This window comes from Miscanthus floridulus, chromosome 1 (assembly GCF_019320115.1).
Source record: "Miscanthus floridulus cultivar M001 chromosome 1, ASM1932011v1, whole genome shotgun sequence".
In the NCBI taxonomy this organism is placed as follows: Eukaryota; Viridiplantae; Streptophyta; class Magnoliopsida; order Poales; family Poaceae; genus Miscanthus; species Miscanthus floridulus.
In genome coordinates, this window is record NC_089580.1 from 185,702,055 (window position 1) to 185,773,038 (window position 70,984).

The 70,984-nt window shown below is 47.0% G+C and overlaps 4 protein-coding genes and 2 pseudogenes across 5 annotated transcripts; 1 reads left to right on the forward strand and 5 right to left on the reverse strand.

Annotated features, from left to right (window-relative positions):
• Positions 1–6,359: 6,359 nt before the first annotated feature.
• Positions 6,360–10,656, forward strand: LOC136505267 (inactive FRIGIDA-like protein 2). Of its 2 annotated transcripts, none has more exons than XM_066500426.1 (3): positions 6,360–7,127; positions 9,628–9,674; positions 9,769–10,656. In XM_066500426.1, exons 1-3 carry the CDS (start codon positions 6,461–6,463, stop codon positions 10,471–10,473), a joined length of 1,419 nt encoding a protein of 472 aa, XP_066356523.1. In that variant the 5' UTR covers positions 6,360–6,460; the 3' UTR covers positions 10,474–10,656. The 2 variants fall into 2 exon arrangements, with proteins under 2 accessions (XP_066356523.1, XP_066356517.1); XM_066500420.1 differs by having other exon boundaries at positions 6,362–7,127; positions 9,502–9,674.
• A 10,015-nt stretch (positions 10,657–20,671) lies between these two features.
• On the reverse strand, positions 20,672–23,230 carry LOC136468145 (uncharacterized). Its single transcript, XM_066466999.1, has 5 exons — positions 22,161–23,230; positions 21,856–22,012; positions 21,600–21,763; positions 21,227–21,497; positions 20,672–21,084 (listed from the first exon to the last, which is right to left on the reverse strand). Exons 1-5 carry the CDS (start codon positions 23,228–23,230, stop codon positions 20,944–20,946), a joined length of 1,803 nt encoding a protein of 600 aa, XP_066323096.1. The 3' UTR covers positions 20,672–20,943.
• A 14,938-nt stretch (positions 23,231–38,168) lies between these two features.
• On the reverse strand, positions 38,169–39,964 carry LOC136468161 (uncharacterized; annotated as a pseudogene).
• Positions 39,965–43,385: 3,421 nt separating this feature from the next.
• LOC136468177 (uncharacterized) lies at positions 43,386–45,501 on the reverse strand. Its single transcript, XM_066467001.1, has 5 exons — positions 44,815–45,501; positions 44,329–44,494; positions 44,033–44,211; positions 43,604–43,892; positions 43,386–43,499 (listed from the first exon to the last, which is right to left on the reverse strand). Exons 1-5 carry the CDS (start codon positions 45,375–45,377, stop codon positions 43,386–43,388), a joined length of 1,311 nt encoding a protein of 436 aa, XP_066323098.1. The 5' UTR covers positions 45,378–45,501.
• A 965-nt stretch (positions 45,502–46,466) lies between these two features.
• Positions 46,467–50,454, reverse strand: LOC136551029 (putative yippee-like protein Os10g0369500; annotated as a pseudogene).
• A 70-nt stretch (positions 50,455–50,524) lies between these two features.
• On the reverse strand, positions 50,525–57,677 carry LOC136551019 (scarecrow-like protein 21). Its single transcript, XM_066542621.1, has 3 exons — positions 57,382–57,677; positions 51,524–53,266; positions 50,525–50,951 (listed from the first exon to the last, which is right to left on the reverse strand). Exon 2 carries the CDS (start codon positions 53,165–53,167, stop codon positions 51,557–51,559), a length of 1,611 nt encoding a protein of 536 aa, XP_066398718.1. The 5' UTR covers positions 53,168–53,266; positions 57,382–57,677; the 3' UTR covers positions 50,525–50,951; positions 51,524–51,556.
• Positions 57,678–70,984: the final 13,307 nt, after the last annotated feature.

Consider the following 70,984-nt stretch of genomic DNA (forward strand, 5'->3'; position numbering starts at 1 on the left):
ATAAAAGTAATAGTGTGAGATCAAGGGGGAGAATGTTAGATTGATCTCTCAGCCAATAAGCCCAATGACCTATTGGACCTTGGTCACGCGCCCTGATCGGGGGCGCCCAACCCTACATGGTTGGTGGGCCCCCGTCGCACTACGCTATATAAAGTGGTGGGGGCCGGCGGCTCGAGGTACGAGGTTCACCATGAGCCATACTCCCACCGACAAACCCTAAACCCGATCTAGCAAGGGTGCGCAGCCAGCGACGGGAAGACGCCACCGTCATCACCGTCGGCTTCACTGCACATCACCCCGTCGCCGGACTTCACCCACTCTTCCCCAACCGTCGCTGCCCGTGCGCAGCCTACACCAGCGAACCCGATGGAGGCCACTAGATCTTCCACCCCTGCGGTCTCAGGATCGGTACCTTTTCCCCTTCTCTCCCTGTCTCTCTCTAGACTGTTCTAGATGTATTAGGTTCTACCGTTTTACATGTTATACCGAATAGAACAGTTAAATGCTAGATCTATGATCCTAAAGTTACAACAGCATCTCCTCACGTATAAGGTCCCGAGTCCCGTGGATTCTAGAATCCGGTTTCAAAAATTTAGATTTTCAAAATCTGGATTCTCAATAACAAATCCATAATCGTTTGGATCCTTAGATTTTATAGTAGTTGTGGTCGAGAGACAGCGGGGGCGGCGCCCGTCGCGTTGGCTGCTACGGCAGCAATGCGACATGGACGCCGCGCTTTTGTGGAGACCTGCTGTAGGGGAGCTATGCGGCTATTCCTGCAGGACCTGCATGGAAGTGGGGTGTGCCATGGGCGAGACGGACATAGGGGGAAAGGTGATAAGAAAGGGCAACGGCGGGAAATAATCAGGGGTCTGCCTGGATTCGCACAATCTCTCACCGCGATTTTTACTAACCCTTTCAGAATGTACCTCATTTGGACACAGGAGATTGTTTCATCTGAAATCGGGATTCTAGAATCTGATTCAGGTGGGCCCTAAGATGAGGGCAGACTTGTCTTTTATTGATTGAGAAGAGGAAGAGTCCTGAAAAAGATGAGGTCTAATGGATTATGGGATTAGAGCAAGTATAATAGTAGGCTGTAAGCCGACTAAATGCTGAGGTGGAGGAGAGAGAGGAGAAGCGGGCTCTAAGCTTACAGCCGGCTTGGGCACAAGAACCAAAAAAGTCTGTGAGAGAGACAAGTGGGCCATATATTAACTGTAAAGAGCTAACTACTATATGAGTGGGCTAAGAGAAGGATGCAAGAAACCTTACAGCTAGCAAGCCGGCTGTATTATTAGCATTGCTCTTATAAGAACTAGAAGCATACCCCACGCGTTGCAGCGGAATTTTTTTAAAAATAAATCTGTTATAAATATAGCATTACTATATGATATTGTATATATATGAATTTAACTTGCATGTTATTTTATTGTATCAGATCTGGTAAAAAATCGGTAAGCTAATAGAAGAAAAACAAATAGAATATTTGATTACATTACAGAGGAATAGATGATGAAACAAATAGCGTAGTAGATGGCTTGTGTGTTAATAGATTAATTCATTGAAGAATAAAACTATTTCACATGATAGAGATGGCATGAACATTTTTTTAATTAATAAGAGATGTCATGGACTTAGTGAGGAATGACGTTGACACCTTATATGAAGAGGTAGAACATCTGGTGGATCACTTAGTGGAGAATTATGTTGACACATTGCATAAAGAGAAAAATCATCTAGTGGATTGGGTTTAGCTTTATAAGAGTATATAGATCTGACGATAGGATTTTTCTCATCCCTTCCTGAATCTCCACCGTTTGGACATCTTGCAGAATTTTTTTCTGTGATTTTAAAATGATAAAGGGTTTTCAAACAGGCCCTAAATGTGTGCAGATATAGCATCCATATCATCTGATTTCTCACACCTCAAAGGATAGCAACAACCTATGTCCTATAGTGCCACTACTGCCACAACGGAAATTAAAAACAGTGACAAATTATGGACCGGGCATGCCATGTGGAGCTTACGGGGGCGCCAGCGAATTGGCATGCTGCACGTCTGTCGGCCACGAACACCTGGTGAAACCGTGAAAGTCCCTGAACGAACGTACACGTCCTTGCGTCGCCCTTGTTGGCCTTAAGCTGTTGTCGAGACGAGGCTGGAGAGGAATCGACGTCGACGAATCTTGCCGTCAGTCCAGGTCCAAAAGGACGGAGAGAAATTCACGGGAAACATGTCGTGGCCGGAGGAGGAGAAAATCGCCGGTTCGCTGCAGACAGGGGCGGGCAAACGCGCGTGGGCGTACGTGTGGTCACTCGCAGTCTCGCGTCGCGCTCGCGCACATGCTTTGCCGCTTGCGCAGCCTGTTCGGGAGGCCGTATCGTATCGTGGATTATTTACTGCTGGCTGGTTTGGTGTAAGAGAAAAATCCTGTTTCCGACTGAAAATTTACAATCGTTTACGAGCAAACGAACAGTCTCGGGGGCTAGCTGGGTCCAAGTCCAATAACTGTGGATCAATGTGCTTGCAGGCACAGAACGGGCCACGCCCATTTAGAGCGTGTTTGGTTTTGGGCCGGGTACCTCCGTGCAGAATGGTCCGAGGCTAAATACTGCGATTGGTTTGGTGAGAGCAGCATGAACACGCGACCGACTCCTTCCTTTGCAAATCAACGGACGATTCCATGCCGGACGAGCTGACGCCACTCCCAAAACCACAAACAGCCTGTTACCTGTCGCGTACAGTGCAAAGATGTTTATATGGGCGCTTAAAGAAACTTCATCATTAGGCATCTGTATAAGAGTCCTAACCTACAATGAAATCAACCATTTTACTGATGCTTAAATGTTTTGATAATTATAGGAGCCTATTTGGGCGTTTATCTTTGCAATGCGTGCATGATCTATTAAGACTAATATTTAACTAGTCTTCAACCGCCGGCTCCTGATTTTAGGGCAGCTCCAACGACGTATAGTCTTGGCAAAGGTGTAACCATCTGACACATCAAGATAGTTCTTTTAGCACATACTGAGATGTGAGATGGGACTTGCAACTAATAAAATACCAATCACAGGCCAATCTATGGAAAGATGGTGTGTACTAGACATGCTGACACAGCTCTTTCTTTATTGCTTTGCACCGGGTGCTCAAATAGTCCACAGGTGCTTGCTGGTGCTAGTGTAGCACCATGTCGTATCGTTGTTGGTTTATGAAGAAGTACTGCTGATTGGTTTGTGTGAGAGAAAAATACTGTTTCGACTAAAAATTTACGATCGTTTACGATAAGCCACGGCCAAACGATGCACCTGTATAAGTTTCTCTTCTCCGCTACAACTGCTTTAGCAAGCGTGTTGGAGCTGCTCTTACGAGATCGAACGTTCCAAGCGCCGGCTGCCTGGTCTAGTGCCTTTTTGACATCCAAGCGCCCCTCATGCTTCCACGGTGTCAAGAAAATTTGTTAACTGACGCTTAGCACCGCCTAAGCGCTCCGCGATGTACGTGGCCTTAGTCCGGCTCTACACAGATGCTTAAATATCAAAGAGACACGAGAGTGGATGGTAATGTGTGAATGAACGGAAACAAATCTTATGCCTGAATTGCCATCAGATTGGCCAGCCGGTCCTGGAACCCCATGAATTTTCCACGATTCGACCTTCGGTCACCGCGTCGCCAAACAAGCGGATCAAAGTGGACAAGACCTGAACACACCGGGCCTACTGTATGGATCGGCAATCCCTGAACTTTATGTGCAGCCATGGCAACAAATTTTGCTTCTCCCTACTGAAGAAACTACGCTGGACATTACCAGAATAGAGCATCATGGTGCATACTAGTAATAAACTGTAGCTGCGGTTTTAATCTGAAGCCAACACGGGTATTGCTCTCGGCTCGCCGTGCTGCCGTCGTCACCCTCCTGATTCGTGAACCTCAGCTTGATACTGTTCTCTTTGTGGGAAATGGGAATAGAAGCAAGCTGCGGCCAGAGCACGAGATCCACGAGGCCGTCCTTTCCCCGTGAAGGACTGGACCGAAGGCTGGCACCTGGCACCTAGGCGCATCACTTTATTTCGCTCGCACCCGTCGGCTCAGCACTTCAGCAGCTTTTGCTTTTCAACTGACAAGATCACTCACTCCTGATTTTTTTTTCTTAGAAAAACAACTAATATTTTAGTGGTAGCACGAATTCCAAACTAAAATTTCAGAAAATATGCCTTCGGTTAGATGGATATTTTTGAATGGGAAATGACTATCTACAGATAAATGTTGTTTGGTTTGTTGACTGAGTTGATATGAATATCCCATGAAGAGAAATATTCTCTCAAATACGTACTAGATATCATTGCCACAAAAAAAAGCTAGACGAGCTCATCCATACTTTTTAATCTTTCTTATTTATCAATGTAAATAAACTAAAGATCATTAGTACAGCGTGTTATTACTTAGTAATTATGATGGCAAGATTAATTTTAGTAAGTGCTAATACATTGGTTAGAGTACATTTTGTGTATCAAATAGGGTAGTATTAGTGCTAATTAATATATTTTATTTTAAATTAGTGGTTATGATGATAAATTAGTGTCCGTGCATATCTATTGGTGTATAATTGTTTATTGTTAGTTTAATTAATTAATATATACAATTAGTCAATTATTCTCATTCATTCATATTTATCCAACCAAAAAAATAGCTCGATTGATCCATGCAACAAATAGGAAGCATGAATAAGCCTATCCTAAAATTTATTGATGACCATATCTCATATAACTCCGTCCTCAAACCAAACACACACCCTAAGTAGCTCTTTTAGTCACGCCAAAGGTCCTGTTCGATATCTTATAATTCGTACTTTTCGGCTCAACCAGAATAGTATTTGTCTCTTCCAATAAATTAATCAGAATAGTATTTTAGATTGTTTTTTCGAGCGATTCCGGTGAGTTAGAGACTGGACATGCCACCATGCACTTGTCGCGCACCGAATCATCCTTACCCGTCCACAAGAATTTCCGACATATGGCGTCGACTTCTTTGCGGACTCAAGGTGGCAAGCCGTCAGCTAGCATGGCATAGATTGGGATGTCATCGCTCAACACTGATTCGATCCAAACCAGGCGCCCACTTCTTGCCATGAGCGCGCTGAGGAAGGGTGGAAGCTTCCGTTCGACGTTGACGAGGCTCTGCAAGTGTGTTCTGGGAATTTTTTTGATGCTGAGTAGACACCGAGGTATTTTATCGGAAACGGCTGCACTTGACAGCCCAGGACTTGCTTGATCTCGTTCGTCTAGAGATTCCTCACCGCCAAAAAATAGGGTGATCGAGCACTTGGAGAGGTTGGTCTTGAGGATGAGGTTCTTCTTGAATGTCTGGGTTCATGAACAGGATGACATCATCAACGTACATGCTGCACTGGAACCTGACTGCAGGCTCTAACAGCTTGATCACGCCATTAGAGCTCGCTTTGTCGAACAGCTTGTTGAGCGCCTCCATGGCGGGAGAGAGCGAATCTCCATGGCGCACGCTCTGCATGTGTTGGATTGGCTCCCAGGTTGCCGATTCAGCAGCACCCGAGAGGACGACGCGGTGCTGAGAAGCGTCCAAATCCAGCGTTGCTAGTGCTCGCTGAAGCCGAACGCGTTAAGAACCTGGTAGCCGGACGGGCAGAGCATTGCACAGCGGGTTGTGCGGTCACGGTGAAGAAAGAGGATGACAGTAGGTGGGTGGCTGGGCGCCCCTCGGTGAGCGGCGACGCTGCCTCAGCGATAGGGGCGCACACGGTGCCCCAGTGAGTTGTGCCCGCGGCGGAGCCGACAACAACAGTCGGGTGGGTGCGACCTCGCGCGATGAGGAGGCAGCGGCTGTGTAGGCGGCAGTGGTGGAGAGGAAGGCCGGCGGGAGGCGTGGTAGAGAGGAAGTCGTGCGGGAGGCACGGCAGAGTGCCATCGCGGTGATGCGTGATTTTTTAATCTACTGTGACCGGAGGGAGCATATATGAACGGATAAGATAGATAGTCTTCTCGACGTTGCATACATAAAAGGCACGTCCGGCGCGGAGCGGCGGACGGAAGTCTCGTTCCTAGCATTACCGAACGAAAAATCATCGCCCAGCACAGTGGAAGGGAACGAAAGTGGCACCGACAACAGAGATACAGGTGGACACATTTGTCAGTGTTAAATTTGCAAACACCCTATGCTGGAGTCTCATTTTTTTTTAATTTCTCGCAGAGAAGAGCTAAGGGGATGGAAAGTGGCCCCTGCTGTAATGGGCCTCCACAATTGTTGATAAAAGAAATTGGCCCGATACTGAACGAGCTGGAACGTTACTCAATTTGGGGCCTTCCCTGCCTGCCTCTTCCACTTTTTTTTTTTTTTTTGATTTAGGAGGAAGGAGAAAAGGACCCGGACCACGACCACGGTCCACGGACCTCACCGAGCACAGGTAGGGTTTCGGCCACCGCAGCCATGGCCGACGCCGCGCCGGCGTCCATCCCGGGCGCCATCGCTTCCCTCCAGGCCTACTCCACGGCCCTCTCCGCCTTCACCGCCGCATGGCGTGCCGTCGAGACCCACGCCTCCAGCCTTGACTCCACCCTCGACGCCCGCTTAGCCGACTTCTCCGAGCTCGAGCTGATCTGCTCGGCGATGGACGGCGCCGGCCTCCTCGCGTACCTCACCGAGCACAGGGACGATCTCAAGGAGCCCGCACGCGCCCTCAACGCCGCCCTCCAGGTGGCGCCTGACCCGGGGTTTCTGGTCCTCTCTGCGGCCGCGACTTTCTGCCGCACGCCGCCGGAGGAGGCCAAGAACGACGGTAGCGTCAAGGCGTCCTGCCGCCTGCTCATGGCCTTGCTCGACCGGCTGCGCGCGATTGGGTTCAAGCCGTCGTCTGAGGCACGCGAGGAGGCCAGAGCTGTCGCGGCGGACTGGAAGCGAGGCAAGCGGATCGGGACGGAGGTGATGTTTAAGCAGGAGACGTTCGCCTTCTTGCATCTCGTGGGAGTGTTTGGGCTCGTGGAGGATGTGGGCGGTACCGGCGAGGTGCTTGATCTAGTCGTGTCCATCTCTGGTCGTGAGCGCGCCGTTGAGGCGTTCGTCGTCCTTGGCCTGGACCTCGACCAGCATATGCCAAGTAAGCCACATTTCACTTAGTTTACAACAATCCTAGAATTGAGTAACTTGTCAGGCATATGGACCATGTGACCCTTTATTTGTAACTTGTTCCTTTATATTTCTATGCCAATTTCTGTTTTTTCTTTACAGAAAATATAATATTCTAGAATTGAGTCAAATCAAAGCTTGGCACTGTATAAGATTGCATCTAAATCAAACAAATTGACATCATAGGGTACAAAAGTTCGATTAAGTAGCGGTGTAATAGTGTCTAGCGTAGCATTGTTCAAAGGATAAATGTATGCTTTCATACAAATCATATAGAATTGTTGCATGGATAACTGAGTGCTGACAGAAGGTCACCAAATATCCTAACCATTGGGTGGACCATTATACATATTGACCAATAGGCTGAACAGGGTAATCATGGAGTACACTCAAAATTGAACTAGGTGGAACGAGGAGGGGAAAGGAAGGGTTGAGCAGGGATGAGTGGCAGGACCTCATGGTACTAGCTGGCCGTATCAGCAGCAGGAAAAGGAAGTTCTATCTGTGTGATGGTTCATGTAAGATTCTAATTTCTTGGTCCTGTAGGATGACTAGTCACAAGAAGAAGATTGTCTAAACCACGCTTCCCAGATCCCTTACCTACTCTTACAGCAGACCAGCACACTATTGCAGGAAACTCTCTCTGCTTCCTGCTGCCACCCTAGACCTTTCCTTATATCACCCTCCCTCATCGTGTGCTGCTTACCTCTCCCTCCCTGAAGACACTGGTGAACCAGACCTTTAGGTTCTTGTACAAGGACGGTGTGTGGAAATTTGCAAAAATGGGCTCAATTGCTACATTGTGTGTAGTATCCTGTATAAATGATCTGTTATAGACTGGAATCATGGCTCTTGGTTATCAATGTAGAGAGTAATTGGACAAATGAATTTAGTACATGCAAAACTTCTCTCTTTCTTTTGTCGAAAAAAAATAACTTCTCTCTTTCTTGGACAAAGAGGATGGTGGTAAATGTCTTGTTTAACCAGACGAGTGTTTCTCAGGATGCATATGACATATGAGTGATAGGTTAAGGGATGAATTCTGTGTGTTGACCTTGTGAGGGTGCTATTGCTTAAAAATGGTCAACTCATTTGTCAGGATGGTTAGCGTCCTTTAGTTAACACTCAATTATCCATTGAATAACTCTGTATAATTCCTAATTTATCACTCATTCATGCTTCAATCAATTCAATATCAGATTTCATTTCACTTGCTTATTATTCTGAGTTGTTATTCCTATATGCAAATTTGCCTCATTCAGGTGCAGATGTACTTTCCTGTTCTATCACATTCAACTCGACTTGGCCTTGAGATATTTGTTAAATGAAAATCAGACATTGGCATACAAATAAAGAGAAAATAAAAAATTGTTACAATCATGGTATCAGGATCTGTTTGCTTGGAACCCTTTCTTTCATGGTTGGGAGCTAAGCTGCCAGACGTGCTGTTAGGCCTGCTTCGTAGCTCTGATGTCGTTATCTTATAAATATGTTCTACAATTGTGTGACTTCTGTTTTTGTTTTTGTTTTTGTTTTCTTCCGGGCTGAGCCCTGGTGCTCAGTGTGGATGACAAGGGATGGGTTTCGTTGTCTAAATTTTGAAGTACTTGAAACTCTTGTAATTTTGTTGCTTATCAGTAATGAAATTCGGTTCGTCTGTAGTGGAAAAAAAATTGTGTGACTTCTGTAGTTCTGTTATCGAAAAACGTAGGAGAGCTGCCTACCTTGTATTGTGGAAGGAAGAGAATAGTTGTACAGAGCCCCTCACGGAAAAGAAAAGGGGAGGGGCACCAAATTTGCACATTATTTTCCTTATTATCAGTTTATCATAGCTTCCTAGATGCTGCCACTTTTTTTTACCAATCACATTTTGTTCTCAAATGTTTGGTTGGTAATCTATTTCCTCACGTGTTCTGTAACTTGTCTTGCCCAGTTCTTTATTGAATCCTTTTGGGACATGGCTGTCTTAACATCGTGTGCTTCTTTATAGCTCTCTCTGTTGTTTCTTCCATCATTTTTCCTCTTTCACAAATTGAATATTTTTTATTTGTAGTTTAGGCTGGTTTTTGGGTGTTTTTTAGGAGGCAGTGAATATCTTCTACTGCCCTGCTTTACATCAAAATGTGTAGGAGTGTTTTTGTAGAATGCCATATAACAAGCTTCATTATAATGTTGTGTTTGTTACTTTTCTCATGTCATGCATTTATTCCCAATATCTATAGTCTATTCTTCAGCCGACCAGGGTCACCTCTGCATCTGCTGCTTCAAAAATTCATGGCAATTTTTAATGTTCTTATCATTGATAAAAAAACTGACATTTATATGAAATAATTTCTTTGCACCAGTCCTCATTCAGAAAATGGTAAACAAAAGCAAACAGCTAGAGGCAGTCAAATTCATTCAAGCTCTTAATATAGCGCACAAATACCCTTTGTTGCCTATTATGAGATCGTACATTGATCATGCTGCAGTTGCTGGTAAGATGATCCGCATCAGGGGAGATGATCTTGCTACTCAGGTGCATCTCTGCTGCAGTATTCTTTATTATAAACGTTATACAATCAAGGTTGTAGGGAGTTCTTGATTCCTAAATTATCTTTACACTTTGGCAGACCGCAGCTGATGCAAAAGAGCGCACACTTCTTGGAACATTGCAGAAGTTCATTAAGGAACAGAAGCTAGAAGAACTGCCTATTTTTGAAGAAGCTAACAAGCGAATGGCACATTTGGATCAGCAAAGTGCTGAGAGAAAAAGAACTGCTGCAGCGGCGGCTGCGGCTGCCCAAAAGGTTAGTAAGAACATTGAGGAGCAGCAGAAAAAGATACAGGAGCTGATGCAGCCTGCTAAGAGACCAAGGTTTGAGAATGTGGTGCGAAGTTCTTTAGGCCAGAACGTCAACTCAGCTGGAACCTCTACTCAACAATTTAAGCCACAGCAGAGCATTCTTAAAGTTGGAGTGTCAAATCCGTATCAAGCTGCTTTAACCCAGAATGTACTGCCAGCGATCACAAAGATTTCGCAGGTAGTTGCTGGGAGCCATCGTCCAGTTGGCATCCAAAATCAGGCCCTCGCTGTTCCGCCTCAATATGGTAGTGGTAGCTTGGCAAATTATTATGGAGTGACATCCACCGGGCCATACAGGTCCAACAGTCTAGCTCCTGGACCTGGTGCTTTGAATGGTCCAAGTGCGCAGGCATCATCAAGATCAAAGCTCTATTCTGGAGATCCCCTCGCGGCTGTCTCCCGATCGTCAGATAAGAAGGGGTCATCTTACAAATATTCTTTGTCCAGTATGTCAACTTATGATCATGAATGAAGATTTGTTTTGTCTGCTAGTGGATGAACCTGAGGAACCTTGAAAGTTTGGGTTTCAGACCGAGCTCTGGCCCTTTGTAAATGCCAAGTCATTGTAGCTAACAAAGGTCCTTTTTACAATAAAGGAAAAGGATGTGGGTTCGTATCTAGAAGAGATTCTCCTAAAGAATCTAATAAATACTGTAGAAATCTTCTTATAGGAATCCTGCACCTAAGAGAGGGCCGGGCAGCGTGGCCACGTCGGCCGCTTTTCGAGGCCGTTCAATCGGGCACGCGGACAGCCCAGATCAGGCAAGCAGCGGTTATTTTGCCAAAAACCCTTTTATTTTTCAAAAATCAACCTGCGCTCCGGATGCTCTCTCAGTATATTTTTAAAAAAACACCTCAGATTATTTCAAAATCAATCCGCAGTCTAGATCGGATGGGCTACAGTTTTTTTTTTTTTTTTTTGCAAACAAGGCATTCTCTTTATCGAAAATCAACCCGCGCTCTAGAGACTCTCTCAACAATTTTTGTGAAAATCTCCTCAGATTTTTCTCAAATCAACATTCAAGCCACCTTTGATTATATCTCTTTAAAAAAATAGTTGAAACTTTAAAATTGCATAGTAAATCACAGAAAAATTGTAAATTAGAAAATCAAGTTGATCCAAAATCCTCACGAGTAGAACTATGCAGTGCATCCATAATATGGCATGTTTTAGTATGAATTTTTTCATATAAATTTTTACCTATGCTTTTTAGGGGTAAATAAAATTATACCTTCATGATGATAAAGTCTCAAAAATACATAAATATCATAAAATGAATAAAAGATTGCTGAGTTTCTCATCACTACACCTATATTCTTATTGCCACCGGCCTAATCGAAAGGGAAGGCGCGGCGGTGCAAATATTTTATACTCCCGAAGTAATTATATTTTATTCTTCATAAAAAAAGATCATGATAGAAACTTAGGAGCATATTCTTATGCCTCTGACAAGAAATTTTAACTCTTTACCGGTGTCTACACCTCACGCTCATAAATTACAATCATACCTTGTAATCTGGAAATGGTGCAGGTTGTTTCACATGTGGCTCTTCCTTTTCATTTTCCAATTCACATACATGGCTAATTGCAGTTTTTCCAAGACATCGGAACAAAGGCTTTTATATAAACAAATAAAGTTGTATATCATTATTTGAATAATCCCTTCTCTCTGTTAACGAACAAAACAATGTGATCCTCTGTGCTTCATTTAGGAAGGTGATCCTCTGTGCTTCATTTAGGAATGAATAGTGAACTATCAACTGTCTTCCTGGTATATTTCTATGTTCAGCTATCCATTGCAATACCGGTCCAAATCTAGAGGAGGTGTCCAGGGCAGGCGCGGCAACGCCGCGCCCCGTTTCTAGTTCTAACATAGATTCGACCCATATGGGCAATTTCTCTTTTATTTAATCTGAGCCATATATGCCTTCTCTTGTGGTATACGGGAATGGTTGTTTCAGGCTCTGCAGTTTGCGTTTTGAGGTTCTTCCCCTGCACTTGTATGCAGATGAAGTTCATATGTTTTTGCCTGGTTGTTCCCAAGAAAGTCAAGAGTGTTGGTCCTTGGATTCGCGGAGACTTCATGCAAGCGTCTGATTTTGTTAACAGAATATAGCTCTACATCTCAAATTCTCAGTGTGCCTCTTTCCATTGGCATGTCATTTTGAGCTTGAGGGTGAGTTGTTAGTTCAATCAATTATTATTTCTGTAGTTCTTTTTCTTTGTTAACAAAATATATTGAAGCACCTATGAATTTTTCTTTATAAAAAAATAAATTCGCTTATTCCAATTTTAGTTGTGCTATTTATTTGTTAACTCAAGTAGATTATATCAAATTTCTCACCGTAGGATTCGTTTAGAGATTTGTGCCACCTCCTACGAGTTCTTGTCAACTGAACTGACAGCCAAATTCAGTACACTCCGTTTGGTTTAGGGGGTTGGCGAGATGCCAGGATGTCAAGGCAACGGGGGTCGCGGCGAACGGTCATTGGTAGATTTCGAGGATAAAATCTGTCATAAGATAGGTAGGATTTGCGTTTAGTTTTTGAAAGTAGAACCGAATTAACCCCGAATGCACAAACAACTTACAACCAAGTCTGAACTCTGAAGCCTAGAAAAGTATACTGTTAAAGACTCGATGCTAGGCGTCAGTTGCAGTTCAATCTTCCATGTGGGTATACATCCTCAGCTCCTAATGGCCTCTACCGTCCACTTAGTGTGCCCCTGATGACCTTGATCATCCGTCGTGCCTCCTCCAAGGCTCTAAGGATCCGTTTTTTTCCCTCACTGTTATTGTATCATAGTAGTATTGGGATCACATTGAAAAACAAATGAATTAAAAAAAGTCTGTTGTAAAGATTTTTAAAATGTTTCCCAAATATTCGATGTTAAAATCACAAGGTGGGAAAACTACTCTTTTTACATGAATGAACTACTGACTCCTCTAAATAGAATAGGGGTAAATCTGCATGTTTTAAAAAAGATAAGGAAAAAATCACAAAACTAAATAAATAAGGACAAATCATAATTAAACTTCGAGACAACGGTAGGAGGACAAGGGATTTTTTTTATTTTTAATCATTTTTTATTCAATATTTTAATAATAATCGCTCCTTTTTTTTGCGGATCTAACCCTTTTGGTCTCGCCAGCGCCGTTGGCGTGACCAAATAACGTTGTTGCACCGCATGCAATGGCGCGGCAACATCCACCACGTTAGAGGGCGTTTCCGACGTGGAAAACACAGTCACCGGGAGTATAAAAAAAGATTTGGTCTTGTCACGCCACTCCCGTTGACGCGACAGAACAATACTTCAATAGGTGCTTTTTATATCGAAATTGGAGCTCCGAATAAGATCTACAACTTTTATTTAAAAAGTAGTTTCATGTGACATCAAATAAGAAATATATGATTTTTCTAAAAAGATAGGTTTTGATACATGATTAATATGTTGTTAAAACTTTATATTAGTTATTAAAGTATGTTAATGACCTCGAATATGAAAACTCAAAATTATAAACTTATAGATCTCATTAAGGGCTACAACTTTGATACAAAATGTATCTTCATTCGACACCATACAAAAAGATATTATTTTTTAAATGCGGCAAGCGCTGTACGCGATTATTATGGTGCTGAAATTTTATATTATTTTTTTAGCATCTTAACTTTCTCAAACGAAAAAATACAAAACTAGAAAGTCGTAGATCTCGTTGAGTTTTCATATAAAAATTATCTTCATCCAACGTCGTATTGAAGAGTTATGATTTTTCAAAAATTTAGTCTTGTCACGCCACTCCCGTTAGCGCGAAAAGACAATACTGTCACGCCACCGGGAGTGGCGTGACAAGCTTTTCCAAATCGGAAACGCCATCCAACATGGAAGATGTAGCCGCGCCATATGCGTTGGCGCAACAGCGTTGTTTGGTCGCGCCAGTCGCGGCAACATGCGTCGGCGCGACAGCGTTGTTTGGTCGCGCCTGCGGGACTGGCGCGACCAAAAGGGTCGGATCTGAAAATATTTTTTGGAGCGGTTATTATTAAAATATTGATTAAAAATAATTAAAAAATAAAAAATTCTTCGAGGACAAGAGCCCTTAAAAAATCTTAGGCAAAGACTAGTATAATGCTCAGACAATACAAAACAATATAAGGTCCTATTTTGATCCCATGATTTAATGCTTAGCCACTAAACTTTAGACTATTTCAACTCTTGAAACTCTAAATAGGAGGGTTTTTTCGATCACGCAAAATGTTTGCACGTCTTTATATTAAGATAGAGAAAAGATCCGATACAACACACCTTCGAGCGCCCTAGGGGGTCAGTAAAGATTTACATGAAGCTCAGAACCTCTCTGGTGTACTGTAAGCTAGGTTGTTATATTGCATAGAGATCGACCTAGATTTGCGGCGCTGGCAAGGAGGCCTATGCCCTAGCTGCCGGACAGCGGCGCCGCTTGCGCGCGCCTATGTCGCCAACCGGAGGGAACAACTCAAGCAACGCCTGCATATGAGCGACGTCTCGCTGGAGAGCCCCAGACGCTTTATGACGAGGAACTCACCTCGCTTGGCTGTCGGGATATGAGATGTAGCCTGTGTCGCTATCCGTCTGCTTCGCTTGGGGAGCGAGGGCGGTGCACGTCCGTCGAGGGCTGCCTTAGCTCCGAGCAGCTTGAGGAGTGGTGGCTGCCTCGTCTTTGTAACTCGCTCGGTGAAGCGCTTGAGGCGTCTATCGGCTGAGGTCGTATGAGGCAAAGGGGTGATGTCGTTCACCGCAGCCACGATCATCCATCTAGGATGGGTGGCTACGTCCGCACCTAGGGTGGTGGCTTCCGACCTCTCTGGGGACGCTCGACATCCATGACGTCGGCTTGTCGCTCCTACGGTGGCGTGATGAGTGGCTGCCCCTGCACAGGCGACAACAGCGGTGAGTCTGTCATCCCCTGGATAGTCTTCGTAGGAGAACAGGAGTCCACCAACAATGCTTCGGCTTCATGGGGGGCCGCCGCCGGAGCCGGTGAGCACCGAGTCACCGGTGCTCTAGCTAGCCAGCTTACGATGAGCGAGGCGACAAGCTCCTCCATCATTGGGTCGGCCCACGCGGGAGGCCCCGTGCTCGCGCACAGCTCCAACAACACAGCTCCAACAGTAGCCGGGTAGGCTCATAGAAGCAGTGTGCAGCAGCAGAGACGGCGCCATTATCGGTGTGGTCAGCAGGCGCGGCCATGCTGGAGTCCCCTACCGGCTTACTCCGCCGCTACCACCATCGTTGTCGGACTCCACCAGCGCCCCCCGTGGCACCCCGCACGACCCCATTCGAACATGGTAGACCACCGCAGGGTGAGGCCGGTGGGGTGTCACCCCAAGTAGAGTGCCGGGGGAAGTCTCCACCCTTCGCCACTGACCTCGCAGAACACCTGGGCCGCTTGCAATCCCTGGCGAGGTGACCAAAGCCGTGGCAGCGTAGACAGCGTCGTGGCAACCGGCAAGTCGTGACTCGATGCGAGTAGGAAAGATAGTTGAAACACCTATCATGGGGCTCAGCGAGGATCTTTCGGATGTGCGAAAGCTACGTTTGGCCTTGGCGATCCTCAGTCGAGGCGGCCGCTGGTCGCGCCTCCTGCCGGGGAAGGATCTCCTGCCACCCATCCGCGTTCGGGGGGGGGGGAGACCCATCCACGGTGACTGAGGCGGTGGCGGGCAGGGACACGGCCATCCATTGGCCGATGAGGCAGGTCACGCACCAGCTGGGGGCACGGCCGGCTGCGCTTTCTCCGTCTCCTCACAGGTCCCTGTCGCCCAGTGCTCGCTCCACCTTGCCTTCGTTCCAACCTGAGTTGTCCTCTGCCTGCTCCGCAGCATCCCGAAACCTCGATTGAGCGGGCCTGCGGTTTCGTCGGGCGTCGAACAGCATCCAGGTAGGTGCCTGTAGGGTGGTCGTCATCAGAATCCTCGGAGCCAACGTCGTCCACCCACCAACGACGCTTAGAGCGCCCCTTCGGGGAGCCGTTGGGGTAGAACGGTGCCGCGACCGGCGAGAGGGAGGATCTGGCCGCAAGCGCCACGACGGCCTCCGAGGAGCCCACAGGCCCAAAAGGACCGACCTTGGACCCGAACGACATGGATCTAAGGTCACCGGCGGGCGACGTCGATGAGGAGCAGGCCCAGGGTCCGGTGTCATCGACACACAGCGGTGGCATCCTACAGCAGCCGGAGTTGGTGGCCACGGTAGTGTGCCACGCCCGCTCCGCAGCTGCAGCTCGAATAAACGACGCGCCACATCTAGCATCCCGCTGGTCACGTCGCTCCCCAACCCGTGGTTTACCACCTCAGTGGCGGCAGCGATGGTGGCCCCAGGCGTCGACGGCGGTGAGGGTGCTGATGGAGCCCGTAGAGCCGCCTTAGCGCTGGATCTAGCAGGGGTGTCCTCGGTGGCCGCCGCGGCGGTGGCTCCCGCTGTCGGTGGTGGCGCAGCCCATGAGGGAGCTCGTGGAGGCATCCCCGCGCCAGATCTGGCAGTGGCGTGCTCAGCGACGGCAGCGATAGTGGCTCCTATCGTCGATGGGGGCGTGGGCGAGCCTGGGCGGAGCGGGTCGGTGATGGGGGTGGGGAGGGCAGGGGAGAGGGCAGGGGAGGGGAGGGAGAGGAGGGTGGGCGGGCCTGGGAGGAGCGGGTCGGCGTCGGGGTGGCTGTCGATGGCTCTGGCAGCATCGGGGTCAGCCTCGTCAGGTCGGGGCGTCGGGCATTCTAAAGTGTTGTCTAAAGCTGAGTCATTCTCACGATGGCCCCATTCGCGTGCCCTTAAATCCGGCTTTGATTCGCTTCTTTTTTCATCTAAAACATTGTTTTCCTCTCACAAATTCCTCCAGATTAATCCAGATTCCTCCAAATTCCTCTAAAATTCCTCAAAGCGAACGGAGCTAATATTTTAGACCATATAAGTGAGCTAAAATAATCTAAAGTTTTAGCTCTTAATTTTAGTTAACTAAACTTTAGACCCTCCTGCCCAAACTTTGTAGCTCACCACTTATGGGGGTATGGCCTCCGGTATCCACAAGACAAAACTTGGGCCGCACCATCAGAGGTGGCCCAGCCCACAAGATCAAGGCGTGCACAGCGCTGCTCGGCGTGCACCGTAAGATATTGTATAGTACCAAATAGGCTACTTTCCTTGTAACCCTCCCCCTTCAGAGTATATAAGGAGAGGTAGGGGTCCCCTAGTGGACGGGCTACATCAAGATAAATACATATGCAATCACGCAATATCATACGATAGCTAATACAAACCAACAGACCACAGGAGTAGGGTATTACGTCATATTGACGGCCTGAACCTGTCTAACCCATGTGTCTCTGTTGCCTTCTTATTCTTGATCTTGCGCTCCCTTGCCGATCAATCTACCTTCATGGGATACCCCTCGGAGGACTGCCGATGATATTCTGTCGACAATTGGCGCGCTAGGTAGGGGCTGTGCGTGCTGTTTCCTTATCGAACAAGATGGCTTTTTCCGCAGGCTCTTCATCCCTTCCATAGCCCGGCCAGATCTTCACGGTCGGATCCATATCGTGGATCATCAACGCTGACAAAGTCGGAGAGCTCCTCGAGCCGGTGCAGATCGTTTCTGCACCGACCACCCTCGCTCCTGTAACTGCAGATCCGATCTTGGAACCACTTCCGAGGTCGCCTTCATCAATGACTCACCGGCCGCTTCCCCGCTACCAGAGGGGGTAGATCAACAATGGCGATCTGATCGAATCCATCGATCGGGTTGGTCTGAAACTCGTCGATTGCCTCTCCATCGCCGAATTGGCTCTAGACACTCTGGTTCAGCGCCAACCACCCTCCAATCTAGATCTATCAGAGGTTGCTCAGGAAACTCTAGGGGTTACGGCCCTACCCTTCGGGTTCACCAACGTCGCCACCGCTTACCAACATGCCCTGAGGGGCAAATTCGCCGACTAGGTTGAAAACATCCATCCTCTCGCCAACCAGATAGCGTCATACGCCGCCGACCAGTCGTTCGGTCTAAAGCTAAGTCACGTTTTAATATTTTTCTAAATATTCTCCAATCTCCGTATATCACCATGACATTTCTCTGAGCTGTTTTCTATATGTTTGCTCTCCAAACGATTTTCCGAACCCCCGAACAGTCCTGTTGATGCTCGGACGCCTCCAGAGACGGTCCTATCTCCGGCTCCTCCCTACACGTGCACAAGCGTCTATCCTTTGCCTTATGGGTGGTCGGCAGCGGCTCCTTAGTGATGCTTGTTCCTCCTACACGTGCACGGGCTCCGGCTCCGCGTTATGGTTAACAGGCTAGCTAGGGCTGGAGACTCAGCTACACACTAACTGTTCGAGAGGTTTATATTAAATACATCTTCGCTCCAACTGATCGCCAAGCTACATACGCTATTTTTTCTCCGGAGCTTATATATCTTTACATCATGTACTACCTGTTCTACATGTTTGTATTGTAGGATCATCGTCTAGGTAATCGGATCACCTGGTGCTTGGGCTTCTCCACCGATCAACTGGTCGGACTGCTCGATTCATGGACTCCGTCGCCGATCAGTTGATCAGACTGTTCGCTGGTCGCTTCTACTCAATGCTCACTTCGCCGCCGACCAGTTGCCCAGACTGTTCGTCGCTCGTGCTTCATCGTCAGCTACGCCGGGGACTCCTCAGCCCTTGGTTTCTTCATGCTCGAGGAGTAAGTGGGCACACTTCACTGCACGGACGTCGCCAGCTACGCCGGGGACTCCTCGGTGCTCGGACCTCGCCAGCTTCGTCTGGGACTCCTCGGTGCTTGAACATCGCCACCTACGTCGGGGACTCCTCGGTCCTCGGTCATCGCCAGCGATGCCGGGGACTCCTCGCTCCTCGGTGCTCGGACATCGCTCGCTTCGCCAGGGACTCCTCGCTGCTCGGACATCGCCACCTACGCTGGGGACTCCTCATTGCTCGGTCATCGCCAACAACGCCGGGGATTCCTCGCTCCTCGGTGCTCGGTCATCGCCAGCGGCGCCGGGGACTCCTCGGTCCTCGGACATCGCCAGCGACGCCGGAGACTCCTCCCTCTTCTGTGCTCGGACATCGCCAGCGACGCCGGGGACTCCTCGCTCCTCGGTGCTCGGTCATCGCCAGCGGTGTCGGGACTCCTCACTCCTCGGTGCTCGGACATCGCCAGCGACGCCGAGGATTCCTCACTCCTCGGTGCTCGGACCTCGCCAGCTTCGCCTGGGACTCCTCGGTGCTCGAACATCGCCGCCTACGCCGAGGACTCCTCGGTGCTCGGTCATCGCCAGCGGCGCCGGGGACTCCTCGCTCCTCGGCGCTCGGACATCGCCAGCTTCGCCGGGGACTCCTCGGTGCTCGGACATCGCCGCCTACGTCGGGGACTCCTCGGTGCTCGGTCATCGCCAGCGACGTCGGGGACTCCTCGCTCCTCGGTGCTCGGTCATCGCCAGCGACGCCGAGGACTCATCGCTCCTCAGTGCTCGGACATCACCAGCGACGCTGGGGACTCCTCGCTCCTCGGTGCTCGAATATCGCCAGCGACGCCGGGGACTCCTTGGTGCTCCCTTGGTGGTCGGATCTTGCTATGTCTCATCAGTGTGCTATCAAGCTGCTCTATGCTGTTCGGATCAGGGTGCTGATCTTGGACAACACGTCTGGGGTCTTGATACGCGCATGTCAGACGACATCAGCAAGCTTTTAGACTTCTTTTTCTTTGACCCTGCTACAAGATTTATTCTTCATCTTCCAGCAAGCTCGGGGACTAAGTGGGCACAATTTACCTTACGGTGAATGTGCTTGTTCTCATCTCGAAGCTACGCCTAGGGACTGGCTGCCTGCTCGACTGGTCTTCTACTTTCTGACCCTGGCACCACGTGACTACGTCACCTACTGTCAGGCTCGGGGACTAGCTGTGGGAGTATGGCCTCCGGTATCCACAAGATAAGACATGGGTCACATCATCAGAGGTGGCCCAACCCACAAGATCAAGGCGTGCACGGTGCTGCTCGACGTGCACCACAAGATATTATATAGTACCAAATAGGCTACTTTCCTTGTAACCCTCCCCCTCCAGAGTATATAAAGAAAGATAGGGGTCTCCTAGTAGACGGGCTACATCGAGATACATGCATATGCAGTCACGCAATATCATACAATAGCTAATACAAACCAACAGACCACAGGAGTAGGGTATTACGTCATACTGACGGCCTGAACCTGTCTAACCCATGTGTCTCTGTTGTCTTCTTATTCTTGATCTCACGCTCTCCTGCTGATCAATCTACCTTCGTGGGATACCCCTCGGAGAACTGTCGTCGACACCACTCTTTCATTTAAAGCGTTGGTGCAGAAATAACACGTACCGTAGCATCAATTTATTTCAACACCAACATAGCTTAACAGTGATGAAAAGTGCTAAGGAGACGCTAGAACATTTGGCCTTACAAATCAATCTGACCACATACTACTAGCTTAAGTTTTTTAGATAATGGAACAAGGTTCCAGCCTCTCTATCATCCGGAAACGATAAATAACTAATAATCAGAATACAAACCAAAGCTTAGACAGAGAACACAGAACCATGAAAAGTGCTACATAGACGCTAAAACATTTTATCTTACAAATCAATCCGAACAAAAGTAGTTACCACATACTACTAGCTTAATTGGACGGAGAACACAGAACCCATGGTAGCTAAGCTAGTGCCAGACATCACGAAAGCATGGGTCTGGCTCGCCTAGCGTGATACGTACACACAACCCTACAGACAGTGCAGACGAGCACGTACACACACAATGACAGACAAACGCCGTCCGCTTTGCGGCACGGCCTGGGAGGCTGGGACACCCTTCCCCTTGGGCAGTTCATGTTGGGCTACATGACAATGACATGCTTCTATGACAACTACAGAACATCATCTCTCGGCTAGTAAAGCCTGGTTGCCTCTGGCCTGTGAATCAGCTTCCTGACGACCGCCATCACCCCGCGCGCGTGCATCTCGCGGTGGACCGCCGTCGGAAGCTTCTCGATCCGCCGCGCCAGCTCCCTCGCCTGCGCTGGCATGTGCTGCATTACACACATGTAGACCAAATTAACAGCAGTCCAGTCGTCGTCAGATAATGAGATAACGATCTAACACCAAGTTTATGTATCAAATCAAAAGTTCAGAACCAAAGTAATTAACGGGACAGCAACGACGATGACTTACGTCCTTGGCCACGACGAGCAGCTTGCTGACGACGTAGTTGGAGAAGCCGCCCCGCACGAGCCCGGCGAGGTAGTCGTCGCCCAGGGCGAGGAACGCGGTGAGCACGACCTGCAGCGGCGCCAGCGAGCGCATCTGGAGGAAGCACGACTCCACCACGTAGCTCCCGAACTGGTCCGACGACAGGCTCACCACGTCCGCCGCGACGCGCTCGGCGATGGCCACCTGGAGACGCTCGCCGCCGCACTCGATGACTCGCTGCAAGAAATAGTTGCTGCATGCGCGCCCCAGCGCATACATGTTTTTTTTTGTTAGTTGCATTCCATCGTGGGAAAGAACGAAGGTTCATTAATAGGTAGATCACCGGACGTAGTACCCGTATTGGCCGGTGGCGAGCACGGCGGTGTAGTCCAGGATGATCCTCTCGAGAGGCTCAACCTCCTTGTCTCTCGCATACACGAAGCATTGTGACAGGCATCTCGACCCAGAGGACGAGGAGAGCAGCTCGGCATAGTGCACGATGGCGAACCGGATCAGAATCTGACAGAAATCAAGTTAATCAGAAACAAACAAACACTCTGTCAATAATGCAAATAACAAGTACAGATTATGGCATATGGTGCGAGCCGTACCTTGCTATATTCGTAAGGCATCGTGATGAAGCAGTGCTCAAGCAACTCCGGGCATTTATAGAACAGGGGTTCACGGAGGAGCCACTCGACGATCGGCCTGAGCAGCTGATTATGAGCTAATACCGCTGCCCTGATCAGCTCCTTCAGAGCTGCCAACCTGAGGCACAAATTAAGATTAGTTTGTGTTTGGATTTAGAATTTATTAGTTTCTGTTTAGATCTACTACTCCTCCTATGCAGGCGAATTGAACAAACAAACTGATGAATTGATCTTTTCTGTTTCGAATATGATTGTATGCTACGTACCCGTGATTTTGTTGAACGACTCCCAAAAGAAAGCCATTGGTGTGGTACACGGCGACAACAATGTCCTGGAGCTCGTCGTCCCGCCACATGCAGGCGCGAACTAGCGCGAGGAGGACGGCCTGCCTCTGGGCGCTGCTCTCCATGAAGCAGCGCACGTCGCGCTTGAACGTGGCGAGCACGCTCCGGCGCACTTGCTCGTCGCCGTCGTTGAGCAGGCGGGCCACGTGGGCCGAGGCCACCGGGGATGCCAGAAGTTCAGGCTCCATCGGGCGGCCGAGCAGGCGCGAGCGGACCTGCGCCAGCGTCGGGGCCGGGTACCAGTGAGGCGCCGCCGCGGGGACCCACGACCCGTAGCCCGCCGGGTTAGCGAATAGCGTGCTCTGGAAAGCGGGGGCGTATGGGGTGAAGGCGGAGTCGTGATCGTCCCAGTATGCGGCGAGATTGGGGTCCTCCATGGGCATAGCAGGCTGGAAGAGGTCGGCGCTGGCGCTCAGCGTCGACGACGAGCGCGGGCGCGGCACCGATGGGTTGGGCGGCGGGGCGATGGGGCTAGGGTTGGGGTCCAACTGCCCAGCATTGGTGCCTGGTAGCTTCGGCGCGGTGGGCGCGGCGTTGTGGCGCGGGCTGTGCTTGCCGAAGTGCGAGGCGTAGATGCTGCTGGAGGCATAGGGTGGGACGTACCCGACGACCGTGGAGCTCTCGCCCATGCCATAGTTCTGCCCGGCGCCGGCGCCCGTGGAGCTCTCGCCCATGCCATAGCTCTGCGGCCGCGTCTGTGGATGATGGTACTGCTGCGCCGGCGCCGCCGGAAGTTCCAGTTTTCTCAACAAGTCGGCCCCCGTGATCGGCGGGAGCGGGGGGTGGGGCTGCGGCTGAAGATGGTACTGCTGCGCCGGCGCTGTCAGAAGTTCCCGTTGCCTCATCGTGGTCGGTTGGAGCGGGGGTTGGGGCTGGGGCTGCGGCTGCGGCAAGGAGGGGTCGCCGACGAGCCTGACCAGCCGCATCGTGCGGAACCTGGAGTTGAGAGCGGCGGCGGGATCGGTCGAGGCGGGGTGCTTGGTGGTGTCCATCGCGAATATTGTTAGAAGTTGGATTATGCACGTGTCGAATCTGCCGTTGAAGATTTTGCGGGCGCCTAGAATGTATATATACACGGACTGGGATCTCGCGCGATCCTGAGCTGTGCAACGCACGAGTCGGACCTGCTAAACGCCTGCTGGGCTCTCTATAACGCGGACGTGGCGGCCGGGTCGGTCTCGATCACCGACTCAGAGAAGAATATGCGGCCGATCCAGGCATCCCAGCTTGCAGATAGATATCGGAGTATTTTTCTGTCAAGAAAGAATATCTTTATTTTTTATAAGTAAATACCCGATTCTTACTAATTCCGTTCTAAATTACAGTTCGTTTGACTTTTCTGACCCACCACTCATCTTATTCAAAACTTGTTGTCGGTGCAGAAAGTGACCAACACGTAAATATTTATAGTGTTGCTGTACGTTGTGATCGGAGGTGGCCTTGCACTCAATGACACAGGGTTTATACTGGTTCAGGCAACGTGCCCTACGTCCAGTTTGAGTCAGTCGGTGACTTTATTCCTGAGCCCAGACGCTCGAAGTTTGCTGTGGGGTTACAAATAGAAGGAAGAAAGATGGATGGTACAAGAGGTCCGGTCGGACTCCGGTCTGAAGGGCCGAGAGTGATGGGAGCTGCGCTATGTGCTAAGTGTTTGAGCGTGTGCTCCAGATTTGAACCTAGTGGTTCTCCTGTTGTGTGTGTTGTTCGAGTTGTTGTGAACTGATCTCTCTGTTGGAAGAGAGCGCATCCCCTTTTATAGATAAAGGGGATGACCTTACAAGTGAGAGGGAGAGAGAGTACGTATGCTACTAAGTCTTATTGCCCACACCGGCGGATACAAGATGATGGTAGGCACTGAAAGGGTCGAGATGGCGACTAGAGGGGGGTGAATAGTCCTTTTTAAAACTTAATCGCATCGGCTAACCGAAATAAGTGCGAAATTAAAACTATCGGTCTAGCCAAGACTACACCCCTCTATCTATGTTCACTAGCACCTTGCTAAGATACTAATCAAGCAACAAAGGTGCCGGGCTAGCTAGAGCTCTCCTATCCAATTTTAGAAGCAAGGTCACACAAATTTATGCCACTAGTACTTTAAGCTACAAGGGAGCTCCTACACATGATAGTAAGCAAAAGCACAAAGCCAACTAAGCTCACTAGCAATGCTCAATAACAAGGCAACCAATGCCAAATTAGAGAGCGCAATTACTTAGCTACACAAACTAAGTAATGTGACTAGCAAGGTTACACAAATCAAATTAACCACGCAAGGGAGCTACTTCTATGCTACACAAGCATGAAGGTAACTAGCAAGCTACACAAGCTAACTAATTACAAGAGCAACTACACAAGCTTAATATGTATAAAAGTAATTGCAAGCTTGTGTAACGGGGATGCAAACCAACGGGAAGAATAAGGTTGACACGATTATTTTTCTCTCGAGGTTCACGTGTTTGCCAACACGCTAGTCCCCGTTGTGTCGACCGCTCACTTGGTGGTTCGGCGGCTAATTAGCATCACCCGCTAAGCCCGCACGTCGGGTGCCGCAAGAACCTACCCCTTGAGTGAGGGTAGCTCAATGACACGCTTTACTAAAGTTGCTCTTCGCGACTCCCGCGGGGCGAGCACAAGTGCCCCTCACAAGCACTTCTCCGGAGCGTCGCACAAGCTTCTTGTGGGCTTCGATGGAGACTACCACCAAGCCGTCTAGGAGGTGGCAACCTCCAAGAGTAACAAGCACCACCGGCTCGCAACTCAATCACCTAGTGCCACTCGATGCAACCTCACGATGCAATCGCACTAGAATCGCTCACTTACACAATCGGATGATCGCTATTAAGTATGTGTGAGATGGAGGGCTCCTAAGCACTCTCAAGCAAGGACACAAAGTCCCCCAAGGTGCTCAGCACCAGCCATGGCCGAAGGCCACTTCTATTTATAGCCCCAAGGGCTAAACTAGCCGTTACCCTTTCACTGGCAACTGTCGGGTCGACCGGACGCTCCGGTCGTGTTGACCGGACACTGGACCACAGCGTCCGGTCGCCCGCAGACGGCCACGTGTCCCGATTCCAATGGTCACTTGACCTGACCGGACGTAGCAGCTTCAACTGACCGGACGCAGAATCCTCAGCGTCCGGTCGTTTCCAGTAAGGTACCCGAGGCGTGTTTCTTCGACCGGACGCGTCCGATCACACTCCAGCTTCTGCGTCACCGTACGTCAGCCTGACCGGACATACCCTACCAGCGTCCGGTGCTTTCAGACCTAGCGTCCGGTCACTGGACCGACGCTGGCATCAGCTCTGTTCTCACTTCTATCTTTTCCACCCTTGCTCCAATGAGCCAACCACCAGAATTTGCATCCGGCGCAATAGAAAATAGGCATTCCATTTTCCCGAAAGCGCCGAATCCCGCCGAGCTTGCGAGTCCAGTAAGCACCCAGGTCTGACTGGACGCAGAGGCGCTGTGTCCGGTTGAGTCCAGTAAGCACCTAGGTCCGACCGGACGCGTCCGGTCACCCCTGACCAGACGCTTCCAGCGTTCGATCGACAGTTCACAGAACGCCGACCATGCAGATTCACACCGGACACGTCCGGTGTGGCGACCGGACACGTCCGGTCGCTGAGTTTGTCGATTAATACCGGATGTGTCCGGTCACCATACCGGACGCAATCGGTCACTCTCTGACCAGCGAGACTCACTCCTTTTCTTCACCAAGTTGATCCACATCAACTCCAACTTCATCTCCTATGTAAATGTGCCAACACCACCAAGTGTACACCACCATGTGTATATGTGTTAGCTTTTCACAATCATTTCCCAAGGGATGTTAGCCACTCAACTTGCCACGCCACTCGATCCTAGCGACGATGCAAAGTTAGATCACTCGAGTGGCACTAGATGACCGATATGCAAACAAGTTTGCTCCTCTTGATAGTACGTCCATCTATCCTAAACCCGGTCATATACTTCTCTACACACCTATGACCGGTGAAATGAAATGCCCTAGGTTATACCTTTGCCTTGCGCATTCCATTCTATCTCCTCCAATGTCGATGCAACACATGCACCAACATGATCAGCAATGATATGATCCACTTCATATCATCACGTGATCATATTGGTTCATCGATCTTGACTTTACTTGCTCTTCACCATTGCCATCGTCCATCGGCGCCAAGTCTTGCTCAAGCTTCACCGCCACGCGGTCCATCACTCCAAAGCCTTCGACTTGCCCTTCACGCTTGCAACCGGTCCATCAAGCCAAGTCTTGTCTTGATCTTCTCCACCTTGATCACATGACTCAATGTCATGTCTCATGTGCAATGAGCTCCTTCATCATCACATGTGTGAGCTTTGCAACATCTCCAAGCCATTTTCACCTTCATGGCATATGTTGTTCACACACATGTACCTGTGGACTAATCACCTGTGTATCTCACATAAACACAATTTGTCCACCTAAGTTGTCACTCAATTACCAAAACCACACAAGGACCTTTCAGGCGCCCACAATACTGTTTAATGTTAGATGCACGTGGGAGGTTGCGTCATCTTTTTCTGGTATGGTAGACGTCGGTGCCTGCCATACTGTTGATGCCCAGAGAAATGTAAGGGGTTTTATCATGTTTGTCTGGTGTGGTAAATACTGACGCCCACAACACTGTTGATGCCCAGAGGCATGTGGGGGGTGCCTTACTGTGTTTGTCTGATATGGGAGTTGATGACGCCCACAACACTATAGGGGAAAATATCGGCACCTACATGAAAGTGCATTTGCCCTCTATGTGGGTTTTGGTGTATTGATGACATCCAAATTTGGGACTAATGTGATCTTAATGAGATATGTCGCAGCTATTAGTCCCATAAAAGATTCAAAGAGTTGATAAAGATAAAATGATATCCCTCAATTCTTGAAGTTGTAAAGGCAGACGAACTTAAAACGCTCTCCAAAGGTTTTATTTTTGTTTTTGAGTTTAGGATCCGCCGCACTATAAAGAGGGATGCAAACTTAGTTGGTCTAAGGAAGATAGAGTGCTCAAGTATAAAAATAAAATTAAAAGAGAGACACTCTAGCACTCCACGAGCACATAGATTATTTTTCTGTGACTGTCGGTGTCGGAAGTCCCAACGTAAGCCAGAACTCCCGACCGTCGGAAGTCATGACTCATGCTGGAAGTTCTGACTCCCAGTCACTTAGCCTACGCGGTGACTGTGGACGTCGAAAGTCCCGACGTGAGTCGGAACTCCCGACCGTCAGAAGTTCCGGACCTTGTCGGGAGTCCTGACACCTGGAGCTTTACTGGTTGACTGAATGCGCACGTCGGAAGTCCCGACGTTTGTCGGGAGTTCCGACATTGACTTGCACGCACGGACTTTCAACCCTGTGTGAACAATGTTTTTGTTAAAGGCCGGAAGTCCTGAGATCTACGTTGAAACTTCCGACGTTGATATGAACGGTTAGATTTCTACTTAGAGTATAAATACCTTCACTTCTAACTGGTACGGACTCATTCACAGCTGACCGAACTTTGTCCCAATAGCTCCCAAGCAAGAAAGGCACCCCTCTCCTCCCTCCTTTGCTCCAATCTACGATTTCCTTAGGGTTTTGAGAGAAAGGAGAGTGGATTAAGTGAGAGAATCACTTTGAAAAGCTTGAGCACTTGATTTCTTCATCAAGCACGTATTGTCGGGATTCGCCGTCGCCAAGGCGAATACCGAGGAAGGTGAAAATAGGCTCAAATCCATGCCCAAGCCAAGATTTGCCTTGGAAGGAGCCACCGTTTGGCCACCCATTCCTAGGAACATGATCGAAAAAATAATGAACACCCATCAGTTGGGGATGCACCCCTGCACACCTAAGCCAAGATTTGCCTTCACCGCCAATAGAACAGAGGGAAGAAGAGCAATATCACTCGCCATGAAACCTCAAGCCCAACATGACACAACATCGTTCCTACTGTATGCCTTGTTCCATAACGTCATAACCACCAGCGAACTAAACCCCCACACCCAAAACCTCGACAGTCTTTGAGTGACGATGGCCAAGCTAACACCAGGACTAGGAAGAGCTGAGGAAAATATAAGCTAGAAGATCTACTTCTACAACTATATAGGGTCCTTCCACCTAGGAGCCCGGCTCCCCTCTCATCTCTAATGCTGGCAAGAACGTCAGAAGATAGGGCGCCGACGGATCGATGGAGGAAGAACAAGGTCGCTCGAGAAATCTCTTAGTTTCTACTATAGTATGGGGAAAGAACTGTCTTTGGAGCTTGGATGTATAAGGTTTCTAGCCTGTTCGTTGGCTAGTTTCTAGGCTAATAAGCCCGACTAGTGTTGGTTTGTCGTGAGTATCATTTCTAGCACCCATTCCATTATGACTTCTATGATTCTATTCTATATCTGAAGTTTTTGAAGAAGAGGGAGCCACCGGTCCTTCAGATGAAGTGTATTGATGCATACTCTCTTGGTAAGTTAAAGGAGCTAGAGCTAGAGCAGATGGTTCGTGATATCCGCTCAATGGGGTTGTCTTACCTGCTAGAGTTTAGAAAGCATTGGAACAATGAGCTTATTTGTCAGTTCTATGCTTCCTATCATCATGAGCACGACCCTACCGGTGCTATTGACTTCATCCATTGGACCACTAAAGGCAAGCATTATAAAGTGGACTTCATCACTTTCTCTCGCCTTCTTGGTTTGAGTCATGCCGACCGCACTGCACCGGAATTGACTGAGTATGAGGATGTCGTTTTGGAGAAGTACCAACACATGTATCTTGATGGACATACAACTGATGGTCAAACAGTATATCTGAAGCCCTATTACTATGTCCTTAATAACATTCTGAGACAAGATCTTGTACCCAAAGCGAGGTGACTCCACCTTCCTTCGTGATGATTCTCAGAAGGTGCTTCAGCAATTTGGAGATGATTTTTAGAAATTTTCCATCAGCAGATACATTTGGAACAAGATCCATGATGCTACTGAGGATCTGGTGAAGCATCTTCCCTATGCACCCTACATTATGCATGTCATTGAGCAAGTGTCTAGCATCTGGTTCCCCATAGACACTCAGCACAATCTCCTAAAGATTTCTAACAAGACATTCATCTCTGCTGCAAGAGAACTGAGGGAGAAAAGTGTTGTAGCCAAAGCAAAAGGGAAAGGTGTTTTAGGTTCTCACTCTCGCCGTGGTGCTTCACCATCTACTGTTGTTGCTCGCTTTTCTAGTGCTGAGCCCCTCTCTTCCTCCTCCTCGGGTAAGAAGCCAAGCAAATTCAAGTTCCTCCTGACATATATATTTGGACAGTGTTGTGCTAGTGCTCAACGTGAGCACGATATGTAAGAGAGGCTATACCAGTTGGAACAGCATGCAGGGATTGTGTCTTCTCCTCCGCCGCCATTTGTGCCTCCTCGTGATCCGTTGGCTTTATATGATGAGGCTTGTGCGGCATACGAAGATGATGCGACCTCTTGCCCTCATGGCAAGGGCAAGGTGATGGAAGAAGATGAGGAATACATAGAGGATGATGATGATGATGATGAAGACGATGGTGGTGAGGACGGTGACCAAGATGAGGATGATGACTACGACGATGAGTAGTTGTTTTTTCATGCAGCCTACCCCTTTTGGTACTTGTTGACAATGGGGGAGTGTTAGGCTTTGTGATTCATCTTGTAATAAGTTAGTTGGTTATTTACTTTCGAGACTTTAAAACTTTTAGCTTTTATGCACTACGTCGTGTGGTGGCTAGCTTGTGATGGACATCTATTTATATGTGTTTGTGATGAATGATTGTAGGACAAGTAATTGTTTTTTATCTATCTTATTAGCTTTTGCTTGTCTCTACTTGTGATGGTGGATGTTTTTGGATGGCCATGTGTTGCTTCAAGTTTTTACTTTGAAATCTTGGCCATCATACTCCTTTTTTACTTGTTGTGTGAAATAACATGTCATATTGTATTTCTTTTCACGGATATCTATTTGTTCACACACACTTGTTGCACCCCACGGATTGTAAAATTTAGGGGGAGCTTTTGTCTTGATGTATGCAAATCATGTATAGATGATTCTAATTGAAATTGAAATTCATGCATACATCATGGGGGAGCTCTTCATAAATTTTGGGGTTCAAAAGCTTTAAATTCTTTCACTTTTATAAAAGCCTAAGTTGGTTGTCATCAATTACCAAAAATAGGAAGATTGAAAGTGCATTTGCCCCCTATGTGGGTTTTGGTGTATTGATGACATCCAAATTAGGGACTAATGTGATCTTAATGAGATATGTCGTAGCTGTAAGGAAAATGGACCATATGCCCATTTACTTTGGATTTTGGTGTTTCATGACCAACATAACCAAATTGGACTAATGAATTTGCAAGTGATTATTTTGTAGTTCAATAGATGCAAGACGTGACTTGAACGAAGGCGACGTGATGATCCGATGATCAACATCATAAGCAAGACCTTAGAAGCACAAGAGAAGACCCAAGATATCAAGTAAAGTCCAAGCATGAAGATAGAAACGAAGCCGGACGCAAGATCGTGAAGAAACGAGCTCATAGAGGTGACCGTACGCTGCATAGGACGCTGCACCGGACAATCTGATGCGCAGGACGCTGCACCGGATGCTGCACCGGACGCTCCAATGCACAGGACGCTGCACCGGACGCTCCGATCAAGAGGCTCGGCAACAACAAAGTCAACAGTAGCGACCGGACGCTGCACAGGACGCTGCACCGAACGCTCCGATGCACAGGACGCTGCACCGAACGCTGCACAGGACGCTGAGTGCTAGAGTTTGGTCAACATCAGTAAGGTTTTAGAGAGCTATTTTTGTGATCGGATGTGTCCGGTCAGTGCTGACCCGACGCTGGTCAGAGTCCGGTCAGTAGCAGAAAAGCGGGATTTCGTCCCCAACGGCTACTTTCTCAGTGGGGTTTATAAATAGACCCCCCCAACCGGCCATTTGAGGAGTGTGGAGCTGAGGAAACATACCAAGGGCGTTGATACACCATTTTAGTGATCTTCATTTGCATAATGCTTAGTGTTTTATTAGGTGATTAGCGTAGGTGCTTTGCGAAGTGCTTAGGTTGATTAGACCACCGCTTATGTGCTTGCTCTAGGTTTAGGCCTAGTGTTTAGTGAGGTTTGCATACCTCTTACCACTCGGTGCTTGCGCACACCAACCACGTTTGTGGTGTGGCCGCCACCGTGTACCGGAGGAAACAAGGCCCGCGGCGTTTCGGCCGGAAGCTTGATAGTGAAGACGGCAGGGAGCATCTAGGAGAGGCTTGCCGGAAGGCACGTCGAAAACCCACTTGCGTGTGGGGAAGGCCCGAGGCTATCCACGGAGTTACCTGACCGGAAGCATGGCCCTTGCGAGGGATTCCTTGCGAGGGACTCCAACGAGGACTAGGGGGAAGCTTACGCGCTTCTCGATACCTCGGTAAAAATACCAGAGTCATCGACGGGAGTTTGCATATCTCTACCTTGCTCTTTAGCTTTAGCATTTACATTGATTATATTACTCCTTTTACGGTAGAGATAGCAACGCATTAGCAAAACCATAGTTGCATATTTAGATATGTTATCTTTTGCATAGGTTTTGCTAAGGGTAGAAAAAGAGGCCATAGTTTAGAGTTAGTATTTTAAGTTGCCTAATTCACCCCCCTCTTAGGCGTCACGGTCCACTTCAGTAGCTATTAGTCCCATGAAAGATTCAAAGAGTTGATAAATATGAAATGGTATCCCTCAATTCTTGAAGTTGTAAAGGCGGACGAGCTCAAAACGCTCTCCAAAGGTTTCATTTTTGTTTTTGAGTTTAGGATCCGCCGTACTATAAAGAGGGATGCAAACTTAGTTGGTCTGAGGAAGATAGAATGCTCAAGCATAAAAATAAAATCAAAAGAGAGACACTCTAGCACTCCACGAGCACGTAGATTATTTTTCTATGACTATCGGTGTCAGAAGTCTCGACGTAAGCCAAAACTCCCGACCGTCGGAAGTCACGACTCATGCCGGAAGTTCTGACTCCTAGTCACTTAGCCTACATGGTGATGCTGGACATCGGAAGTCTCGACGTGACTTGGAACTCCCGATAGTCGGAAGTCCCGACCCAAGCCGGAAGTCCCGACAGCTATGGTTCTACCGGCTGGCTGTCTGCGCCAGTCGGAAGTCCCGACGTACGTCGGAACTTTCAACCGTTGGAAGTCCTAGACCTTGTCGAGAGTCCCGACACCTAGAGCTTTACTGGTTGACTGATTGCATGGCTTGTCGGGAGTCATGATCATCCTAGTATGCGGTGAGATTGGGGTCCTCCATGGGCATAGCAGGCTGGAAGAGGTCGGCGCTGGCGCTCAGCGTCTATGACGAGCACGGGCATGGCACCAATGGGTTGGGCGGTGGGGCGATGGGGCCAGGGTTGGGGTCTAACTGCCCAGCATTGGTGCCTGGTAGCTTCGGCGCGGTGGGCGCGGCGGGGGCAGCGTTGTGGCACGGGTTGTGCTTGCCGAAGTATGAGGCGTAGATGCTGCTGGAGGCATAGGGTGGGACGTACCCGATGACCGTGGAACTCTCGCCCATGCCATAGTTCTGCCCGGCGCCGACGCCCGTGGAGCTCTCGACCATGCCATAGCTCTGCGATCACGTCTGTGGATGATAATACTGCTACGCCGGCGCCACCGGAAGTCTAGTTTTCTCAACAAGTTGGCCCCCGTGATCGGCGAGAGCAGGGGTGGGGCTGCGGCTAAAGATGATGGTACTGCTATGCCGACGCTGTTAGAAGTTCCCGTTGCCTCATCGTGGTCGGTTGGAGCGGGGGTTGGGGTTGGGGCTACAGCTGCGGCTGCGGCGGCGGCGGGATCGGTCGAGGCTGGGTGCTTGGTGGTGTCCATCGCGAATATTGTTAGAAGTTGGATTATGTGTCGAATCTGTCGTTGAAGATTTTGTGGGCGCCTAGAATGTATATATACACGGACTGGGATCTCGCGATCCTGAGCTATGCAACGCACGAGTCGGACTCAAAATCGGGTCGTGGGACTGGTGGACCTGGTAAACGCCTGCTGGGCTCTCTATAACGCGGACGTGGCGCCTGGGTCAGACTCGGTCACCAACTCAGAGAAGAATATGCGGCCGATCTAGGCATCCTAGCTTGTAGATAGATATAGGAGCATTTTTCTATCAAGAAAGAATATCTTTATTTTTTATAAGCAAATACCTGATTCTTACTAATTCCGTTCTAAATTATAGTTCGTTTGACTTTTCTGACCCACCACTCATCTTATTCAAAACTTGTTGTCGGTGCAGAAAGTGACCAACACGTAAATATTTGTAGTTTTGTTGTACGTTATGATCGGAGGTGGCCTTACACTCAATGACATAGGGTTTATACTGGTCCAGGCAACATGCCCTACGTCCAGTTTGAGTCAGTCGGTGACTTTATTCCTGAGCCTAGGTGCTCGAAGTTTGCTGTGGGGTTTCAAATAGAAGGAAGAAAGATGGGTGGTACAGGAGGTCCGGCCGGACTCTGGTCTGAAGGGCCGAGAGTGATGGGAGCTCCGCTATGTGCTAAGTGTTTGAGCGTGTGCTCTAGGTTTGAACCAAGTGGTTCTCCTGTTGTGTGTGTTGTTTGAGTTGTTGTGAACCGATCTCTCTATTGGAAGAGACCGCATCGTCTTTTATAGATGAAGGGGATGGCCTTACAAGTGAGAGGAAGAGAGTACGTATGCTACTAAGTCTTGTTGCCCACGCCGACTGGTACAAGATGATGGTAGGCGCCTATAATACTATTTAATGTCAGATGCACGTGGGAGGTTGCATCATTTTCTTCTGGTATGGTAGACGTCGGTGTCTGCCATACTGTTGATGTCCAGAGGTATGTAAGGGGTTTTATCATGTTCGTCTGGTGTGGTAAATGTCAGCGCCCACAACACTGTTGATGCCCAGAGGCATGTGGGGGTGCCTTACCATGTTTATCTGGTATGGGAGTTGATGGCGCCCACAACACTGTAGGGGAAAATATCGGCGCCTATATAAAAGTGCTTTTGCCCCATATGTGGGTTTTGGTGTATTGATTACATCCAAATTAGGGACTAATATGATCTTAATGAGATATGTCGCAGCTATTAGTCCCATGAAAGATTCAAAGAGTTGATAAAGATAAAATAGTATCCCTCAATTCTTGAAGTTGTAAAGGCGGATGAACTCAAAACGCTCTCTAAAGGTTTTATTTTTGTTTTTGAGTTTAGGATCCGCCGCACTATAAAGAGGGATGCAAACTTAGTTGGTCTGAGAAAGATAGAGTGCTCAAGCATAAAAATAAAATCAAAAGAGGGACACTCTAGCACTCCACGAGCACATAGATTATTTTTCTATGACTGTCAGTGTCGGAAGTCCTGACATAAGCCAGAACTCTCGACCGTTGGAAGTCACGACTCATGCCGGAAGTTCTGACTCCCAGTCACTTAGCCAATGCGATGACTGTGGACGTCGGAAGTCCTGACGTGAGTCGGAACTTCCAATAGTCGGAAGTCCCGACCCAAGCTGGGAGTCTCGACAACTGTGGTTCTGTCGGCTGACTGTCTGCGCCAGTCGGAAGGTTTGACGTACGTCGGAAGTCTCGGACCTTGTCAGGAGTCCCGACACCTAGAGCTTTACTGGTTGACTGACTGTGCACGTCGGAAGTCTCGACATACGTCGGAAGTTCCGACCGTCGGAAGTCCCGATGTTTGTCGGGAGTTCTGACATTGACTTGCACGCACGGGCTTCCGACCCTATGTGAACAGTGTTTTTGTTAAAGGCCAGAAGCCCCGAGATCTGCGTCGGAACTTCCAACGTAGATCTGAATGGTTAGATTTCTACTTAGAGTATAAATACGCCTCTTTTCACTTCTAACCGGTACGAACTCATTCATAGCTGACCTAACTTCTTCCCAACAGCTCCCAAGCAAGAAAGGCACCCCTCTCCTCCCTCTTTTGCTCCAATCTTCGATTCCCTTAGGGTTTTCAGTGAAAGGAGAGTGGATTAAGTGAGAGAATCACTTTGGAAAGCTTGAGCACTTAATTTCTTCGTCAAGCCGGTTGGTTTTGCTTCTATTACTATTGGTCTTGGGGCTTTGCCCCTAGCCGGCTAGGCGTTGCTCAAGAGCTTCTATCTTATGGAAGAGTCTTGGGAAGTTTGTATTATCCTTTAATTTCTTAGTGGAAAGCTCAAGTGACCTTTGTGGTCGCTTTGAGAGAGGTAAGGAGGTGGAATAGACTCCGACCTTTGTGGTCATCTCAACAACGAGGACGTAGGAGCTCCTTTGTGGGGTTACCGAACCTCAGGATAAATCTTTGTGTCCCGTGTGCTTGTTGTTGTGATTGCTAGAAACTACTTGTATTTGTTTGTTTCTCTCTCTCTTTCTTGAACTTCATTTTAGGGTTTGGACTCGATCTATGGTTTGAAGGCATTACGGCGTCAAGGGAGTGACCCAACATCTTTACCAAATCACTAGAAAGTGGGATTGTAAGATTATTTATCCGTAAAGTTAAATTTGGCACTGCTTTTATAGTTCACGTAGACGTCGGAACTGCTGACATTTATGTCGAAACTTTTGACGATGTCGGGAGTTTCGACCCAAACTCCGGGACTTCCGACATTGACTGACAAATTTGAACTTAGCATTTACAGTTAATTTTTAGATACGCCTATTCACCCCCTCTAGGCATTGTTAGATCCTTTCACTACAACACTGCTTGGGTTCTGTCATGCGAGGGAGGTCGCAGGGTACTATCCTGCAGGTGTTCAGGGTACGGTCCTTGGTATTGCGGTTGACTTGAGTGCCCTGTCTTACTTTCTCTGTCCTTTTCCTGGTCCTTACCGAGCGAGCGTCCCCGGTCGGTTGGTCCTAGTCGACCCTGATTGCGCCAGTTGGAGAAGAGCTATGAGCAGGGGTTCAGCGCTTCCCCGGTCGGAGACGCAGGTCAAAGTCAGAAGTGGTGTTTGGCCAGGCCTTTCGGTCAGAGAGGCGGTCCAGAGTCGGAAGCGGGCGTCGTTCCTCCTCGGCCAGGCCTTCCGGTCGGAGACCTGGATCGTCCTTCTGGTCTGTCTTTTAGGTATTTGGGCTGGCCCATGAGTTGCGCATCGTTCGCAATGTCGTCTGTTGGGCCGAGCCTTTGTTGGGAAGCCGGTCCATGAGGGACCCCCGGTTTATGAACCCGACACTCGTGCAAAATATCACTTCTTTTGTTGTGGCATGCTTTATTAACAAAAGTTCTTCAAGAATGACTTAAATTCGACTATGTTTATACATTTTTTTTGAATAAGACGAGTGGTCAAACCTGTGGTAAAAAAAAGTCAAACGAACTATAATTTGGAACTGAGGGAGTATATACTATTAAAGTTTTTTTTAGAACCGAGGTCATTTCCCATTTTCAACGATGGAACGTCAAAAGAGAGGGCGCCGGCAGATCGATGGAGGAAGAATAAGGTCGCTCGAGAAATCGCTTAGTTGCTACTGTAGTATGGGGAAAGAACTGTCTTTGGAGCTTGGATGTATAAGGTTTTCAGCCTGTTCATTGGTTGGTTTCTGGGTTAATAAGCCCGACTGATGCTGGTTTGTTATGAGAGAAAAACATTATTGGCTGCTTGACTGAAACCAACGAGCGAACAGGCTGTGAAACCAGTGCTAGACTCTAAGGTGGGTCCAGGTATCTATGGTCGCTGACCATGTAGATCCCAACTCACTCGGCTTACTAAAAGGAGATGTCTACCCAATAACTGGTTATTTTAGCCCTTTCTATCAACCAAATTTTTTCTATGCGTTTACAATGTCTTATAGCTATATTTACACCGCCTTATTACTATATTTATAGTGATTTCTTCAGTGTAATTTATTAAACAGAGTGATGTAATATGAGAATAACACAAAAATATACCAATTTTTTTAAAAAGATTTACAAAATATTTCTATGGATTCCAGACATGGAAGAAATATATGTCGAATTATTCATAAATTCTTCAGAAATTTCAAAAAAAATTCCACACAAGGAGGTGAGAGACGAGAGATTGTCGCAGGGTGTTTCGTGCTCGCGTTCGTGTGTCAGGCAGGGACGCATGCACGAGCACGCACGCACCAGCATGATCGCAGGGCGGGGGGAGACCGTCGCTTCCGCATCGCACGGCCCAAAAAACGGTTGATCGCAACAGGCAAATCAACCGGTTGATCATTAGCTTTTCTGTACTAAAAAGAAATCTGACGCATCAAGACCGCTTGCAACCAATCTAAAGTCTCTACGCAAACGAAAGCAATAAAAGCCACTTCTATTGGGGAGCAACTACAGCCTATTCGCTTGCTCGTAAACGATCGTAAATTTTCAGCCGGGAACAGTGTTTTTCTCTCACACCAAACCAGCCAGCAGTAAATAATCCACGATACGATACGGCCTCCCGAACAGGCTGTAGACTAGTTAATGTCTACTCCGTAAGTAAAGTTTAAGTGCCTTAAGTTAATGTTTAGGTGACGAAAGTTGGATAGAATTATGATCTCCTAACATTGTAGGATGCAGATCGGTATTACTGATCATCGTGCTTACGGTGGGAGCCATCTGTGTGGTAAATTGTCTGAGCTTGAGCGGTGAACCTTTACGGTACCAGTACATGCATGCACAAATTGCAACGACTTTTAATCTGACACAACATTAGCGGATGGATACAAACAGAGATGCTGGCTACGGAGTAGTAGTAGTACGTACTACACAAGCCTAAACTGTACGAAATGTTTAGAGATGTAAAGTAGTAACCCGTAGCATTGTACAGAGAAACCAGAGACATTTGGCCGTGTACGTCAGCAAGCAATGCCAATCAATCGAAGTCAAACACACAATTCGCAGTCGGAGTACAGTCTAAGGCATGGTGGCGCGCTCTGACTCAGCGGAGCAAATCATTGACTACTAGTGCAAAATAGCTACGGCTTGCTCTTGTCGATCACCCGCCGGACGACGGAGTTCAGCATCCGTCTTGTCCGCGGCGTCCCCAAGATCCGCTCTGCAAGCTGCATCGCCTCCGCCGGCGCCGCTCCGTGCTGCATGGCACGTTCCGCACAGATGAAACGCCAGTCTCAGCTAACGAACGACCGAGCGGCCGGCCGGCGCGGGCCCACAGATGGACCGTGACAGGAAGGATAGGCGAATACTTACGTCTACGCTGGTTTGGAGCAGCGAGCCGAGGACGTGGTCAGTCCATCACCAACACCCGGAGCCGCTCGTCGGGCAGGCGCAAGAACGCTTCGAGCCCGCGCTGCAACGGAGGCACCGGAGACGGACTAGCGCGGGGGCGAAAGCACGCCTGTACCACGAAGTGCCCGTATGTGTCCGTGGACCACGCCACGAGATCGTCCACGACGAACGCCCTGATGCGGTCCTCGAGCTGATCGTGATGGCCTCTCTTGAAGAGTTCCTGCAAGAAGACGCTGCTGCGGCATGCGAATGCCGTCCGGAAGGAGGTTTCCCGGCCCGCCCGTTAGTTTCTCCAGATTGAGAACGAACGTTAGGAGTGACGATCGAGAAGAACCACGCAGTGAATGAACTCATGTTGTAATGGTATATGCTCAGCTCTCACCCGTATTGTTTCTTGGAGATCTCAACGGCATGGGTCAAGATGGTGTCCTCGAGATCATGGCCGAGCTCATGCTTCGTCGCGTTCTCCAGGCATAGCATCACGCTCATCCCCCCGAAATAGGACGTGGCCATGTCGCGGAAGCGGGGGACGGTGAGCTCACGGGTGAAAATCTAAACGGAAGTTCATCAGAAAAACGCCATCAGTAGCGATACGTACGTCGTCCTCCAGGGCTGTTGTGGGTAGCTACATTACATACCGAGCAACAGCTGTAAGGCAAACGTGGCGAAGAAATGCTCAAGCAGTTCCGGGCCCTTGCTCTGTTCCATCATCCATCCCTCGATTAGGCACCTGAATAGCTGCTGCAGTACTTCGGGGAAGTTCCGCGCCGCCACCCTGACGAGCACCCTCAGAGCTGTCTCCCTGCACCGTGCAAAAGCAAAGCAAACACACACAGATGAGCTCTGAGCTCGCCGTTGTCTTGATCGAGCAGGAAGGCCAACCAATCCGAGCTCGCCGGGTTCGTCGCAAGGGCCGGGTTCGTCTCGACATCTTGAAGCGCCTGACGGTTTGGAGCGCCAGCCACTGGGCCCCGACGCGCACCGATCACACCGGCGGAGGTGTTCGGGTCGTTGCTGGTGGCGTTGCCGCCCCGCGCGGCGAAGCCGGGGGCGGCGGCGGGCCGAGCGCAGACTGCCGCTGCCGCCCAGGGACGATAGACGGAGGCGTGCGGGTTGAAGACGCCGTCGTACCCGAGCGCGGAGAAGAGAGCGGCGGAGCCATGCTGAGGCAGGTACTGCCTTTGGCTGCCGATGAAGTTCGGCGTCGACGGCCGGTGCGGCACCGAGGTTTGGGAGCCGGGCATGGGGAAGTTGAGGAGCGCGTCGTAGCTCGAGATGTTGCCGTCGGTAGGGATGCCGACGCGCGTGGAGCTCTGGTCCCCGATGTCGCCACCCTGATGCGGCTGGAACTGGGGCCGCGGGTTCATCTGCAGCGGCGGCGTGGCCTGCTCCAGCAGCAGAGGCCGCCGCGGCTGTCGCCACGAGGAGGAGGAGGGGAGGTCAGGAAACTGCGCTGGGTTGTAGTAGGCGCCGCGGCCGGAGGGGTCGCGGCCCTGCCTGGTCGGATCCATGGCGGTGGACGAGCGGGGAGGCGCCGAGCTTGATAGCGCTTGGATTTCGTTGCGGCGTCTGAAACGCAAGGGCCGTTGGGGGTGTGGTGCCGCGGTGGTGGCGCTTATATAGAGGCAGCGGCTCTCGGGAGTCGTGACGCCTGGACGGCTGGACCGCCCGACGGCAAAGGCAGGTGCCCGCTGCCCCTTGGCCCCTTGCCGGTTCAAGAGAGGCGGGGACACTGGGCTGGATTGCCTTTGCCTGGTACCTGTACGAATGCGGGCATGCGGTTGCGGCGGCCGGCGGGTGCGACCAGGGACAGACGTTCACCGACTCAGTGATTCAGCATTTCAGCAAGGCAATCCATGCTTCTCGCCGGAAGGGCGCTCAGCCGTGCGGTCCCTTCCACAGATGCTAAAATGGTACATACATTCAGGTTTTTGTATGTTTCAGTTCAGAAATCGTTCTTTAAATTCAATTTTTGCCAATACTCACAGTTTCTCAGATCAGAACTCAGAAGTATCCGATGTCTCACATGTCAGACAGTACTCGTCTTTTTGTTTTCTTTTTTTCTGTGCACTAGTGTAAACAAAAAAAAGATTACTGGAAATGAACTGCTGCAAAGGTTCTCATTGTCTTGCTTGCTCAGGCTTTGCAGACTTTGCGGTACCCGAATGTTGATGGACTCTAGAGGCATATATGAACGCAGGACTCCTCACAACACCTTCACAGTTCATCTCTTCAGAATTTTTGGGCTATGTTCTGAATGTTGTTCTCAATTTTTTATTGGGCTGAGCCAAATAATTTTGTTCCGGATACACATCTTCTTTTACAATGTGTTCCGTGAAACAAGAACTTGCTTAGCTATGTTCTTCCCTAGCACTGAAGTGCAGCATATGATTTGCCATCTTTGATTTGAACTTACTAGCCCATCAAACCGTACTCCAGTATAGTCTAGAAAAAGGTATTAAAATTTTCATGGGTGAGTTTAGTATGTACAACTAATCGAAGTTTATTATCTTAACTCTCTCTATTAATTCCTAAGACAATACCTATTTATACACTCTATAAACTATATCTAGTTACGATAAATTTACCAAGTACTTAATACTATGTGGTTTCATCTTTGCATTGCACATATATGGGGTTTCAATGAGTATTAATTAAGTTAAAATCTTAGTCTATATAGGCTCTTGTTGCATTTTTTTGTGACATCGTGAATCTATATTTTAGCTTTCATTTTTTTTTACCTTTTAGGTGTTCCAATGCTTTTACCATTAAAAGTCTAGTATTTATTGTATTTTTATTTAAAACTTTTATTGTATAATGGATTCTAGGTCGGAGTCTCGTCTCTCGTTATAATGGCATATACAATCATTTTAACATGCACCATGACACTCAAGATGTTGAACTATTTTAAAAGATATTCTTGGTTCTGTTGTTTTTATGAAAAAATAGAGTGTATACAAAATTAAACTATCACTTATTTATTCAAAATGTCACCACCACAGATCACAACAATTACAAAATATATGCTTTTCAGGATCAATCTCGTGATCTGAGTGTTCAGGTTCCCTCGCGCACACATACTAATTAGGCTACGTGACACGTGTGACTATGCTACTGACGTTGTTCTTTTAACTTCACATTTTCGAATCTTATATTATATATTTGACACTCAAAACAATCTCAAATTAAAAAGTTGTTAATTGCAAAGTTGTAGATCTTGTCGAGTGCTACAACTTTGATGCTGACTTTGTCTCCATTCGACATTGCTATTCATGTCAAATCTGATTCGAGAACTTATATTGAATATTTGGACTTGTAAATCATCTCCAATTAAAAAGTTGTCAACAACAAATTTTAGATCTCTTTAAACTCTATAATTTTCATATAAAGTTTATCTTCATCCGATCTCATATGTCTATCACTGCCGGTTGAAGCCATGAACCGACAATGATACTCTATCACTGCCGGTTTCAAAACGACCAACAGTGATGAGCCGACAATGAATGTCAGTTCTGTTGTACGTAGTAATGTATATGCAATTTAATAAGCTAACAAATTACAAAAATTATTTTCATAAAGTTTAATATAAATTTAAATGAATTTGTCAATGTCATTAGTATGTGTTTTGTTAAAGGAATATTTTTTGTGGACTTGACATATATGGTGACACATAGTATTTATGTTTACTTTAAATTTAATAGAGGTAGAACTTGGTATGTGGTTGTGCACATGGGTTTCTAAGGTGCTTGCGAACATATCTAAGAAGGTACATTGCATCGAAACTACCTAGATCATGTTTTAGCCATTTAGGGATAATTAGTAGGTGAGTTAAACTACACTACCTTGACCTCTATTGATTTCTAGGGTTTGGGTTCGTGTTGTACCTACCAGGGTTGCCAATATGATCTAGAGGGCTTGGGGATGAGCTGGTGCTTGGTCTTGCATGGTTCTCCTCCTCCTTGCTTCTTGCCTTGATACCCCCTCCTAGCAAGGGGATGAGCTCTCCTAGCTCATCCCTGCCATGGACATGGTGGTACTGCAGATGAGGACGGAGGTCTTGGCTACCTCCTCCTATAAGATTTCTCCTCCTACCTTGACTCGGTGAAGCTTCCAAAGCTCTCCCCTCCAAGAACTAGAAAGAGTGGGAGTGGTGTGTGTGTGCTAGCTGGTGGAGAGGCCACATAGGTCTGATGGGTGGGGCCGAAGCAACAAATTAAGTGATACCTAATCCTGAGCCTAGGTCGGTTTTGGCGGACCGTCCATGGTGATTTGGTAGACTGTAGGCCTGGACGTGTCGACCTAGATCTTGTGATGGCGGATCATAGGGGTTCTAGCTAAGGCTAACTAATTTTTACAAAAACAAACTTTAGAAGATGATTATGCACATGATACTTACGATTATTAAGATGCAATGTTGGATCATGACACGTAGTATTTAAACATTCTAGATACGGACTGGTATACTGATAATCTTGCTTACAGTGCGTGGCATCGGTGCGGTGTGAGAGCGCGAGTGGTGAACCTTTACGGTACCAGTACACGCAGACATAAATTGCAGCGACGGTTAATCTGACACAACATTAGCGACATGGATACAAACAGAAATTAGCAACATGGATACAAACAGAAATGCTGCCTACCGAGTACTGGACAAGCATGGACTGTACAAAATCTTTAGTTTCCTTTCATGGAATCAATCGAGCTGTACAGCAACGGCGTAGCATTGTACAGAGAAACCAGAGACATTTGACAGTGTACGTCAGCAAGCAATGCCAATCAAACGCACAATTCGCAGTGCAGCTTTAGCAGAATGGCCTGGCACATCCTTGGGCAGCATGACAGGCAGACAGGCAGAAACGGCCTGTCGCAATTCGCAGTAACAGTCTAAGGCATCGTGGCGCGCTCTGACTCAGCGGAGCAAATCATCGACTACTACAACATAGCTATGGCTTGCGCTCGTGGATCACCGCCTCGTCTCCGGTAGCCCCAGCCAACTCCCAAGATCCGCTCTGCCAGCTGCATCGCCTCCGCCGCCGCCACATTGTGCTGCATGACACGTTCCGCGCAGGTCAAACACCAGTCTCAGGTAACGATCGAGCGCCCGAGCGCCCGGCGCGGGCATTGGCGTGACAGGATAGGCGAATACTTACGTCTACGCTGGTGCGGAGCAGCCGGTGGAGGACGTAGCGGGCGCAGTGGTTCTGCACCAACTCCCGGAGATGCTCGCCGGGCAGGGGCAAGAACGCTTGGAGCCCGCGCTGCAGCAGAATCACCGAAAAGAAAGGCATCCTAATGCTGGGGATGAAGCACGCCTGTACCACGTTGTTCCCGTATTGGTCCATGGACAACTCCACGACATTGCCCACGACGCGCTCCCTGATGCGTTCCTTGAGCTGATCGTTGCGGCCTCTCTCGAAGACGGCCCGCAAGAGTTGGGAGCTGCGGCACGCAGGAAGGAGGTTTCCCGTTAGTTCCACTCAGTCAGATTCAGATACCCCCTTCTCCAGCTTGAGAAGGTTAAAACTGACGACAAGAACCACGCGGTGTATGAATGTAGTAATGGCATGCTCAGCTCTCACCCGTATATGTTCCTGGCGATCTCGACGGTGTGGTACACGAAGGTGACGTGGAGAGCAGTACCCTGGTCAGTGTAGTATCCCGTATTGTCGAGGCACGTCATCATGCTCCTATGCCCGAACCCGATCCTGGCCGTGACCATTTCCCAGAAGCGGGGGACGGCGAGCTCGTCGATGAAAATCTAAAAGTTCATCAGAAAAACGCGAGCAATTTATGTTCCAAAAAAAAAAGCGAGCAATAGCAATACGTATAACGTATGTCCTCCATTGCGGCCAACCGATGGGCTGTGGGTGCATACCGAGCAATGGACGTAATCAAGCGTGGTGAAGAAATGCTGAAGCAGGTGCGGGCCGTTGCTCTGTTCCATTATCCATCCATGGATTAGGCACCTGAATAGCCGCTGCAATGCTCCGGGGGCCAAGTGCAGCGCCACCAACCTGACGAGCTTCTTCAGAGCTGTCTCCCTGCAACCGTGCAAAACAACAGCAAGGCAAAACACAGCAGGGCAACACCCAGATCATCCACAGTTTTTAAGTTCACAGCAGAATCAATGAATCGCAGGAAATGCTCTGACATTTCAACGGAAGTAGCAGTTAAGGTTTTAGTTTAGGCCCCGATTTTACTAATCGATTGACAGGCAAGCGAATGGACTACAGCTAGCTTCGTTGAATCACTTGTGATCAAACCGTGAGAAAGATGGGAGGGTTCGATTCAAACTTCAAATTCCGAACCAGCTTTCGCAAATCGATGGAGCCATGGAAGAGGAATTGATCCCAGAACGTACCCGGCCCCAGGTTCGGCGACTTCCATCAGGGGGACCCCGTTGTATTGGTTCCATATCAGGAAATCGACGATGGCTACGAGCTCTCCGGGCGTGTTCGCACGCTGGACGGCGCCTAGCAGGTCGTTCGCCTGGACATTCTGAAGCGCCAGACGGGATCGGTTTGAATCGCCAGCCACTGGGCCGCGACTCGCACCCTGGTTAGCGTTAGCGGGCGGCGCGACCAGACCGGCGGAGGTGTACGGGTCGTCGTTGGCGTTGCCGCCCCACGCGGAGAAGTCGGTGGCGGCGCCGGGCTGAGCGTAGAGCGGTGCCCCGGGCTGATAGACGAAGGCGTGCGGGTTGCTGTTGTACCCGGGCGCGTTCAAGACGGTGGCGGAGCTGGGCTGCTGAGCGTAGACCCCCGCCTCGGGCAGATAGACGGGGTTGTACCCGGACGCGGGGAAGACGGCGGCGGAGTCAGGATGAGGCTGGTTTGTCCAAGGCTGGTACTGGTTCTGGCTGGCGATGGCGTTCGGCACCGATGGCCCCGCCACCTCCGAGTAGTGGTAGCCGGGGCCGGGCATGGGGACGGCCAAGGGAGCGAAATCGTTGCCCGAGATGTTGCCGTCGGTAGGGATGCCGACGTTAAAGGAGCTCGGGTAGCCACCCTGCGGCTGCAACTGGGGCCACGAGGTCAACAGCGGCAGCGGCAGCCATCGCGGCGGCGACGACGAGGGGTGGTCATGACGCTGCGCTTGGTTGTAGTTGTAGTAGGCGCCGCGGCCGTTGGGGTCGCCGCCCTGCCCTTTTGGATCCATGGCGGTGGACGGGTGGAGGCGCCGAGGTTGGTAGCGCTCGCTTGGATTTCGTTGCGGCGTCTGAAACACGAGGGCCGTTGCGGGCGTGGTGGCCGCGGTGGTGGCGCTTATATAGAGGCAGCGGTGCTCGGTACGCCTGGACCACACGACGACGGCAAGGCAAGTGGGGTCCTGCTCTGCCCGGCTCAAGAGGGGTGGGGACGCTGGGCTGGATTTGCCAACCGCCTGTACGGATGCGGGGCATGCAAGACCAGGGCCAGACGATCACCGACTCAGAGTCAGAGACCGAATGCGTGACTGCGCCTCTCTGCATAATTGTTTCTATTTGATTGATTGATGTTCAAGTAAGGTAATCTTTGCATTTTCTGTGCTTGTATATGGTGAAAGATGTTCAGTAGATCATATTGATGGGATAGAAAGAGTAACATGATAATGTGTAAGCATAGCTCGCAGTAAAATCTGCAGTTCTAATTTATATTCATCTGTGGTGCAAAGATATCAGTAAGGTGGTACAGTAAATTGTGCCTTTCGTTTCTTACCCCTGCAGCAAGCCCGTGATCTTCCTAGACTGTAGTTTGTGACCTCTGACTTGTGTATGTATGAACAAATGGAGACGATAAGCAAACTCCAAGCGGTTCAGCCTGAATTCATAGCTGTAGATTATGTAGGCCTGTTCGGCTGGTATTAAAGCCGGCTGAAGCTGTTTTGTTGTAAGAGAAAAATACTGTAGTAGCCGGTAAGTTCAAGCGAATTGCTGATGTCGTAACTGACCGGCAAGCAGTATTTATTATCTGCTGACGTAGTAAATGGAATTTGTACATCAGATAACATCATAGGCAAAAACAGAAACATGGGTAAACGTGATTACCAAGTTTCAGTGTTTGTCAGTTCATTACACAATTCAACTTTTCCACTGACTTTTGCTCCTACCGTGTTTTCAACTGATCCAACAATTGATCGTAAAAAAATGATCCAACAATTAATCTCTAGTTACAGCAATAGCGGCCGTGCGACGTTCGCCGCTGTTGGCACGAGCACTCGGGGCGGGGACTGGGGCATCTGCGGCGGCGTCCTCATGACGGGCGCCGCGCTCGGCACGAGCACGTGCTGCGGGCTCAGCGGCTGCGAGGAGGAGGGATCGCCGAGCCGCATGGCGTCGAGACGGGCTTCGAGGTCGGCGGTGGGGTTGGACAAGGCGGCGTCACCCTGCTTGTTCGGCTCCATGCCTCCATGGCGATCGAACCGCGCTGGATTGCGTTGCGGATTTCGAATTGAGCCGTGTGCGGATCCGCAGTGCGCTTATATAATGGAGCGGGCTCTCGAGACGCATGCGGCCCACGTTTAGAAGCCCGCCCGTGTCCACCAGGATCAGGAGAGGGGCTCTCACTGGCCAACCTGCGCGAACCAGACAAGTCCACAAAGGGCGAAAGCCTGAATAACAATGGTTACTAGAGATAAATCAGCTTCGTTTCAATTCATCGGGTCATCAATATTTCACCAAATGTTACCACAGCTAACAAGCTAAGAGCATTTAGAATCAGTAATATTCTACAAATCAAAGAATCTGCAACCAGTGACCAGTGACCTTCCTAATTGGAATGCGAATTAGGCGTCAAATGTTCTGAGGCATGTGAATTGAGGGATACTTCTGAATCTCTCCAGAGTTCAAGATGATTTTGCTTCTAGGATGTTAGTAGTAAGAACATCCGAATGATCGTCACCGTCTTTCACCATTCTGGCTCTCTCGAGGATGTACTTCCCTTCCTTGTATTTCTCGCTTTGCTCGTAGGCTTTCTCCTGCAGCAAACCACCCAGGAATTAGGATGCATCATATGCAGAAAATGGTGTGTGAATATGATGTAGCGATTGAGGAACGGAATGGCAACATGTCTAGGAAATGTGAGATGTTTTTGACATTAGGAGCTTACTGGCGGACAGAAAAATAACGACGGTGTCACTCTTTGACATTGTAAACAATTCAATTTTACAATAATTCTAGTAGCTGTAGTTAATTGTTGTATTTCTGGATATAACAGCAGAAATCAAGACACAGATGCTGGGTTGAAAAGACAGTTATACCGTCCATCCACTATTTTAGCACAAATGACAAAAGGCGAATTGAAAGAAAAGAAAAGAAAAGAAAAACAGATACATGGGCAGACTATGTTGCTTCCAGTTTGTTGTTAAAAATACACCTCTGATTTCTGCATCAACAGCACGGAATTCAGAGCTCAACTTTCAAGAACAGGGAAAACAATCACATATGAACAGCAAAATGGTGTTCATATCTCCAGATGAATAGATTTTAAATCATTGTGCAATCCAATGATTAAGACCAGAAAGTGAAGCGGAATTGACTTCAGTGTTAGCTAAATGGTTCGAGGAAAGCGTTTATATGCGAGTAGTGGTTGAGAAATGAATAAAGGATTAGTTTCCATTTGTTGTACATAGCCGCCCACTTGATGTTCAGCGCTTTTTGAAGAAATGATAAGTATGTTTCTTCAGCTTTGTCCCATTTCAACAAATTGTTGCAGAATACTTTTTGTCTTGTTTTATAAAGTAACTTTGCTACTATGTCTACCGCCAAGCATGAATCAATGATCAATGAAAATAAGATAATCATTATCACAAGATAAGCCAATTAAGTTTGTACTCACATATCTCCAGCCAAGAATCTGTTGGCAGAAGCTACAGTAGATGTCATTCACAGTATGGAGTCCGGTTACAAGATATCGATCCTCATTAGGGCCTAGGCATATGTTCACGCTGAAATATTGCCAAAGGAAAGTTTTAGTAACCATACCAGTACAGGTCTACATGGATCAAAGGCAGATAGCTGTTTGGTTACACTTTATTCTCAATCAGGCAGTGACTTTATCAGAACGACAGTATAAAGCTTCCTCGGGAGTTGGGACGGATAGTGGCTATGAGTAGACAACATTGTAGCAAGTAAAATGGCAGTGAAAAAAACAGAAGAATTATGTCAAGTTCATGATAAAGAGTTTATATCTTTTATTAAAGCAGACACCGTAGAGTGCAGTTATAACCATCAGACCGTCACCAAGCCAAAACACAGTTCCGGCTGATTTGCTGTGAGAGAAAAACACTGTTCCGACTGAAAAAACAAGCTGAAAAAGACGGATTATAAGAGAAGCGAACAGGGCTGCTTGGTTACAAGTTATTCACAATCTAGCAGTGACTTTATCAGAACGACTATATGATAAATTGATAATGGTTACAATCATACAAAATTGTCGGTTGTCGCAAACAGAAGAACTATGCTTATGTTTATGATAATGGGTTTTCCTTTTAAGGCTTCTATCTACTCTAACCTGTAGAGTGTAGTTATAACCATCGGCCCATCAACAAGCAATACGGTGTTAGCCTTTGTGCTCATTGAAATACGTCTATGAGTCTTGTTTGTTAAATAAAGTATCGATGTGATCCCCAGTACTACGAATAAGATCCCACAGCACACTGCGTTGTGTGTTGATTTGCCAAGCAAGCTACTACAAGACTACAATCTGATGGCCGGACAAGCACCCAGATCCGTCAGGGCCTCAGGATTGTAGAGATGACTGTAACAAGGTAGGAACTAAGGTTCCAGAATCGTAATCCAACTATGAATGCATTTACAAGCATGTCTCGAACATGCTATGGTTCTACTTCTACAAGGAAACCAGAAACATATAGTATGCACAGCAGCATTGCTAGTACTGGGCCATCTATCTATTGCGATTTGCGAAAGACATGAACCTGAACAGAGTTCCCTAACCTCGCCTCAATTCAATTCAAGCGGGGATCAACCCGAAACAGGCATATCCTCTTTGCAGCAGAGGTGCGCCGGCAGCCTAGTTTTGCTCACATTGGGCCGACGACCTCGCTCGATGAGTTGAGGTCCGAATTCCACGCGAATAAAACGGAGTCTGTTTCCCCTCCCCATGGCCATGGGAACCGCCGCCGCGAGAATTTAGCAAAGAGAACGAGGGGTGCGGAGAACATACACGTGGTCGAAGAGGTAGGCGCGGCCGGTGCGGCCGTAGAAATCCTGGAGATGATGGCGTCCTTGGAGGCGGCGTCCACTCGGCAGCGCCGGCACCTGAACACGCCCTCCCCCTCCAGCCGCTCCAAGAAGAGCAGCCCCATCCCAGAAATGCACCACCGCCACTACCGCCCGATCAATCGACGGATCAATTGGAAGCAGCAAGACAAGGGGGACAAGGGAAAGCACCGGTCGGTCCCGGTTCTCGGCTCCCAAGGAAAGAAGAAAGATAAGGAACCTTTCCTTGAAGAGATGGCTACCGAGAAGAGATGGTGCGGAAAAGGGAGATGGGAATGGAGTGTGGGTGGCAGCAACCCCAACTCTGCAACAGCTTATGAGTCGCGCCAGCGCGTGAACAGCATGTATTTATGGCGAAGAAGGTCTGAGTCTGACGGACAATGGCGCCACGATGCTTCTCGAGTTCTGCCGTGGTTAGTTGATGCCTCAATAAAATACGTAATCAACAGAGCTGGCAGCAAGCGAATTTGTTGCAGAAGATGAGCGCTCCACTGATTCTTGACGGGATTCTGCCGTTCTGCGAAGCAAATCCCGATCAACTGATTCGCCTCAAAGTAAATCAATCAGACCACAAGCATGCAGTTAGAGGCAGCAGACAAACAGATGGCTAGGAGCTCTATCCAGAGGCAGAGTCAGCATTCAGCAGAGATCCCAGTAGGTTTACCTTCTTCGGTGCACACTGCACAAAGTGGTTCAGTCATGCATCAGGCGTGCTGCCATCTACTACTAAGGTCAACATCGCAAAAGGCATTCACACTTGTTGCTCCTGCCTACCAATGCAGAGCAAACTTATAACCACCAAACAAGAGTTTAACGCGCGAACAGTGCAGTACTGTGATAACCAAACCGGAAATAGCACACAAGTAAATCACCCATACTGTATAAGTACGTACAATACACCAACTGAAGCAGGTTGTACATACAGAAAATCTAACGGCACTCCTTGCGCCTACTGTCAAATACTGGCTAAATGTAACATACACAATTCAGCAATCCAGATTCGGAAGCTGATGCCAGATTCTACCAACATACAGTATTAAGACCAGTACAAGGGGGTGATGAAACTACTGTTTGCACCTATATAAGGATGGAACTGAGTGTCATGGTAAGTACATCAGAGATGAACAGCTAGTCCGAGATGATGGTGAGCATGGGAGAGTTGCAAAGCTGGGCAACAAACAGTAAGGAAGCAACCGGCTTGTTTATGATTGTGCAGTCTTCATATTGAAGTTTAGGTTCGACCTTGGATTCATGTGCTGAACACAATGCCACGAAAGAACCTGCAGGGAACAAAATAGAAAGAAACTAAGCAACAGTGTTATTTAAAGGAATATACCTACGATTGGCATGAAGTTGTTCAAGCTATAAACAAACTTTTCTCAATAGACGTTACATAATCATGCAGCAATACAGCATAAAATGCATCAAGCAACAGCCACAGAAGCAGCATAACAGTACATTGTTCTGTAAGATTATGAGATTTGATAAAACCAATGGGGCGATTCTATTTGCTATCACATTTTGTATACAGGGACTTCAGGTACAAGACCACTCACATTGGGCTACAATCCCAGTCAAATCTTTAGAAAAAGTATAATGGGACCTATCATTGATTTATTTCCTCCCCAAAGTACAGAACTATATTACCACCCAAAAAGACTGGCAATTCCAAGCTTAGAAGGTAGTAATCACCGAGACAGATATTACTAACTGGTTTCGTCGCCAAAATGGAAGACATACTTCACCTAAAACACCTGATGTGGTCCCAAGCTTGGAAACTTAAAGTTGCCAAAGACATGCATATGTTTGGGATAATAAGAAGTTAAAGATCTGTGAGCTGCCAGCAATATACCTAAACAAAGCTTCTTCCAAAAAATTGGAAATATCAGCACCAGGCAGAAGATACGACCAGCTTTCTGTTCTTCCAGCCAAGATAAAGGATGCCATCTCTCTCCTCAAGCCTGTAATAGCTGTGGTAACTGTCAAGCAGTGTTTTGATGGTTCTGTTCACCACTGGACTTAATGGGTATGGTCTAAACCCAGCCATTGCAAGCCTTGCCCTCCATTTTCCAAAAGGCTCATGCCTCTCTACTCTTTCCGCACCTTCACAAGCAATTAAATTGACAATATCCCTTGCAACACAGTGCTGCTCTGTGCTAATCCGCTTCTTATCATCCCTGGGGCAAGCAACATCTATTGCCTCAAACATCGCTGTGTAATAATCAAGAGTCTCCATGTATCTAAGAAAGAAAGGTGCCGTGTTTGTGTTTGCCTCCTGCTCTACAAGAGTTACCACCCTAGGAGAGAGGCTCTTGACCATTCTCAATATTCTATCGCGATGGTTTTCTATGCCGACGCTCTCATCAGGAGTATGATGCAGCTGATAAGCAAAATTAACAACGATGGCCTCCCCAGGTCTTACACAAAGATCTTCAAATACAACCTCATGACTAGCTGCTGGCACAGCATTGAACTCGAAGGGCAGACCACATGACTGGGCCATTCTGTGCAACTTCTGTCCAACCATATCCAGTCCACCACCTCGGGCATGAGCAGAATTCGAGTCATCTATGCCAGTGATTCTTAGGTATGGTCGCCTCCCAGGCCTTGAAGCAAGGGCCTGTATCATAGTCATCCACTGACTACCCTGAGCGATTTGAAAATCGACGATGTGAATAATGTCTTCACCCTTAACAGCATCAGCTATGGCACCATTGGCAGACATGTAGCCGAACTTGAAGAATGGACAGATCTCATAAAGAAGATGCATATAGGACATGAGCTCAGAACTCGTAGCCACAGGTTCTTTGCACTTCAGAGATTTATACAGGGCATGTCCAGTGAAAGAAAGCCTCGCAATGAGACCTTCCAACATGTAAGCTCCCAGACGTTGCATCGGCTCACCAGAGACAGAAACCATCTCCCTTAACTCAGACATCAGTGCATCTATATAGAAAGAATTCTCGTCAACAGCCTTACCACATGCTATAATTAGCTGCCTCAAATCCCCAGTTTGAATTCCCAAAAGTTCTCTCCAGTTGTTATCATACAAGGCAGTGCCAGGCAGAAAGGAACTGTCGGGGCTACCTATGTCAGAATCGGGTCCAAGCATCACATTTTCTAGATCCTTAAGTGTCCAGGTGGGAACCTGAGTAACACACGATGCACTTGGAGAGGAACCATATGCATGATCAGAGTGGCTCTCTTGCTGAGACAGAGGGCTTCCACTTATGCTCTGAGAAGAGGTAGAGCTATGTGCAGGATAAACACAATTGGCCGAAGACGAGTCTAGGGTGCAAAACTGTGCTTGAAAACCTTGAGCTCTAGAATTACTGCTCTGTGATCCATCATCAGAGGAAATGTAGTTAACATCATCACGATTTTGTTGCACATAGTAATTACCATTGCCCCCAACATGCATTGGATTGCCATTGTGGTATGGTAGTTGGGTATTGTCTGGATATCTGTATGACCGGTTAGAGGCCTGTGTCGACATATTATCTAGTGCAAATTTTGTGGCCAGGAGTTATATGCTGGAACCCAAAGAGATGATCTTGGCGTCTCTACCACAAAATGCTCAGCATGATGACATCAACTGGATAAAACAAACAGACAGAGATAAGATAAACTGAAGTTATACATAAACAAGATACTGGTAGATAGTAGAGAAACGACAAATCAGTAGTGTGAACTTGTAAGGAAGAAAGAAGACACATTGATTTTCCATTCAACACATGAAATCAAATGACAATTACTACTTAAAATAAACTGCCCAGTGGGACCACATTTGGTTCTTCCTGTTTGAGGTGTGGATGATCCCTAGGGTGGAAAGTGGAAACACTAGTTCATAGAAAAAATTATCCTGTTCAAACTAATGTTCAAGAGATACTTTGAGGGCTCTGAGAGATTGCGTTTTGAGAAATAAAAATGCTTGCAGACTCTCAAGCATATAAAAGAATCACCAGTTCAACTACACAGAACTGTTGGCTGGTCAGGTGCTACTCACATTTGCATCTTTTGTATATGAATGTTATCTTGGATATGATTATCATTTCATTGCTAGAGAAGGAATAATATCAACTACAATGTGGAAAATAATAGGAAACTTTTCACTAAAATAAATGGCTACTGACTACAACATGCATGCAAGAACAGACCATAATATATCTGGGGGAATTCATTAGTGACCAGGGGCTCTAGGGGTCCCCATTAGTGAATATACAATGATACAACATGTGACAATGTTCCTAAAAAGTCATTGAAAACCATGTACGTAGTACAGAAAGTTAATTAAACATGCAAAAATAAAATTATTCAAATTTATATTTGTTATCAAGGGTCCAGATTGATTGTTTATCTTATTTCTTGACATCTAGGATGAATTTGATGCTGGATTTTTATGACTTAGTTAACTACATGTGCACTAAATATACGATGTTTTATTGCAACATACTTAATTCCCTAATGGGGACACCAGAACCCGTATATACAAAATTTGAACTCTATAGGGGCGTTTGGTTCCCTGCATCCTGCCCAACCAGACCCCGGTGATGCAGCCAACGCGTGATTGGATGCCTGGTTTAACCCCCCAGCCAGGTCCGCGCGATGCAAAAGCAGTCCGCCAGCCAGGCTCACGGCATGCGGAAAAAAATCGCCGTTCCTCCAGAGCCTGGCTCGCTTGGTGACGGTGGACGCACGCGCATGCATGCTGTGTGAGAGTGAGAGCTGTGGGCTGTTCGTGGCCTGGCTGCATGTGTACATGAACCAGACAAGTTGGTATTGCAGCTGCAAAGCCTGGCCGGTGGCAGCCTGCTTCGTCGGAGTGAGCCAGGCCACATCCAGAAAGCAACCAAACGCACCCTATGTATCCGAGATGCCTATTCTTTTGTCAACCAAAGACATCAGGAAATGTAACAAATTAGTCAACTTTGAAGTTTCAAAAAAATAATTAAAAATGTCTGTAAATAAGCATAAAGTAATGCCCAGAATTGCAGAATGTAAAATAAAATTTAATAAGATACATGCTACTATGAGAAGCTGGATTCAACCACAGGCAGCATTTCTCGTGATCCATGCCATGATTGGGAATTAACAAACAGCAGACAAAAGATGCATATACAGTCCTTTAATGGGTTAATTAATATTAGTTGGTCTCCAAGAGCCTACAACAATTCAAACTCCAATCAAAATAATTTGCAGTCATGCAAACAATTGTAGTTCAAATGGCAAGTAAAGGGAAATCATACATTTGGCATATAACGAAAAACGCAAGACAGGGGCGCAGAGATAATTCTGGTAAGACTTAAGGGTAAGCAGCGCAAACCATGTTAGGTGTAACACCCAATCTAAACATGTCACAGCCATATCCAACAAAATTACAGTGCATCCCCATGTGGTGTGCTTACCAACAATATGCCATAAACAACTTGTTTGTCATAGCTAACTTATGTACCCCTTACAAATAGGACATAAGGTCATAAGCTAACAACAAAATGCTATAGGAAACTGCAACCACCTATGTCATCAGCTTGTGAAATCAATAGCTATAATCAATACATAACAAATCGGTACTATGAGAAGTTAGATAAGTGTATGTTTGCATGCTTGATGCTTTTTACCCTTGCATGTCCACGGCCCCACACCATTATAGTGGCAAATTTAGTATAACGTCCGATTCTGTATCCATACTGATACTGTGTTGTATAGTATTTAATGCTGCGTGTTGCGTCAGTGCACGTATTCTAGCACCTGCAGGAGTACCACATGTGATATTCCGTGAACCATGATATCACGGGGACGTAAGGAATTGTGTCCGTGCAGGTATTGTAGCATAGGTGGGAGTACCACATGGGACATTGACCGGCATGTAAGGAACAAAGTCTAGCTTCATGTCCGAGCTTTGGGTGCACAGCGCCACCACTAGGGTTTGAATCCTTGTCGGCTGCGATTCTGGCAGCTTCATTGGTCGGAGCTTTGGGTGTACAGCGCCACCACTAGGGTTTGAATCCTTGTTGGCTGCGATTCTTATGTCTATTTTCTTTCTTTTGTGGGAAAAAGGACACCCATTTGTTCCTAGGTACTCTCTTTTCTTTACTATATACTAGTGGAATGTTACATTTCGCCTGCAGTGCTCGATATTAAATTGCTCTTGAGTTCAACATAAATGGGAAGAACAAAAGCAAGCTGAATACTTGCAGATATAAAACACATTGCCAATGATTATATGTGTGCTGTAAGTGGACACCGAGAACATAAATAGATACAACCATAGCCACTTAGACAATTGCAGATAAGACAAGTCAAGGAATTGAGCTTAGAGGCTCAAGCACATCAAGGTAAGGTTTGCGGACATCATAGATATGCTGTAAAGAACCAACAAATTCTCCTTATTGATGTATGTCATGGAATGGAAGTGTGGCATGGGAAAGAACACAATTGCAGTCATTAAATCTGCAGTTGAATCCCAAATTCCCAATAGTTTCACAAGCAATTCCTGATATATTCCTATATACTTAGACAAAAACTAAGAAATTTCTAAAGATATGAATGTCTCATAGCTGAAACGAATTACTAAACTCCAACTTATTAGCTTATCATGAATGTAGCTAGACTGACTCCCTAACAGTAACGAGTATCCAAAGTCTCCCTCAACTTTGCTGGGTCCACTCGGATTAGGATGGAATGGAAGCCACCTGCTTAGAGCAGCAGAACAAGAGCAAAAGCAAAAGGACAGAGGAGAAAAACAAAGAAAACAAGAGAGATGTCATTTTCTGATCCAGTGGAGTTAATAGCACCATTTAACTGGGGTGCCCAAAAATCCAATCGGATCTGGTGTGGCAGCAACGTTTTGAGAGCAACTATGGCCACCATAAATCGTGGTCCATAGACGAAATAGGCAGTCTTGCCAACTGCCTACCTGGAATGATCACTGGGTGAGGCATGATCGCACTCCAGCAAACATGGCATCCGACGACCATGTTCACCCACCAAACAGGCAGTCAAAAAAGGCTGAGATGATGAATTAACGGTGCCTGATGTCATGCAGTTCACGTTCTCCAGAACTTTGTTCCCAGCTATCAGGGCCTGTTTGGTTCCAAATAAGTCACTTACTTACAAGTTAAAAAGTGAAATAAGTGACTTATTTTGCCAAACACCATCAACTTATAAGTCACCCCTGCTTATAAGTTTTAAGTTGGTTCACCCCTGTTTAAAACTTATAAGTCACCCTTTTCCGCGTGGGGCCACACCTTTAATGAGCTTATAAGTCATCTACAACCAAACAGGCATGACTTGTAAGTCACTCGGTTTTCAATCACCTGACTTATGGAAACCAAACAGGCCCTCAGCTATGTCATGCAAAAAATTTCCTAGACCCTGACCTATGCATATCTGTTGGACTATTCCTAGCGATATTATTATATGAACACGGTCAGAGAAAAAGAAAAGGAACTGAACATGAGGAACGAGTTTTTTTGTTTCCCTTTTTGAGAACCACAAAATTTTCTAGAAAACAAACTATTAAGTACTCCGGACAACAAACACAAAAATCTACAACAAGCCGGATGGACTGGGGCTTCCGAATTTTATCCCGGACAGCAGGATTCGGATTCCATTGCTCGAGAGCAAACAGGAGATGCTGATTCCTGCAGAACAGAACTCACGCTTTGAACAATACAATAATCCATCCTAGCTAACCCAATGCTTCCTTACCAGCGAAAGTAAGAAAGTCCGGACGGATCCCCACTCCACGGCACGGCCCACGGCAGCCAGTAGTAGAGAGGCGGCGGAGGAGTACCCCGAGTAGAAGATGATTCTGGGTCGAGTAGAGTAGAGTAGCTTGAGTGGAAGGCGGCGCGGCCGCGGCCGCGTGCTCGGCGGTGCGGTGGGGCTACGAGGCAACCAGGTTCGAGGAAACGGAGAAGGCGAGAAGGACTGGGGGCGGCGTCCGCTGCCTCACCGACTCGCCGTTGCGAGGAGAATGACGAGGGCCCAGAAAGAGGAGGAAGAAAGAGGGTTGATTAGCTGAGACTTGAGACCGGCGGGGGTATTTTCGTGATTTCGCAGATAACAGCAAGGTGGAGGGAGGCTTTGGGAAGCCAAGTGTAGGGAGGATTCGTGATTTGCCTGCCATCGTCGCCAGCGGCGGAGCGTGAGGACAAATCATTGCGGGGCCAGTAGCCATACATTTTGACCTTCGGCTTATTTCATATCTCACTTGTTCCATTTCTTTTTTTAATTAAAACAGTATTTTTTTCTCACAATATTTTAGCCAAAACAGTGTTTTTCAGCGAAGATTCAGCGAGCCGAAAAGAGTGGTCTAGTAGGTCAGGAAACGAAGCTGCATGAGCCCTAGCTAGCGCTATTACTATTGTGTGTTGTGTGCAGTATGCATTTTATTGTCCTCAAGGAAGCCTGCCAAAAGAAAAGACGGAAGGTCCAGTTGGCTTATTTATAATCTGTATTTTTCAGTTTGTTTTTTTAGTTAGGATAATACTTTTCTCTCACAATAAATCAACCGAAACAATATTTCGGCTTGTTTTTTTTACGAAGCGAACGGAACCAGCTTGGTACCAGTATAGAAAGACACTGAAGCTATGACGGCGAGGTGAGCCAATGCATATAGCCATTCAGAATTGGTGATGCACTACGCATGCATGCCATACATGCTAGCACAACATAGGTCCAATGAAAATTATGCCACGGCAGGGGGGGGGGGGGGCCAAGGTCCAGTTTGGCGCCAACTTAGCTCCGCCAGTGATCATCGCCGATGAGATTAATCTATTAAAAAATCGTAAATTAATCCCTGATGATTAATTAAATAGGTAGGCATTAAACATGATCCTCCAGACCCCAACAGCACAGTCGCACAGCACAGTCCACCTAATAATAATAGTGAATCAATGGGCAGTGGCTTATGGGCTATGGCTAATGCCTTGCTTGCACTTAATTAATCGCTTTCCTTTTCTCCCCACGCCACTTTCCGGTTACAGTACACCGGACTTCCTTGAAGGAACTGCAGCGTCGACGCGCTTCGCTTTCGGCTCGTCCGTCATGGCTTGGCTCCTGCGCCCTCGCCATGGCCGTCGCTGTTGCTGTTGCCGCCGGAGGACTGCTTGTTATTAGTAGCTGTAGCTGCGCTGTCCATCCATGGCAAGGGTTCGGGAAACACTGATTCCACTAGCATAATAATAATTTGGGTGTGTATTGGGGTCAGGTGACTGACACTTCAGTCATTCTTCCCCTCCACCGCAACACCTCCCACCGTTTTTTCTCTCGCTGGCGCTTTGCCTCCCCCACCCTCACTGCCCTCAGCCGCGGCTGCCTTGCCGCCAGCAAGCCCGCCCCACGTCTGCCCCCACCTCCTCGACCCCGCCCTCTCCTAAAGAGAAGGAAGTTTGCCAGAGCTCCGCCATCTTCCTCGTCCTTGCCCCCCTCCTCCGACCCTACCCACCCTAACCCTAGGGCAGATCGCCAGCGAGCTCGTCGCGGCGCCCCCGCCCCTCCCTGGCCCAGCCACCTCCACCCGCCAGGACACATAACCACCCAACCGCCATCCCGGCCGTCGTCCCGGCCTGTCTCCCCCCCCCCCCCCCCCCCCCCCCCCCCCCCCCCCGAGCCCCTTCTTCTAAGCCTGTCGAAGTTGAATATTTAATAACGCTAGCCGTTGCCGCCACGTCTTCTTCTCCGTCTCCAGTAGTTGCCGCGGCCTCTTCTTCTCTATCTGACATGGACGCGGGCGCGGGCGCGGGCACAGATCAGACGGCTAGCGCCCTGTTCACTTGGCTTATAAGCCGTATTTTTTCAACCAACGAACAGTATTTTTCTCTCGCAACAAATCAGCCAACAGTACTTTCAGCCATGGCTTATCAGCCAACGAACAGGGCATAGGGATTGGGCTCCATAGAATCGGACGGAGGAGATCGCTTGATGGATTTGCAAACCACCAGACGACTGCATTTGAGTAATTCGGTAATAATTTAGGAGAGCTGGTAGATTCGTGTGTGCAAGTAGCAAAAGAAAGGCTCCTCTTGAGGTGAGATAGTTTCGGACACGGACGTACTGTATTTCTCATCACAAGATTCGTGCTGTGTTTTTCCTACCGAATTTTTTACTTTTTGGCCCTTTTTCCGAAAGTTTCTCTCAAATAGACCCCTGGCGGAAAGAATTCCAGAAATGGACCCTTGGCTCGGCGCCAGAGTGACTGGTGCCGAGCTCGGCGCCACAGTGACTGGCGCCGAGCTCCTGGCCACGGGCAAACGGCCTGCAAGGGGCTCGGCGCCAGAGCGGATGGCGCCGAGCTACCTGCATTTAACCCCCGCCCAGCCTTCTTCCCTGAGCGTTCTTCCTCTTCTTTCTCCTCGGGTTTTTTTCTCGCCACTTCATCCTACCTCACAAATCGACATATTGGACCTTGAAAACCTTGATTTGATCCGTAGATCTTCGAGAGCAAGGTATCCTCGCTCCCCTCCTTGTTTTTTTCGCATCGATTCGGTATATATTAGTCGGATTTTTGAACCTAAGAATCGTCATCACTTAGGGTTTCATTGTATCCCTCAATATATGTATTATACAACTGTAGGTTCATTTCAAGGGTTGAAAAATGCTAGCAAACCAAGCCGAATGTAGTTATGTTATGGGTTTTATTGTTGTGGATGAAATGAGAAACCCTAGGTTTAGGGTATAATGTTAACTGCTTTTGGTTCTTATAACGAAATTGATTGTATTGTAGTTATGGTTCTCATTGATATTTTGTTGTGATGTTTTTATTTATGTTTGCTAAATTACATCCTATTTGTTAGATGCAAGAAATGTTTCGGGAGGAGTTTTGGTGAAAACGGGGTCGTCCTCGCGAATTATACCCCGACGCGTCTAGCAAAGATGCCCCTGTTCCCCCTGACCTTCCTGTCCCTAACTGTGATTGTGGTTTCCCGGCCCATGTTTTTCAATCGAAACATCCAGACACAGCCGCGCGTTGCTTCTACACATGTAGTCGGTTTAATGTAAGAAATTATTTGTACTATCATTTTTCTTTATTTGTTTAAGTATGGTACTAATATATTATTGGAATCTCGTTGTGTAGGACCATGAGAGGTGCTTTTTCTTTCAGTGGATCGATGGTGCAGAAAAGTTTGATCCTAGGTACCTATTTTTCGACGATTGGTTTAGAGGGAGACATCCACGTGAGCACTTCAAGCGGTGGGTTCCACCCCCCCCCTAACCCTCCGGCAATGACGGCTAAGGAGAAGCACCTAGCCGCCATTAGACGACTCGAGGAACCTCCTCTGTGCGATTGCGGAGATCGAGCTGTGATAAACTCTGAGAATACGTTGGAGTTTGTGTGTCCAAACAAGCATGAAGTAAGTGCAAAGTATATGTGTTAAAATCTTGAGCTATATGTGTTTATGTACTAATGTCTCATTATTTAGGTGTATTCAATGGCGAAGTGTCATTTCAAGGAGTGGTTGTATGGTCCTAAGAACCAATGGTCGGAAGAACCGTGGAGGGTTAAGGAAAAGAAGAAAAAACGTGTAATCTACAAAGCACCTCCTGTCATGTGGAATGTGGTGTAAAATCCAACTATGGCCTAGTCCCTTCGGAGCTTGGAATATGTCATTATTGCGGCCATATGATTGAGTATGATGAGGTTTGTTATAATTCTGGTAAACATGAAATCGTATTTTGTTTGTTTTCCTAATACATATATGATATAATATTTGTTTTGAACAGAGCACTAGGAAATGCAGTTGGGAATGTTATGATGGTCAAGCTAAGTTCTTGGATGAACTGAAGAAGAGGCAACTAATTGCACGGAAGAGGGGATATGGACCTGACTACGTCAACCTATTCGTTAAACATCACAAAGAAAAGATGTGTGAGTTTGCTAGACAGCGCGGTATTTGTAACCCGATCGATGTTGGGCTTAACAAATGGGGATTGGAGAGGCGAACGACGTTAGAGGAGGAGAGGGCAAGGAATGAGGCAAGGGAGGAGACAAGTGAGGGTAGCTCAATGACACGCTCAACTAGAGTTGCTCTTTACGGCTCCCACGGGGCGAGCACAATGCCCCTCACAAAGCTCTTCTCCGGAGCACCGCACAAGCTTCTTGCGGGCTTCGACGGAGACCACCACCAAGCCATCTAGGAGGTGGCAACCTCCAAGAGTAACAAGCACCACTGGCTTGCAACTCGATCACCTAGTGCCACTCGATGCAATGTCACGATGCAATCACACTAGAATTGCTCTCTCACACAATCAGATGATCACTATCAAGCATATGTGAGATAGAGGGCTCCCAAGCACTCACAAGCATGGACACAAAGTCCCTCGAGGTGCTCAGTAGCAGTCATGGCCGAGGCCACCTTCTATTTATAGCCCCATGGGCTAAACTAGTCGTTACCTCTTCACTGGGCAAAACTCGGGACGACCAGACGTAGGACCTCAGCGTCCGGTCAACGGATGCTCACCACGTGTCGCCTCCATTGAACCTCAGTCACTTGATCTCAACAGTCAAGTGATGACCGGCCACAGCAACCCTAGCGTTCAGTCATTTCCAGTAAGGTACCAGTCGCGACCAGACGCGTTCGGTCGGTCATGATAGGTCGCAGCGTCAGCGCCCGATCCTTCTCCAACTTTTCTGTGTCACCTACGTCATCGTACATCAGCCTGACCGGACGCACCCTGCCAGCGTCCGATCACTTTCAGCGCCAGCGTCCGGTCGAAGACCGATGCCTATGTGCTCTCTGCCGCCACTAACTGGACGTGGGACCCCAGCGTCCGGTCACTATGTGACCAACGTCTGGTGCACTCTGTGAGACCCTATCTTTTCTATATAGGGCGCTGGTGGAGTTTCAAACCCTTCTCGCCTCCGTTTCATCGCCAAGTTGATCCACATCAACTCCAACTTCATCTCCTTTGTAAATGTGCCAACACCACCAAGTGTACACCATCATGTGTATGTGTGTTAGCATTTTCCCAATCATTTTCCAAAGAATTAGCCACTCAACTTGCCATGCCACTCAATCCTAGCGATGATGTAAAGTTAGATCACTCGAGTGGCACTAGATGACCGATATGTAAACAAGTTTGCCCCTCTTGATAATACGGCCATCTATCCTAAACTTGGTCATCAACTTCTCTACACACCTATGACCGGTAAAATGAAATGCTCTAGGTTATACCTTTGCCTTGCGCATTCCATTCCATCTCCTCCAATGTCGATGCAACACATGCACCAACACAATCAACAATGATATGATCCACTTCATATCATCACATGATCATATTGATTCATCGATCGTGACTTCACTTGCTTTTCACTGTTGCCTTCGTCCATCGGTGCCAAGTCTTGCTTAAGCTTCACCGTCACATGGTCCATCGCTCTAAAGCCTCCAACTTGCCCTTCACGCTTGCAACTAGTCCATCAAGCTAAGTCTTGTCTTGATCTTCTCCACCTTGATCACATGACTCAATGTCATGTCTCATGTGCAATAAGCTCCTTCATCATCACATGTGTGAGCTTTGCAACATCTCCAAGTCATTTTCACCTTTCATGGCATATGTTACTCACACGCATTTACCTATGGACTAATTACCTGTGTATCTCATATAAACACAATTAGTCCACCTAGATTGTCACTCAATTACCAAAACCACACAAGGACCTTTCAATCTCTCCCTTTTTGGTAATTGATGACAACTCTACAAAGATATAGAAATTAAGCTCTTTTGGATTCATGTTGCTTGTCCAAGCAATTTTACCATGTGAAAATGATTTTGGACAAGTACCACAAACCCGAAATGGTAGTATTAGCTCCCCCTACATATGTGCTAGAGTGTTTGTTTTGAAGCTCGCACATATGTATAGATTAAAATTATGGGAGAGTAATTACTACTAAATGATGCTAAGGTGTATAGAATAAACCTTTGAAGCATGTACCAATTGGAGTTGCACCTTTAAGTTCATCCTTAGCACTATGGTTAGCTAGATATCACATGGAAATAAAAGCACTAGATACCTTGTGAGATCAACATTAAAAGCAAGGTACTATCATTACTTGAAAAGCATACCAAGTGTCTAGTTATCATCCTATACATGCTAGTTTTCATTTCATCAATCAAATTCTATAACTAGCATACACCACACAAGCATGCATATTGAATTTGAAAGCTTATGCAATGCAAGCAAGCACATGAATATGCACATATCAAATGCAATCAATCAAAGTTCATGAGCTTGCTCCCCCTACTTGTGTGCTTCTCTTGTCCAAGAATTTTGATCCATCTCTTTTCTTTAATGTTGCTCCCTCTTTGTCCATGTCCATGTCCAACCTCTACTTCTTTGTCTCAATCTCTCTCAAAGTTTTCACATCTTATCTCTCCCCCTTGTACAATCTCAATCTCAAAGCTTTCATATCTTTGTACAATCTCTCCCCTTTTGTCATCAATTTTCATAAAGGTGTGCTTCTCATTGATGCAAAGGTATGCATTTAGGGTAGATGGTTGAGGCTTGAATCTTGCATTTTTTATGGACATCACTTGATTGTTGGAATGACACCATTTGTAAATACCACTTGTAACTTGTACCACTTGTATCTTGTGTAGGGCTTCTTGAGATACCACACATAAGATTTTTTATCTTGAGATCAATTTGTGGGACACCTCCCCCTATGTGATAGCATGAGTCATCCATTTGATACACTTGAGCTCTTATAGGTGAATGATGCATTCTTCATTTGATGATCACTTAAAGTTGAGGATCACTTGTGGAACCATCGTCTTGCATGATTGATACCATGTGTAGATATGATATGACTTAAAAGAATTTTCTAGTATGGAACCACTTGTTGGATTTATCAATAAAAACTATTTCTTGAACATTTGCTATCTTCATGAGTACCACTTATAGGATATCACTTGTGAGTTGATCTAGACATTACTTGTAGATTCTTGATGAAATACTTGAGTCTAGATACCACTTGTAACAAACAAACTAGATATCCATTTTTATTGTTGTCTTATGCTTGTACTCTTATCACTATCATGAGCTTCTATGGTTAACTTGAACTAAATTGATTTGCCTAAGCTTTCAAGTCCGGTTTGAACCAATGACAAGCTTCTTCACACCTCTTGCAAGGGTTATCTTGCCAATGTTGTACTTGTCACTTGTTAGCAATCCAAATTAGATCAAGTACTTGGGATCACTAGCTCATGAACAAATTCATATACTAACCACTAGATCAAGTAATAATTCAAGCAATAGTGGTAGGTTATGAATTTAAACATTTCATTTGTTATGTATGATCCTATGAAGCATGTACTATATGCACTAACCGCATACTAGTAAGGGATGAAATGATCATGCACATTACAATGATACCTTTGCTATGTTGGAGTAGAGGATAGTCACATAGATTCCAATTCATTACTCCAATAGCAATGTGAAGTCCAATTATAAGCTTGGTGAAGACCAATAGACACCATTTTGAATTTCACTCTTCACCCGTATGAAATGAATACCACTTATGATCAAGTGCACTTTCTTGTTATGGTTGGCTTGCTTCTTCTTGTCATTTTTACTTGCGTGAGAGCATCAATTTGAGAATACTACTTGAAATATCATGACTAGCTCTCTTTTGGGTGTTGCTTGCTTTTCTTGATCAACCCTTTTGATTGATTCAACTAAGCATCTCAAATGTTCCTCGGATTATCACTTCCATGTTAGCCTTCCAAGTACCACACTTGGTTCACCTACACATAGGTGGCAAGCCCCTATACTAGGGAGAAGTGATCTCTCTCCAAAAACTATTCTTGACACTCACTTGAAATAACTTGATTGATTGATCCAAGTGATGGACTTAACTTGATGAGTAACCTTGATTCCTTCTTTAAGTCCTTTTTCTTTCTACTTGTTTAAGTCCTTTTCTTTCTACCAAATGATCTCCAATCATCACTTAACTTAAACTTCATCTTCAACTCGAGTTTGATTTTAATTTTCATCTTGAGTACCAAAAGTGTGCAAAGTACACTCCACAATCAAATTGCCTTGTACTCATATCTTGTCATGCTTTTAGATCATCTCAAAACCAACTTAGGTACCTCAATTACTTTTAAACATGTTTTCAATTTGAGGACCTTTCAATCAAAGTGACTCTAGATCAATCCAACATTTATCACTTTTCTAGCAGATTCTGTACCCTTCAAAGAAATAAGCATATCTCCCAAAGTACAAATCTAAATACTACGAAATTTAGTGTATATGTGATTCACTTAGTTATCTAACAGTTGTAAAAATTTGAGCTTCATTTGACTTCTAGATTGCTACCAAATTTCAATTATTCCACCACTGCTACATGCTGAAAACTGCTGCAATATAGCTGACAAGAACCACTCCAAAACCAAAGTATTTCTTATCCAATTTTCATGAAATTTCTACAGCATCTCATACCATAAGTCTAGAGCATGTACACCAATTTTTATGCCAATACAATAAGTTTTGATCACTCAAACATGGCTAAGATCACAGCTCATTTCATATTTTCAATATAGGATAGATTTCAATCACTTGAGCTATACTTCATCAAGTATGAATCAAACTTGAAACCAACTTGTTTGAATACTTTCACAAGACATAAATCCATTCAATCCACTTATAGCAAGCAACATTGCATATTTATCCAATTCAATCAACTCATATGCACCCAAATAAAACGATCAACAAGAGATATACCTTGGTTAACTCATGATCATCCAATTAGCAAGTTTCAACTCAAATATTTTTGCAAGCCATCAAATATTCCAATAAATCACCCCAACTTGAATACGACACTTGTATGTTGATAGCACTTGGACTTCACTCAATTTTCACTTGGCATTGGGTTTGGATGTGCACTAAGCTTCATAACTTGATTCAACATATGATGAACAATGTGAGATCAATTGAATCAAGTCTCCAATGCCGATGGTTTCTACAAACAATCATCCACTTTTTGATGGTACCCAAACAAGTTTGGGTCCTCTCAAGTTAGGAGCAACATACTTAGACAACGCCTTAGTATGAGTAGTGGGATGTTTTGCAATAGCAACCATAGAGGTACCATTACCATCCTTTCTAAGTACATTATTATCAATAATTGAAATAGGCTTAGAAATGTCACCTAGGGGACATGAATGTCCCATGTGTCCCCTTTCCCGGTATGAGTAGCACTTTCTCTTTGCTTGAGCCTTCTCTTCTTTGCTCATATGGTGCTTCTCATTGCCTTACCTCTCATGGATTGCTTGAGCCTTCTTCTCAAGCTTGGTAGGACACTTAGAGACAAAGTGTCCCATACTTCCACACTTGAAGCACTTGATGTGAGCATAATCTTTTATCTCATCTTCATTCTTGCTCATCATCTTGGCATGTTGAGTTTGCATTGGATGCCTTGCCTTTCCACCCCTTCTTGTTTTCTTCTTCTTCTTCATCAAGTCACCACTATCTTTATGATTGATCTTGATTTGCTCTTGGGGTGTCTTCTCTTGCTCAACTTATGGCTTTGGTTGAGACTCTTCTAGTTGCTTCATCAATTGCTTGGTTGGGCACATAGAGGTGAGATGACCCCATGTACAGCACTTGAAGCACTTAACATGCCTTAGCCTCTCTTCTTCTTTCTTTAACTTGAGCTTTTCTTTATTGGGGCAACCATTTGCAAGATGTCCCACTTCATGGCACTTGAAGCACATGAAATGAGAGAGCTTCTCTTATTCTTGCTTCTTCATCTCTCTTTCATATCTTCTCTTGCCCCATCTTTTGCCCTTGATCTTGCTCTTGTTGAAGCCAATGCCACTTATGTCATTGCGGCTTTCTTGATGATTGACTTTGCTAGTCTTGAAGCCAACGTCACTCTTGTCACCAAAGTTTCTTTGAGTCTTCAACATATGCTCAAAGGTGACTTGGGAGTTGTAGCACCTCTCTAACTTGTTGCTCAATTTTTTCACTTGTTCATTGAGCTCATTGTTCTCCTTCAAAAGGTTAGTCTCACAAGACATAGAAGTAGAATAAGCATCTATATGTGAAGAGCATGGCATATCTAATAAATCATCACAAGAGGTGGATACATGCTTCTTGCCTACATCACAAGGGTTAGCAACAATATGTGATTGATCAATTGACCCAAGTGATGAGCTCTCATTATTTTTAAGTTTCTTTGTAAACACTTTAATAAGAGAAGCATGTTGTTCTAATAATTCATCATGAGATGCAAGTAGTGTCTCATGATTCAATTTTAGCTCATTGTGTGAAGATTTAAAAGCATCAAGTAATTTCTTATGTTCTTCACAAGAGTTCTTTAGAAATGAGTTTTCATTTTCTAGTTTCAATGTTTTAGCTTTCTCATTTTCTAAAGACATGGTCATACTAGCAAGTCTACTAACAAGCTCATCATATGAATCAACATGATCAACCACATTATCATTTGATACCTTGGTGTCACCTTGTGACATGAGACAATGTGGTGTAGTTAGAGAGCTTGTAGTAGCATCATCATTATGGCTTGAGCATGAACCAACATCACCATCAAGTGTGCACGGGGTAGCATCATCATTTGCAACACTTGTGGTATCATCATCAACTTTGTCAAGTGAACTTGTAGTGAATCGATCATCATCATCATCACTTGACCATGAGGTGGAGCAATCTCTCTCAATCACCAAATTGTGATCATGCTTGACACACTCATGTGCCTCCTTCTTAGGCTCATCCTCCTTCTTGAATTTGCCATCATCCCATGTGGAGGAATCATCGAAGGTGTCCTTGATGGACTCTCATATCTCACGAGAGGTTCCCATGTAGTTTACTTGTTTCATCAAATCAAAACTCAATGCATCCATTAGAAAACAACAAGCATGTGCATCAAGTTTATAGAGAACTCTTTGAGCTTTGGTGAGATTTCTATGGTCCAAGACATGAGTGAGACCACTAGTGACAATCCACCAAAACTTAGGTCCCTTTCCACGAAAATGATCAAGCATGTGATTTTTCCAAAGTGTAAAGTTTGTGCCATCAAAAATGTGTGTCTCACAAACATCTAGCCCATTTGACGTAATCCTCTCAGGTCGGTGAAGACCACAAATGAGAGACCTAGCTCCGATACCACTTGAAAGGTCGAGATGACGGACTAGAGGGGGGTGAATAGTCCTTTCTAAAATTAATTGCGTCGGCTAACCGAAACAAGTGCGGAATTAAGACTATCGGTCTAGCCAAGACTACACCCCTCTATCTATGTTCTCTAGCACATTCCAAAGATACTAATTAAGCAACAAAGGTGCTGGGCTAGCTAGAGCTCACCTAACCAATTTAAGAAGTAAGGTCACACAAACATATGCCACTAGTACTTTAAGCAACAGGGGGGCTCCTACACATGCTAGTAAGCAAAAGCACAAAGCCACCTAATGCTCACTAACAATGCTCAATAACAAGACAACTAATGCCAAATTAGAGAGCGCAATTACTTAGCTACACAAACTAAGCAATGTGACTAACAAGGTCACACAAACCAAATTAGCCACGCAAGGGAGCTACTTCTATGCTACACAAGCAAGAAGGTAACTAGTAAGCTACACAAGCTAACTAATTACAAAAGCAACTACACAAGCACAATGTATGCAAAAGTAATTACAAGCTTGTGTAATGAGGATGCAAACCAATTGGGAAGAACAAGGTTGACACGGTGATTTTTCTCCCGAGGTTCACATGTTTGCCAACACGCTAGTCTCCGTTGTGTTGATTGCTCACTTGGTGGTTTGGCGGCTAATTGGCATCACCCACCAAGCCCACATGTCGAGCACTGCAAGAATCTACCCCGAAAGTGAGGGTAGCTCAATGACATGCTCAACTAGAGTTGTTCTTCGTGGCTCCCACGGGGCGAGCACAATGCCCCTCATAAAGCTCTTCTCTGGAGCACCGCACAAGCTTCTTGTGGGCTTCAACGGTGACCACCACCAAGCCGTCTAGGAGGTGGCAACCTCCAAGAGTAACAAGCACCACCGGCTTGCAACTCGATCACCTAGTGCCACTTGATGCAACCTCACGATGCAATCGCATTAGAATCGCTCTCTCACACAATCGGATGATCACTATCAAGCATATGTGAGATGGAGGGCTCCCAAGCACTCACAAGCATGGACACAAAGTCCCTCAAGGTGTTCAGCGCCAGTCATGGCCGAGGCCACCTTCTATTTATAACCCCATGGGCTAAACTAGATGTTACTCCTTCACTAGGCAAAACTCAGGACGACCGGACGCAGGACCTCAGCGTCCGGTCGACGGATGCTCGCCACATGTTGCCTCCATTCAACCTGAGTCACTTGATCTCAATGGTCAAGTGATGACCAGACGTAGCTGCACAAACTGACCGGACGCAGCAACCCCAGCGTCCGGTCGTTTCCAGTAAGGTACCAGTCGCGACCGGACACGTCCGGTCAGTCACGATCGGTCGTTGTGTCAACGTCCGGTCCTTCTCCAACTTTTCTGTGTCACCTACATCACCATACGTTAGCCTAACCGGATGCACCCTGCCAGCGTCCGGTCACTTTCAGTGCCAGCGTCCGGTCGAAGACCAATGCCTGCGTGCTCTCTGCCACCACTGACTAGATGCGGGACCCTAGCGTCCGGTCACTACGTGACTAGCGTCCGGTGCACTTTGTGAGACCCTGTCTTTTCTGTATAGGGTGCCGGTGGCACCGTCAGACTGTCCACACTCTATGGGCGGACACTCCGCTAGTAGAGTTTCAAACCCTTCTCACCTTCGTTTCATCGCTGAGTTGATCCACATCAACTCCAACTTCATCTCCTTTGTAAATGTGCCAACACCACCAAGTGTACACTATCATGTGTATGTGTGTTAGCATTTTCCCAATCATATTGGTTCATCGATCATGACTTCACTTGCTTTTCACCATTGCCTTCATCCATCGGTGCCACGTCTTGCTTAAGCTTCACCGCCACATGGTCCATCGCTCCAAAGCCTCCAACTTGCCCTTCATGCTTGCAACCGGTCTATCAAGCCAAGTCTTGTCTTGATCTTCTCCACCTTGATCACATGACTCAATGTCATGTCTCATGTGCAATAAGCTTCTTCATCATCACATGTGTGAGCTTTGCAACATCTCCAAGTCATTTTCACCTTTCATGGCATATGTTGCTCACACGCATGTACCTATGGACTAATCACTTATGTATCTTATATAAACACAATTAGTCCACCTAGGTTGTCACTCAATTACCAAAACCACACAAGGACCTTTCAATTCCACCATGGTGACATGATCACCAAAGCAC

Bases quoted from the DNA above. Each gene is read 5' to 3' on its own strand.
- LOC136468177 (XM_066467001.1), bottom strand. From the start codon at position 45,377: ATGCCCGGCCCCGGCTACCACTACTCGGAGGTGGCGGGGCCATCGGTG. The intron at 44,495-44,814 runs GTACGTTCTGGG...GCACGGTTGCAG, and splicing joins GTCGCCGAACCTGGGGCCGG to GGAGACAGCTCTGAAGAAGC. The intron at 43,893-44,032 runs GTGAGAGCTGAG...TGCGTGCCGCAG, and splicing joins ATCGCCAGGAACATATACGG to CTCCCAACTCTTGCGGGCCG.
- LOC136505267 (XM_066500420.1), top strand. From the start codon at position 6,461: ATGGCCGACGCCGCGCCGGCGTCCATCCCGGGCGCCATCGCTTCCCTC. The intron at 7,128-9,501 runs GTAAGCCACATT...TCTTTGCACCAG, and splicing joins CCTCGACCAGCATATGCCAA to TCCTCATTCAGAAAATGGTA. The intron at 9,675-9,768 runs GTGCATCTCTGC...ACACTTTGGCAG, and splicing joins GAGATGATCTTGCTACTCAG to ACCGCAGCTGATGCAAAAGA.
- LOC136551019 (XM_066542621.1), bottom strand. From the start codon at position 53,167: ATGTCGACACAGGCCTCTAACCGGTCATACAGATATCCAGACAATACC.
- LOC136468145 (XM_066466999.1), bottom strand. From the start codon at position 23,230: ATGGACACCACCAAGCACCCCGCCTCGACCGATCCCGCCGCCGCTCTC. The intron at 22,013-22,160 runs GTACGTAGCATA...TTTGTGCCTCAG, and splicing joins GTCGTTCAACAAAATCACGG to GTTGGCAGCTCTGAAGGAGC. The intron at 21,764-21,855 runs GTACGGCTCGCA...GATTTCTGTCAG, and splicing joins TGCCTTACGAATATAGCAAG to ATTCTGATCCGGTTCGCCAT.